Genomic DNA, 60948 nt, shown 5'->3' on the forward strand with positions numbered 1-60948 from the left:
GGGGGAAGGGGAAATTTTTTTAAGGGAAATGAATGGAGAGTGGGTTAAAAGAGGAAAATACTAGGGAAAGAAATTGAAAGAGGGGTTTTCTTTTTAGGGGGGGGGTTGTCGGGGGGAGAACTAATGAGCAAGTTACCAAACCAATGGAGGAAGGGATAGTAAGAGAGTGTGTGTGTGTGTGTGTGTGTATGCACACGCGCGTGTGTGTGTGTGTGTGTGTGAGAGAGAGAGAGAGAGAGAGAGAGCCCATTTATCTTATTTGTTAACACTTGAAAGAGTTTAAATATTTACTCCATTACCATAAAATGTAATCATCAAGGCTACAAGGAGTAGATTCATCATCAACATCCTCATGTTGCTCACCGTGCTCATCATCATTGTGGTTTGGAAGACCAATAAGGTCATTCTCGTCCTCATCACCAGTATCACCTTCTTCCTCGACTCCTCCTCAATTGTTTGGGCTGCAATGATGGTAGTTTCACTAATGGGAGGAACCTCTAAGGGATGGCATTAGGGATGATATCATATGTCCATTTTGGATCTTTCTTCCTATATTTTGCATCTCCTAATGTAGTTAACGTTTTATGATTGCAATAAGTATAGACAAGCTTCTTAAGTCTATTCCTCGGAGTGTTGTGGGGATGTACTTGTAGTGACTCCCTTTCAGTGCCTAAGTTAGAGCATGATTGTGCCAAAATCCTCATGGAAAGTGGATGTATGAGTTCACAACTAGCACCATTCATCATCCTCCATTTCCATATAGGTGTACTTTTGGCTAGCGCTTGTAAATTAGGTGATATAAATAAACTCTCCTGCATCGATACTTAGCAAGCTCATTGCAACACCAGGTAAATGTAGCATCATGTGGATAAAATGCTCAAATCGCCTTATGAAAATCATTCCTATTATTTTCTATGAGTACTGACATTGCCCATGTATTGTATTGTTTGCCATTGTACCACCTCTATTGCAAGAAACTCGGATAGCTTATTAGATGGACTCGATAGACAGTCTTGTAGGATTCATACCCAACCTGCTCTCCCCAAAAGATCTCTTACTCCATGATATATGTTACAAAAGTCATATTTCCTAGGTGACTACCTCATCGTTGTGGCCTTTAAATGAGACCTCCAAGCACTTGCTTGAACTATCAAAATTGTAGTGCCTCCCTCCTCTAACTGCTCAACTTGCTCCTCTATAATTCCATATCTCAAGGAGGTTGATTTCTTCTCCTAGATCTCAATCATGCGGTTCTTCTTATTCGATCATACTTACCTTTGTTCTCAGCCCATATTGTATGTCACTCTTTCATATTTGCTTCATTAAGATTCATGGCAACTGATGGTCTTTTAGAACACATGTCCCTAAACTATATGTGCATATTGTTGATTTACCATTCAAGACAAATAAATGCCTATGGCTTCCAATCCACCATGCTAGCAAGCTCATGGTTTAGGGCATCCTATTCATGCATTATCTTTGTGTCGTATAATATTCATGTTGAAGTTTAATAGCCATCCTTGCTTTTGATTATGCTCTCTATCTCTCTCACTTACAAGCAATTTATCTAGTCTAACAATTGCTCTTAAAGCAGCTAGTCAACAAGCTTGTTTTGCATGGATGTTATTGCATGATTATGCTTAGTGCTAGTGAAACGTTCCATCTTGCTAGAAACACGATGTGGAAGTAAATTTTGGATACAATATTAGCATATATAAAACCATGTGTTAATGCATGTGGTGTACAAAATACAGTGCATGAGATAATGTGCATGAAGAAAAGAAAACAATAAAATTGTCCTCTTTGAGAGAGTCCAAGGACCTAACCCTAGGAGTGGTCTCATCTAGCTCTTGTTCCTTGTGAGCACAGGGGCAAGGACTACTCCATGGCTAGGCCTTGGCATGGGACTAATGATGGGAGAGTAGAATCACCTCCCAAATCAAAAGTAATAAAAATTAAAATGGTAGGGTGCCTATATGGAAGTGGTAGTAATTATACTATCTGCAGTTATTATACAAATATCGTTGGATAAAAAGCACATTACTGATGGTCAATGTATAGCTCCTGATGATGGTACAACTACTAACACCACCAATAATAGTCATATTGTTAGTGGGCAATGCCAACCAGTACTAGTATTATTTCTGCTAATAATATGAACTTTCTTAACAACTTTAGCTCATTACCAAGGGTATTTTGACTATTTACCAATGGAAGTTTTCATGTTACCTATGTATCTATTTGGTTTCTCATTTCATTAGATTGGAAGGTTTTTGTTATCATTGTGTATGTGACTTTGTGAAAATGATGTTCATGAACACAAACCACGCAAAAAGTTGCTTGATTACATAAATATACAATCCCTCCTTTTAACAATTCGAAATGCTCAACTCCAACACAAAGAAAGATAAACAAATTGTGAAAGATATTGAAGTGTATGGAAAGAGATAAAGAGATTCAATTCTATTAAAGTGATAAACAACCATGTTCCAAATACAAAAAAGAAAGTAGTATGATATTCATACATTCTCTTCCCACATATAAAAGAACTTGGTATGATATTCATACATTCTCTTCCCTCCTCATTTTTTCAGCTTTTCCCTTATCCTTAATGATGAACTTCTAAATTTGGATAGACTCCTCATCACTGAACAGGTTGTGCTCAAACTAGGTTGTGTATGCCTGGAAATCCTCTGATTGAAGCCAAACAAATAGCCATGGGTATACATTCTCCACCAAACTTAGGAAGTATTAACCATGTACCAAATGGATTTTCCTGGACCTTATACAACGAATCATACAAAATAATTGTGTTGGTTGTGGTTAAGTGCTTGCACCGATCCCATATTCTTTGCATATCCTTAAAGAAATTGGCTTGTCACCCAATGTGAATCTTGCAAGCTTGATGACATTGTTCTTGAGTCATTATATTTATCTCTTTGTGGCATGCAAAACAAGTGCAAATATTTTATCAAATTTAATTCTTTTGAAGTGCTTCACACAAAAACTTCAAACCAAGCAAGACAAAATTCTAAAAATGTGGGACCATCTTTCCTAATATACATAGTCCATCCCCTAGACTCTTGACAAGTATCCATGAAGGATGCATAGGATGGAGGCAATGAAATGACTTGATGACTTCACAAAAAGACCATTTAGATCTAACATAATTGATCTTGGATCTTCATGGAGAGGTGTCAAGACAATCTTTTGTGGGGGTGCAGACAGGATAATAGTTGAGGGTGATCCATCAATGGGATGGCTACTATCCTAGATGGCTTTGTTTGAAGTCTCTCTAAAATTCCCATTTCCCTTATGAATCTAGTCCCTTCTAGCATAGTCAACCCTTGATTTCCTTGCCCAATTGGTCATGCTCACTTTTCTTGGGCATCCTTTGTCTGAAGTCTCTCTAAAATTTCCATTGCCCTGCTATGAATCCGATCCCTTCTACCATAGTCACCTCAATCTCCTTTCCCAATTGGTCGCCATGATCTCTTTTCTTGGGTATGCTTCTGTATATTTTCATACTTTTCAATGTGTACTAAATCAATCCTGTGAATATCTTATGGATTTTGCAGTGGAATTTCCTCGTGGGTGCCTTTCGAATGCACTCTACTCACAATTCCCCCTATAGTGAAATAAGTATGGACTAATTTGAGAAAAGAAATAGATTTGCTTCACATCTCAAATAGATTTGAAACACATTCAAGCTACATCTGCAATAGATTAATTAAAAAATTTGGAACACAAAAAAGAAATACAGCTGAAATAGATTTAAATACATCTGAAAAGACTTGAAACAGATTTCAATGGATCTGAAATGCATCTTAAATAGATTTAAATACATCTAAAAAGAATTGAAATAGATTCAAACACTCAACATTAGAAACTAAGTTCCTAACTTCACAAGAGACAAAGGTATGAATTGTGAATATACACAGGGTGGATCATATATAATGACATTTTTACACCCTTAGCATCTCAAGGATGCTATGATAAAGCAATGTTCAAATAGTGCACTGCAATTATACTCAATTATACTAGAGGAAAAAATGCAAGCCCTTAGCATCTCAAGGATGCTATGATAAAGCAATGTTCAAATAGTGCACCGCAATTATACTAGAGGAAAAAATGGAAGCACTTAGGTTTTGTTCTAAAACTTGCAACCTTGAAACATGTTTGCATCATGCAAAAAGTAAATATTTTATTTTACCATAGATAATTCCAAAGAGCCAACATTTGGATGGTAGCAAGTGTCTGGGCATAGTATGCTTTTATCCAAAGAGAATATGGATTTTTGTAGGCATGTGGCATAGATTTTGGTAACATACTTGGCAATTTCTCAGGTGTTGTCTCAAGTAACGCCTTCAACAATGTACCCTTTGCAATATAGCTTCCTTTGAAGGAGCTAACTAGCATTTTTTAGAAGGTGTCTAGGAAACTGCGGGGGCCTACCTTCTTTCTCTTTTGTGGAATCATCTGCCTCACCACTGGGTCAAGCTTGTCACACCCCTAGTTTCTTATAAGGACCATGTAGTTCCACAAGCACCTCGACCCATTGTTGAACCATGTACATCCACATAGTTCATAAATCCATATAAGCCTTTAGAAGATGATGTAGGTCCTTATAAAGACAACGTAGTTCCTTATAAAGTCCATGTAGGTTATTATATGACCACTCACTATACAGTCGTTTGTGCTACAATTGCAAATGCTACTTAGCACTCACAATAGAAGTCAAAGAACTAGTTTTCACACACAAAGGAGTTGCAAGTGCCCTTTATCAAAGAATTGGAGGTTTTAGTCCTACTTAATACTAAGAACTATCTCATAAGCGCTAGTTAGCACTCTTAATGTAGGAAGCAACTAGTAGTCAACAACACTCTTGCTAGTGATAACTATCACCACTTTAAAGTAACAATTGCTATTTAACACTCACAATGGTGCTTCAAGTGCCATTGAGCAATAGAAATAGACTTGTAGCTATAGTTAGCACTCTCGTAATGATCCATTGAGCTCTAGAGGGGGAGATAATACCATGACCAGCAACCAAGGGTAGAATAGAAGGAGAGACCGAAATGCAAGTACCTCCCCTTGTGCCCATAGCAGGCGACCAGAAGGTATGTCCTGAAAGAAGTTTGCCAGACTTAGAGCAATCACTGGCATCCAACTTGTGTTCCTAGATAAAAAGGATATCAATAGCACCTCCAGTGACACCTGGATGAAGCTGATTCCGGATCAGCTGCCTATGGCGACAGTGTGGAACTCCGCCTAGGCCCTATATGTTCCAGTTGACTATCCTCATCGAAAGGAGGATGCTGGATGGAAAGGCTTACCCGACCTAGTAGAGAAGACCAGCTTCCCCTGGGCCGAAACACTCCTGCTGAGGGCAGAAAACTCAATAGGTGAAAGGATCCACACACCTACTGAGGGGGAGGTCCTATCAATCAAGGAAGCAACTATCGATAGTCAACAATAGTAGTATTAGTGCTAGTTATCACTCACATTGGAGCTTCTAGTTCTACTTAGCACTCACAATAGGAATGAAAGTGCTAGTTGGCACCCACAATAGAGTTTCAAATGCTAATTTGCACTCATAATGGTGCTTCAAGTGCTATATAGTAGTAAAAATAGACTTGTAACTCGTAGTTAGCACTCTAAGTCGAGGAAGCAGCTAGTAGTCTACAACAACAGTGGTGTTGCTAGTGTGTGATCACCTAATAAACAAAGAAGATGACCATATCAAAAGTTCATGTATGCATACAAGCATAAGGAATCTACAAGGTATAGTTCTTATCAAGATGTAGGTCCTAAGGCACCATGTCCTACCCAACAAAGATCTCAAAAAAGAGGCTCTTTCTTTTCTTGCAATGCTTAAGAAGCTTGGGTTGGAGTCATGAATCCTAATACTAGTCACATTCAAGAACTTCCAATCTCCTAATAATTTCTCCCAAGTCAAGGAAAAACAAAAGGGAATTCATGAGCACAAAGAAAGAATGGATAAGGTCTCTTAGCCTAGGCAAAATTGGAAGATTTAACCTTAGCAAGAAGAAGAGTTTGGTGTGCTTTCTTGTAGCTCACTTGGGCTAGAGGACTACTAAGATGTATTGTATCTTTTGTGAACATCCAATTCATGATATATTAGAGAGTTATTATCCAAAGGAAATGCTAGTTTAGGGTAACACTCCTAGATGCTAGTTTAGGGTCTCATAGCCATCCTAGGTTATCATAATCATCTAAATCATGCCTTGCCATTAGTTTTGATATGTAACATGACCACATTTAGATTTGTAAATCTTTTTTTTTTTTAAGATTTGTAAATTAAAATATATAGGATGTCAAAATGCTTATGTTTTGGGCTAGAAACCAGGGAGCGCGTTAACGTGAGCCTCCCTCTTTTGGCCCAAAACATGAGAATTTTGATGTCTTGTATCTTTTGATTTACAAATCAAAATGGGGTCATATTACATATCAAAACGAATGGCAAGGCATGATTTATGTGATTATCATGACCTTTTGGACTATTTAATAAAATTTCATGTATCAAAATGTGAATTTAATAAAACTTTAGCCGATTTTTTGCATCAAATTTAGAGGAAAGTTTACCTAATTAAACATGCCACTTGGTACAACTATAAGGCTACAAGCTACTCAAATGCAACTACCTAACCACTATATCCGTACCCCAATATAGCCTTAAGGTTAAGCGATTCCTCTCTCTCTTTTTATTATATGCCTTTGTTGTACCTTCATATTATTGCTTGTAGGAACTCATCCCACATATGGATGCTAGTGCTAGCCATAACAAAAAATTTTACCGATAGTTTTCTTAAGAAATTGGCCTATCTAATTGTGATTTGAGAATTTCAAGGCTCCTCAACTATAAGAAGCTATACATGCAAAAGGAATACTAGCAAAATACAACATATTTATGTACGAATTGATGACCAATGAACATTGCACTACCTAGAACCTTCAAAAATGGGTTAGTTGATGCAATTATAGACAATCCTAGCCACCAAACCATCCCAACCGCTCTTCCCCAAAATGGTGGTGATATTAAGGGAATCTTCTCATTCCTACTAAAACATACCTTTTTAAAAACTTGTATGATTGCTTATGAGACATAGCAGTCCTACATTTCTTTCCCAACACTCACTATTCTATGTAAACATTTCGTTGATAGTCCTACATTGATAGATCAATGCAAATCAAGTTTTGTCTTCTAACACTCTCGACTCCTTATAGACTTCTCTTTGCTTATGATACATAGTCCTACATTGATAAATGCATGTCAATTATGCTTTCTTTCCCAATGTACCTCTCATCATGTCTACCTACTCAAAGATCTATTTCCTCCACCTCTTTGTCTTATGATTTTAAGATCCTAGCCATGCTTATGTTCTTGCTCCTAATTCACCCTCCATCATGTGCTTCAATTTGTTGGAGAGTATGTGCATTATCAAGAAATATTATGTTGTTTGAATGGTCCCAACCCATTTTATAGCTATGAGAACCAAAGGAGCACTATACTAAGTATTTTCAAAGGTTATAGCTACTAGAAACAAGGAAGCACTACACTAAATATTTTGAAAAGCTAGAAGCTATTGTGAGAACCCCACCCTATTGTCGCTTAAACTTTAATGCAAATCAAAATTTGTGGGTGTCAGAGACATGGAAGCTCCTTTAGAATCCATAAACACCAAAGACGAGGTTTAACCCGAATCTAAGTCCTTAACTAAAGAAAATATTAGCTAGTGTTGGGGATACCTGTGGTGACTAAAGGCTACAATAGGTCTTGTATTATAGATGTGACCCCCCTATGATAGATTATAGCGAGATGATAAGTCTTGTATGATGGATGTTAACACGTGTTTCTATTTTTTCACTAAAAATCAGTCCATCAATGGTGGCTAACTCTCATAAATAAGCTTGGCAAATTATTTTAGCTACGCAAGGTGTGTGTTGTGTTGCGCACAAAGAGACCATTCTACTCATGTTTGGGGTGGACACAATCTCTACGCTTGCCTGATATCTTGTTCAAGTTACTAGTAACCTTGGATGTCACAAGAAAATGTGCAAACATGTAGCAGCTAATATTAATGGCTATAGAGCCATGGAAGTTTTTGAGAAGTCCTTAACCAATTTGTGAGTTATTGTAATAGTAGTGTTTGTAAGGCAGAAAATCCCACTTTTCTTTTTCAAGTAATATAAACAGGCTCTTTTGTTGCTACTAATAATAATAATATTATTATTATTATTATTACTATTATCAAAAATTAGATATAGATAACTCATCATAGATTGATGCCTTAAATCATTCCAACTCCTAATGCACTAGTCCCCATAAGATATAGCTCATTTGTGCTACACCATCCACTCTATTATTTAGCTTCATTATGCCCTACCTTGTACACACATGATTTTTGGTTGCCCTTGCTAATCTTCAAGAAACTCCACTTAGAGAACTGTATGCATGAAGAAGAGTTACTCCATGATCGAAGGCATGCTTGCAACATCATGATGTTACAATATCCTATCCATGCAGGTACCTATTCTAAGGTTAGTATAATTGTTTACTTAGACATTAAAAAAGGTCCAATCCTAAGAGCACCATATATTCAAGGGGGAGTCAACTAGCTTAGGTTGCGCTTCCTTGGAATAAAGGTTGCGAATGCAAGGGCTCCCAAGTTGATTGTTATATAGAAGGAGCATCCCTAAAGGGAGACAAGGCTCTAGAGGGAACATATTACTAAAAGAATATCAAGAGCATATTACTCTAAAGGGAGACAAGGCTCTAGAGTGAACATATTACTAAAACAAACTCAAGAGCATATTACTCTAGATACAAGGCTCTAGAGTGAACTTGTACTCTAGAGGGAGCATCCCTAAAGGGAAAAACAACTATAGAGTGACCATATTACCCAAAAAAACTCAAATCTTGGTTATGTCATTCCATCATTGATCCATGTCCCATTGTTTTCAATGCATTGTGCACCACCTTGGGTGTATCATGGGAACCCATGTGTTGGTACATGGCATAACTATAATCATGAATTTGACGTTAACAAATGGAACTGGAAATTTGTCTCCATCCATATCTTTTATTCATCCACAAACCATGGCTTAGCATAATCAATGTGGTTCATCCTTTAGGTGAATAGATAACTCTTCGTAGCTCTTGGGCATAGTGACATGGTGCATATTCGCTTGGGCAATTCTCCCAAATTCTTTTGACACTCATCTTAGCCTAAAATTGATCAACAGCATGGTGACATGGTGCAAATTCCCTTGGGTATGTATCAACACCATGTGGGCCTTTCATGGTGTTCAAATGGAAGCCTCGTCGAGATGCCTTGTAAGTCGTATAAGAAAATAGAGGTTTGACAAACCTTTGGCAAGTTGAAGAACGTACGCCAAGTCCGCTCATGCAGCGATCACATAAATAAGGATGTACATGCTTCCTTGAAACAATTGCCCGTTGTATGCTTCATCCTTGTGAGCGTCTTGACGATGGATTCTCCAAGCACATCAATTCTACGTCCCCTCCTCCACAAGCTGTGAAGCTGCCGATACCTCTTTCAATAGGATGATCTCCTTTTGTTGCCCACTAAAAAAAATGTGATTGGATCTTCCATCAATCTAGATCTACATTGTAATGTGTCGGCTTTGATTCACTCCGATTGGCTACAAATCTATACAATTGAATCGTTGTTGGTGACATTTTCATTCTGGATCTTGCTAGTCGGATAATACAAGAAAAACTGATGCAAATATGTAGGTTTCTATTCGCAATTCATGAAATTCATGGGGATAAAGATCGAAAAACCTACAGTCTATAATTAGGAAAGAGAAAACAATTGGATGCAATCACATAAGAATCTCGCGCTGCTCATCGTTGTGTGGATTGTAACTCCAACCCACTGGAAAGCGGTTTGTTAAATGCTGGCAGAAAACGCCGACCATAAGGTATCTACTCTCCTCTTTAAATTGTTTCTCATAAGCATGAACAAAAAATCAAGACACATCTAGCTGGAAGAATGCTCTAGCTTGCACATAACGTCTAAGTGCTTGCAATCATTCATAGAACACTTCTAAGATCACCAGAATCAACGCTTGAAGGATGATTAATGCCACAATTAGCTGTATCCAATCCTTCATGTTGCTTTCTGTTGGTCGCGTTTTTATTCTGGATCATGCTAGTCGGACATTGCTCATAGCATCTATGTGAATAGCAGACACTTGGATTTCAAATGTGAATTGCCTTCGCTTTGAACATTGAAAATTGCGAGGTTATGATCCGTCTTTAGCTATATCCAATCCTTCATGTTGCTGCTTGTTGGTCGCGTTTTCATTCTAGATCATGCTAGTTGGATATTGCTCGTAAACGTACTTCCGACATCTATGCGAATAGCAGACACACTTGGATTTCAAACATGAATTGCCTTTGCTTTGAACGTTGAAAATCGTGAGGCTATGAGCCTTCTCTCCTCTAGAGTATGTTTTGGAGTGCTAATGCTAATATATTTGAAGCTGGATATATCTGATCTTGTACAAGCTCGATTCCGGCTTTGTTCTCGAATGCAATTCATTCTATTCTACTTAAATCCTAATCTTTTGCTGACCGTGCAGATAGTCAATTTCAGCAATCTCAAAGCATAGACTTTTACTTGTATGTCCATGAAGATCTATTAGTATCTTTACAATCCTACAGCCTCGTCTTGATTCTCATCTGAGTATACCATAGTTCTCTTGCTTGGTCTCAAAAGCATTGCACCAAACTCCAATTGATCAAGCATTGTATTGGTTACAATTGAAGTGTATGTCATCATTTTTAACGCTATCCTCTCTCTCACAGATAAGAAGACCGAACTAGAGATCATTGGCCGTGTCTCACAACGCTTGCTCATACACTCGCCACCTAACAAACATTCACAAAAGGTAATGTTGTCCCCTCAACTATTACACTAGCTTAACAATTCAAAACCATTGGACCAAAACCAATGGACTGAAGGATCATTACACCAATATATATCACAAGGAAAGGACCCGTTCCTGGTTTTTATAGCTCTCAAAGAGGAAGCATGCCACCTCTCCAACCACACTGAGTGTGGCTAGACATTATTATATAAATAAACTAATATTCATTTAGATATGTTTAATACTTATGTTGATTAGATTATTCTTGTTGCTTTAATGTGGAGATTGTTGTAACAAATGTTATTTTTCTACTAGAGCGAACCATTGTGCCACTATCGCACGGATTGCATCTCGGTATAGAAGAGGTTCCCCACTATGGCGATCTCTGAAAATTTTCACTCATAATCGTCCGTCCATAGCCCCAAACTTCTATCCTCGACAATATATGCCATTACATACGACCCCAACTACCCCAAAGGCGATCCTTGAATCAAGCATCTTCCATACACAAATACTATCTATCATCGACGTCTCCTTGAATCTCACTACGCAATTTAGAAAACTAGCAATTTAGAACCCGCCTTGCACCATACTAGGTCACATCCTATGTAGCAGGGAAGGCATCATTCCGACACTTGCAACGGAATTTGAAAAACATCATGTGCCATATTCTGAGTCGTTGAAGACTGCATCTTACAACACTGATGGGTAGCCCCACTTTCTATCTTTTCAGCTTCACTTAACCACCCCTCCAAATATTCATATGCTATGTTCATAGGTGCTACCTTTTAGCGATAAGAGAGAGGGCGCCCAGGAGTGAGAGAATCAAACAATCCATCTTAAGAATAGTCAGAGAGAGAAGCACGAGAGCATGATCCTTGTAGGCAATACTTCCTCGTTCCTTGACGAAGAAATTTTGTGAGTGTGCAAATGCAAGCTACTAAAACTTGCTCTATGCTAGCTAAACAGGTCTTGTTTGTGAGTGATTGACGAGTAAAAGGCTAGGTCTCTTGAAGCCACTTCCAAGATATGCCTGCTTTTTAGTTCACAAAACCATCAGCTGGCTCAGAGCCACAATTAAAGTCACTCCTAACAAAACAAATCTCAATGTATTTTACATAAATTGGCTATATCAAAGAAATATACATCAAGGACCCCGCATAGCCTATAATGCAATTCCCCTCGTAACTTTAGGCACTAGGATAAGAAAATCTGGAATATTCAAAGGTATTGTCTGGCCATTCTTTTGAGACAATGTGACATGCTCTTCTCACAAAACGTGACACAAAAAATGTTACTCAAAGTTTGTTTACGACCTATGTCCAAATGCGTCGAAGAACAGGACCAAACTAACTTCAAACAGGTTAAGAAGTGTTTCCAACCTTACCATCACAAGTTACATATTATGGAGAAACTCACAATAGTATGTTCTGGCTCGTATGACATGCCCGCTAATTCACCCTTGCTATAGATCACTGTACAAGACATACTTTCAAGCCTTACATTCATGCATGCATAAATATGACGTGCTTTGATGTCTCCAACACCCACGTGACCGTAGGTGATATTGAAAAGCATGCAAGAAGGCACCCATACATTTATACAAAGGCCTTTGTATAGAGTTCATATCAGGGTCCCATGATGGCAGGCTGCTGACACTTTCTTTAAATAATCAAAATATTGAATTGACAGCAGTATTTCCAGGACCCTGGGTACAACGGACAAGCAGAAGATACATTAGCTATAGCAAACATCATCTGAAGCTGATATTTTAAATTTACACAAAGTTCAACAAAAGCTTCATATCAAAAGGAAGTATCTTTGTTACACAGGAAAATTTCCAGGAAAACCAGCCTTCTATGTGTCAAATTGTCAAGTGGACGCTAAATGTTCATGCATTGTTTTTTTTTGGACCAAATTGCAAGGCACATGATTCTTTTTACCTGAAGTAACCAATCTCAACTAGAATGTCAACAATTTCTTTCATAATCAGAAAAACAATCTTGAAGAGATAGCCTCCTCAAACAAGGGATAGAAGTATTCATCCAAGCAAACTTCATGTTTCCTTTACACCCAAAGCGAATAAAACACCCTGATTCTGAGTGTGTTTCCCATGGTCCACAAAACCTGCCAATAAAATTGACAAAAATCATGTGATAGTATCAACAGCACGAATATTAATTACATTTATGACTCGTGAGTCAGTACTGATCTTTGGAGAGCTTTAAGAGATTCATAGTAGCACCCAACATCTCTGAAAGCTTTGCCTATTAGACCAACAGCTCTCTCTCTCTCTCTCTCTCTCTCTCTCTCTCTGAAACAAGGGGATGGAAAAAGATGCCAAGGGAGAGTAGAATATGCCAACTATGTGATCAAGGTATGGTTGAAACAGAAGAACACATGGTAATGATATGCCCTCACTATGCACACATTAGGGAAGAGTTCAATCACCTCCTTGAGGGACATAACAAACTGGCTGATTTGCTGCATAAAGGGTCACCTTCAGCTTTAGGAACATTTGTGTATAAGCTCTTCAAGCATAGGAATCCACCTGAATCCTAGAAGGTGGTTTCTCTTTCCACCCTCCCATCTTCGGGAGGAGCTTTCATGTACTTGTGATATTGTATTGCCCAGGTCCCATAGGCCGGTTTTGGTCTTCAGAGGACGATAATATATTCTTCTTCTTCTTCTTCTTCTCTCATACTTGCAAGGCCTATGCAAACAAACTCAATATATGAACCATCCAGTTGCTCCCTCACAAAGAGATGTGGGGGCAAAAAAAAAGTTATCTGTGGACACATCAGCATTGATCCTTCTAACCTTCTAATATTTAATCAATTCAAACTTGGAGAAAAACTCTTCCACACCACTTTAAATTTGGACCCAAAAGCAATTGACTTCACCACACAGCAAAAACCACATTTTCTTGCTTGATTCCGGTGATTCCCCAGCCGAAGATCAGTAAAGTGGGGAGCACACAAGGCTTCAAGCAATACCATACAGCTTCCTACACCCCAAAGCAAATTGGAAATGCAAAGAGGAAGTACATGCATCTCATGAAGGCAGCCAGTGTGTAAGCTCATTACGGATATAATCTGCAGTTGCCTGCCCTATCATCAGATGTATGGGCATGACATCCTAGCCGGCTTGTTAGGCAAGAAGCTAGTGTGTTTCATCTGAGAGTTTTTGAGAGCATATGTTAGGCTCATGTACCAGAAAGTATTGAGACATAAGCCAAGCGTTAAGCCCAGAAAATAAATCCTTTTACTTACACCAGGTAGGGCAAAGCCTGTTGGCTGTACCATAGAACATGGTGTTCTCCCCAAAAAGCTCCTACAGATAATGGGTGCTATGCATTTTGGCGTCTTTATGGCAGAAGCAAAACCGTACAACAGCTCAAAGGGTTTTGAGACAATAAATGGGAGGTAGCAAGGGTATGTGCATTATTAGATATACTTCTTGCTTAGTAGTGGAAGTATTTTATGAGTGAAGGAAAAACCAAAAAAATTTGCTCTTTCTTCACTGCTAATATATGCACATAAAGGATTCTAAGGTGAGGATGTTTCAATGTTGAAAATATAACTTTTAAGATAGGATTTGAAACCCATGATTTGGAAGAGAAGTTGACAGATGGAGAAGGGATCGATGTAAAAGAAGCTATCTGTTCAGCAGACTATTTCCCTGCTCTTACTTTAGATTTGTAAGCCTCATTTTTCCAGCTCCCTAGAGGCACACACCTTACAAATTCTTAGCAAAGAAGATCCAACCCTACGGCAGCCAATAAAACAACTGGGAAACATATTGAGGAACTCCTAAGTCACTAGAACAAGCTCCAAGAATGTTCAGCATCCGCCTAGCAAACACCAATTTTTCGTTGTAAGCAAGATAAGCTGATAAAGGTTTTAAAAAGAAATAGAATAAAGTAGCTATCTAGAGCTATTTCTAGAATTTGCACTCTGAGTTTTGATACGTCCCAAATTTTTATTGAAAAAATGCTGAGATAAGCATCTTGACTTCTACTTCATAGAGGTAAGGGAATGCCAATCCATTCCTTCAAAGTCCTTGAATGTAGATGGAAAGGGCTTTCTGCAGCAGATAGGAGAAAGAAACTTAGATTTCAAGGCAGTCTCAATTTCTTAGTTCCCCAAGGATGCTTGACACACACCTACTTGATAATGCTAACTTTGATCAACTTCATTGAGGTAAGGAAATTGCCATCCATTTCTTGAAAATCCTTGAATGTAGCTTGAGAAGGGTCTTCAGCACCAGAATTGTGTGGTTAGATGTCTCAAACGAAGCCTACTTGATGATGCTTTACACGACATTTGCTCCCTAGCATCACTTTGAACAGCATTGTGTGGTTAGGTTTCTTGAATTGTTGTGGCGCACATTTACACACCTACACCTTGTTAGTGTGCACTGTGCACCCTCCCAAGCAAGTGCCCCGTTGACATGTCATTTTGGTGCATAGATAGCCTGCCCACAAGCCTTGGAAGCATGAAAGCGCTCTGAAAACATCCACAGTGAATCACCCTTGGCCACAAGTCCCTTAAAAAACACAATTCACAGCTGAAGGCAATCACAATGAGACCTCCTTGATCACTGTCAAAAACACAATTCACAGCTGAAGGCAATCACAATGAGAACTCCCTGCCAAGCTGAGAAACTGTCACGGGGACGTAAATTTCATGTGTAGCTAACTCCGTGGCTACTGTCGTGGTTACTTTGGCCAAGGGGACTAGACTAGAGGAAGCACCCACTTCCTCTTAGTCCCTAGTCCGATTCTCAGTGCACCCACGAGACCCAAATGCTAGGAAAGTGAGGGGCCTAAAGGTTAGGCCCAAGGGAAGCCAACATTTCATTTGTTAGGAGGGTTAGGGCTTTAATGTGGGAGGCAAACCAAGTGTTCCATTGGTGAGGAGGGTTAGAGCTTTAATGAGGGGGCCACGTGGCAGCCCCTCATGCTCTACCTACCACCTCCCCTTTCCTATCTTCTCTTCCAACGTTAAGGGATGCTCTCTCTTACGTTTTTGAGTGTCTAAGGTTGTTTTGGCATGCCTTCCAAGGTCCGCATTTTTGGCCTGCACAAATCCTGTTGTACAGACTGCCGCAACTACATTTAATGCCCTCGTATGGACTGTACGGAACCTGAAAGGCCTGCTGTACGGACCTTTTCCAGCAGTACAGAGCTCTCCCTTAGCTGCCCGTTGATTGACACGCTATCCCAAGTGGTCTTTGCTGCTGTCTCACTGATTGCACGTGTCCCAAGTCAGCTGCACGCACCCCGATGCAGGTGCTCACATCCCGAGGTGGATTTTGGTCACTGAATTGCTGTTGCACGCATTCTGAAGCACTCATTTTGAAGCAGGGCTGTTATTTGAAGCTGCACGGAAGCTGCAGGTGGATTTTGCCATGGAAGATTAGCCCTTCTTCTCTTGCCCTGGCCTCTGCACCCATGAGCCTTGCTCTTCTTTCTGTTCTTAGCTCCCAGAATCTCTCTCTCTTTTTTCTCTCCCTTTTCCCTTGGCTGGGAGTCATTTCGGCCTGAGCAGAGGATAGGTGCAAGAAAGAGCTTGCCCCTCTTCCATGGACAGCAGGTCCAATGGACATTCTGACTTCCTTCTGATTTGCTTTTGTTATCTTGGAAGCTTGTTGCTTTGCATTTCGTTGTTTGGAGTCCTTTCTGGGCATTACAAGATGTAGGTAGATACCCAATCACAGAGGGTATGCCTGGTTGGTGCCAGAGGAACAGATTGGTTGCAGTTTGATGTCTTGAGGCTATTTGAGCACTTCTGGGGATTTGCATTGATGCCTTGTCACAGTCAGCTGACATAGTTGTTGAGATATGCCTTAGTTTTGACCTTGGCATTGGGGTACTAGTGGTGCACTGGTATTGGATGCAGGCAAAGGCCCAATGTTGGCTCTGGTAGTGGAAAATGCAAGCAGCACAGTATAAGGGTGTGCCCTTGTTGTAAAGAAGAATTCCATTTTTGAAGAATTAATAAATACCGAAAGGGGCGCCAAGGTATTTAGGGCCGGTGTGGTGTTTCGTGTTTAGTTCATTGAGCAGGGGCATTCTAGCATCCATCCAGTTTCTTTTTCAAAGTTGTTTCTAAGTGGTTTTGTGTTTAAGGAAGTGGTTGAAAGAGATGCAATGTGGCTATAAATGACATGGATGCCAAGCTAGTTACGGTTTACTGCCCTTTTGTTTACGGAAGGCCAGTTTCAGAAACTCACTCAGCCACTCTGGCAGCAGCTTGTTCAAGTCATGTCCTGGCCATACAAGAGTAGTCAGCAGACAACTTATGCTCTCATTCAGCCCATAACGCAGTAGCCTGCAATCTATACATGCCGTACTCAGCTTTGGAACCCATGCAGTCCATACTGCAGCAGCCGAATCAGTTTGTACAGCACCAGCTCGTACATGCGCATTAACTATCCACCTACGGAAGTCCGCACCCACATTCAAAAAACAATGCACATATCACTCACTAAATGGCAAGAAAGGAAAATATCCAAGTGTATATACTTATAAGGTTTCAGGGCACTCAATCCCGCCTCAAAGTGCTCAACCACAAGCATTCTCACGAGGACGTGAAATTATGGGACTTTTGATTTGCGACTCCCGTAATTTGCGTGTGACTGCCTTGAGTTTCTGGGGCGTGAGGGTCCACCGGCCATGGGGCGAGACTTAGGGAATTAAAATTCCCTAGTGGGCCCTTGGAAATAGTGAATGTGCACCCAGTTACTAGGCAATTAATTCCTAGGGCCAAAGTGTGCAACAGGGGGCCAAAAGAGTGGTGCAATTAAAAATTGCTATTTTTAGCACAAGATTCTAAAAAGAGGGGGAGAGCCCTTCTTTTGGACTGAGAAGGCCAAAATCAATTCCAGAAGGAGCTAGACCATCAGTTGTGGTAGAGCCTACCAGGTGCTGCTAGAGCAAAATCGTCATCTGCCAAGAGCTTTCGAAGCCTGCCAAGGAAAATCGCCATCAGCCAGGGCCAATTCAAGTGCATCCAGGGCCTGCCAAAGGAAATCGCACCTGATCCAGGAGCCTATTGCAGATTGTGATTTCAGCCACGGTCTCTTCCAGATTGCAATTTCATCTACAGGTCTTCCGGGCTGTGCCAAGTGACCGCGTCCCGTTCCAGGGCTGTTCCAAGTGTTTCCAGGCTCTCCGGGTTGCTAAAAAAGATTGCGATTTTGCTTCCAGGCTGTCCAAGCTCTGCAAGGAAACTTGCGATTTGATTTCTGGAGCTTTTGGGGTGTTGCTACTGATTTTGGTAGCTTTCCAGGCGTGGGTGTTCACTTCTAAGCTGCTTTTGGGGCTGTGCTAGAGCAGAATCAGCTTTTCTCTGCAGAATCTAGTGTTTTTCAGCCCCGATGACCTATCTTCTGTGGATACTGGGTAGAAGAAGGCTTGCTTTTTGCCTGCTTTTGCCGTTCCCTGATTGGTTGCTGGCTAGTTATTGCGTTTAGGTTTCTTTCCTCGCGAAGAAAGGTTGATTTATGATGTTGGGCAGTGGCCAAGGAGGCTATCAATTGAGGCAACCTGCTTGGGAGTGCTTTGTCAATTGATTGCACTAGAGTTTGGCTGTGCAAGCTTTGTCTTGCAGTTGTTCAGCCGTGGTTGTGCAATTGTGGCACAGACAGTGGATGCTTTTGCGGTCTCTGTTGCATGCTTTGGTTAGCTGAGGATACAGGATTGTCTAGTAATTGGATGCCATTCACCGTTTGGAGTTGAGCAGAGAATTATAGGGTGGGGTCTGCGGGTGTTGGTTTGCCTATGGTGCAGCTTCCCGGAGACCTTTGTAATCAGCCGCTTGGCTTCAAATGAATGTCAAATAAATACCGCAAGGGGCGCCAACATTTGGGGCCAATCAGTGTCCTTGTTTCTAAGTAGGAGCGCTCTAGCTCCCCTGTGATTTAATCTGTGGTGCATATTTATTTGTCAAATTACTGTGTATGCTGTAATTAAGTGGATCCTACCACCCTTTACGTTGTTGAGGCTAGTTTCAAGCATCACCTTTTTTTTTGTAACAGAGAAAGGAACTTTCTATCAATGCTTGGAAAAATCAACCATACAAGTCAGTTGTCCTTGAGGCACCGACCATGGGGAACAAAATCAAAAAAACTGGATAAAACAAGATCAGCCTATTTCCAAAGAACCCAGCTCACTGCCTAGGCAATCTCTGGAATAGGGGCTAACAACCAAGGAGGAGGACTATATAGCCAGGGAATCCCCTAAGGCATGAAAATACAGAAGCACTCTTGCCTTTTGGCAGTCGTTCTAGACCCTGAAATCCTAGTGGCGCGCACGGTATAGATGATATCTTGCCAGATGGCAACTAGAGTGGCCGCGGGTGGAACACGGTGCTCGCACATCACTAGGCTACAGCGGGCAACCCAGATATTCCACGCCGTGATGCTGTCCATTGTCTCCCATACGTCATCCTTTGGATAAGAGAGAGGACGATGCCGAGCAATTGGGATCGCCTCATGTAGCTCAATCCTATGGATGCTCTATCCATGTATCATGTAGGCTAGGGAGACCTCATCAATGTGGAAGGCATGGCCCCCCTCTGTGAACCAAGCCACCATGCCCCAATTGAAGTCCTACTGGATCCTCTGCATCCGACCCACAACTTGTAGGATTCACAATCAGATCCTTTGAGCACTAGGGCAACTCTATAAGCAGTGCGGAATCGTCTCCAAAACTCCGTCCATGCCAGGGTGGCATCACCCAACCACCCACATCTACTCTAGCAAAGGGCCGTAGCCGCAGGCTCATAATCGCATCTAGAATCTTAATCTGACCTCCTAGGACATTTGCTGCTCAATCTAGTGCCTCTCTCAAAGCAGTCCACGCCGATGCCTCCATCAGGAGCCGTTGTCCTATTCGTGTCGCTTAAGAGAAGAACGCCCCCTCATCCACTAGCTCTCCCTCTCCCATGATGTGCTCGTCACGCTTCAAGTCTTCAAAGCTACGTTGCGCCTCCTTTGACCACCCAAAAGCATCCTTCTTCAAGAGGTCAATAAGAGGAGCTGCCCTCTTGGCAAATTTGCGAATAAAGCGTCTATAGAAGGAAGCAAGACCTAAAAATCCTCTCAATTTGGTGGGATTTTGTGGCTGTGGCCAATCTTTGATGCATTTCACCTTTGTGGGATCCACCCGAATGCCACATCTACTCACAATATGCCCCACGTACTCAACCTCCTTTGCCATAAAAGTGCATTTGCTAGCTTTTGCATAAAGCTGATGCATCCTCAAAATTTCCTACACATGCTTAATGTGCTCTTGTCTATCTTTGCTGTAAATGAGGATATCATCAAAGAAAACTAGCACGCATCTGAAAAGAAGTGGCTGCAATATCTTGTTCATCAGTGCCTGGAAGGTGGCGAGTGCATTAGTCAATCCAAAAGGCATCACCTTGAATTCATAAAAGCCCCGCTCTGTGCGAAAGGCCATCAAGGCATGAAAAAAGATAGCATAAATTGTTTGTTGCGCATCCCAATAGATCTCCTCCTCGTCCATGGGAGCATTTTCATTAATCATCTCGCGCAAGTAAAGGCATAGCAACCTGATGCTCCACATGAAAGACTTTACGCCGATGGCCTCGCATCTTACATGTTGGCTGAGTGTCATCGGATTGTATACCATGCATATTATGTTCATTAGCACCACCAGGATCAAAGGGGAAATCAACCCCCTCCGTGGCTCCAACATCTGGAGATTCTTCCACAACCTGTGCACCCTCTGAATCATCCTGAGTGGCATCCGAAGTCTCACAAGCATCCATTAAATCCTCATCATCCGATATCTCAATAATCATGCTGAGTTTTACAGTACCACTGTTACGCATTTTGCAAACTTCCTGATGCTCAGGAGTCCACTTCTCATCACAATTCAAGTATAACTTTGCCCACTTTCTGCTGTCCATAATAGCCCTGGTGTGTTGTTTAAATTCTGATTTTTCATTTCCAACACTTGGCTTAGCTCCCGGCTTAGCATCAAATGACCTGTATGGCTTGACATATGGCATCTTGCTGCCTGTAACAGTGGGAAACCTCGGAAATGGTGCTGCTGCTGATTTTCTTTCATGTCAACCAGTCACCTTAGGCTTCTTCTGAGCCTCATTTACATTCCCATATGCGCTGCCCGCTATCATCTTATACTTGCTTACATATTTGGGCTCAAATACCTCTGCCAATTGGGCTGCACGCTCAATTGTTTGAGGGTTATGTGCCTTCACATCTGTGGCGAGAGAAGGACTCGATCCCTAGATGAAACGCAGCAACTTCCCTCTCTCAGATACGTCCTGTACAGACATCCTTGCATGCCTCTGTGGCTGCAATATATTCAGCTTCCGTAGTAGACAAGGCTATGCACTGCTGCATCCTTGACATCCATGACACTGCACCTCCAGTGAATGTATAAACATAACCAGTAGTAGACTTCCGGTTATCGGGATGACCAGCAAAATCTAAATCCACATAACCATGCACCTTTGCATCTCGCTTGCCAAAGCATATGCACAACTCCTGTGTGCCCTTCAGGTATCTCATGATACCTTTCACTGCATTCCAATGCTTCTTGCCTGGATTTGCCATATACCTGCTAACCACTCCCACTGCAAATGCAATATCAGGTCTGGTAGCAACCATGGCATACATGAGACTGCCACAAGCTGAAGCATACAGAATCTTGGCCATTTCAGCCCTATCAGCATCTGAGTGTGGGCTGTCCATTGCACTGAGTTTCACATACGAAGGCAATGGAGAACTAAGGGTTTTCCCCCCCTCCATATGAAACCTGTGCAATACTTTGCCAATATATTCGGTCTGAGACAAATACAACAAACGCTGTCCCCTGTCTCTCCGTATCCGCATTCCCAGTATGTGATTTGCATCACCAAGGTCCTTCATATCAAAGGCCTCATGCAATCTTTTCTTAAGGTCATCAAGCTCCTTACGAGCTCTACCAGCAATAAGCATGTCATCCACATATAAAATGAGAATGATTAAGCTGCCATTGGCAGCCCTTTTGGTATATAAGCAGTGATCGTCATCACTTCTCCTGAAACCTTGGGACTTCATGAAGGTATCAAATTTCTTATACCATTCCCTTGGTGCCTGTTTCAGCCCGTAAAGGCTCTTTTTAAGCTTGCATACAAGTGACTCCTTGCCCTTGACTGCAAATGCTTCTGGCTGCTGCATGTAGATCTCCTCATGAAGATCACCGTGAAGAAAGGCTGTCTTCACATCCATTTGGCATAATTCCAAATTCTCACATGCAACCAAAGCAAGTACAATCCTGAGTGTGGTCATCTTAACCACTGGAGAAAATATCTCATCAAAATCAACACCATACTCCTGCTTAAAGCCCTTGGCAACCAACCTGGCTTTATACCTTGGCTTAGCTCCAAGTGTGACTTTCAATCTATACACCCACTTGCATGGCAGTACTTTCATGCCCTTAGGCAACTGCACCAATTCCCAAGTACCATTTTTATGGAGACTGTCCATTTCAGACTTCATGGCTAGTTCCCATAGCCTTTTATCATGCATTTGCACGGCTTCCTTGTAACAGGAAGGTTCTCCACAATCTGTAAGCATAATAAAATCTGCTCCTGGAACAAATCTGTCTGGCGGTTTCATTTGTCTAGTGGACCTTCGGACCCATTGGTCTTGCTGTCCAACTTGCTGCTCACCTAAAACAGGTTGCTGTTCAAGTAGATCAGGCTGCAGAATTATGCCTGGGAGGTCTTCCAAAGGTGGCATGTCCCATAGTACATCTTCCGCCACTGCGGGCTGTCCATTTGGACCTGCTGCAGCATCATGCATTGGCTGATTATGCTGCTGTTGTGGCTGATTTGCAGCCTGCCTGAATTGTACAGGATGTCCCGAGTCATCAATGTCAACCTCTGAAGCATCAGAAGACTTATCTGCTGCCTTAAACATACATGACTCATCAAATAAGACATCATTGCTGCGTATTAGCTTTCTTATTCACAGGATCCCATAGGTGGTAACCCATCTCACCATTGTCACCATATCCAAGAAAAATGCATTTAAGAGACTTAGGATCAAGCTTGCTGCGATTTTCTCTGCGTATATGCACGTACGCAGTGCAGCCAAAGACCCTCAAGTGCTTATAGGAAGGAGGTTTTCCTGTCCAAAGCTCCTCTGGCACTCTGCCATCTAGTCTTTTATTTGGTGACCTATTGATGAGGTGTACTGCTGTTTTTACAGCTTCAGCCCAAAATCCATGAGGTACTTGGGAATTGATGAGGTGTACTGCTGTTTTTACAGCTTCAGCCCAAAATCCAGCATGTTACATCATAGAGCGAGACTTTTCTTGTATGGTTCTATTCATACGCTCTGCAGTGCCATTTTGCGCTGGACTGTAAGGAGCAGTGAGTTCTCTTTTAATACCTCTAGCATCACAAAATGCATTGAATGCAATAGACATATACTCCCCACCGTTATCTGACCGCAAAGCCTTCAGTGTTCTGCCTGTTTGGTTCTCAACCATAGCAAGCCATTTCTGGAACACTGGAAAAACATCACTCTTCATGCAAAAAGGTATTTAGCTCACTTGAGCATACATCTAAGGATCGTTCATTGGATATATACCCAAGTGAATGATCTGCTACAGCAGCTCCTGCGAGCCCTCTCCCTCCCTCCCGTAGCCTCTACCCCCCTAACCGCCTCGGCCGCCCTCACCCCCTTGCCTCTCTGCCCTCACCCCCTTGCCTCTCCGCCCTCACCCCCTCGCCCTCCGCCTCACCCCCGCCTCGGCCGCCCGCCCCCCCTTGCCTCTCTGCCCTCACCCCCTTGCCCCTCCGCCTCACCCCGTCCCCTCGCTACGCCCTCACCCGCTCGCCCCCTCCGCCCTACCCCGCCCCCTCGCTACGCCTCACCCCCCCTCGCCTCTCCGCCTCACCCCGCCCCCTTGCTTCGCCCGCCCCCGCCCCCTCGCTTCGCTCTCCCCCGCCCCTCGCTTCACCCCACCCCCTCGCTACGCCCGCCCCCCCCGCCCCTCCTGCCCTTCCGCCCCGCCCCTTCGCCCCTCCCACCCTTCCGTCCCGCCTCCTCCCGCCCCGCCCCCTCCCGCCCCGCCTCGCCCCACCCCACCCCACCCGTCCCCCGCCCTCGCCTCTTCACCCCACCCGCCCTCCATCCTCAGCCCCCACCCCCGCCACCCCCGCCTCTCGGCCTCCCGCCCTCGTATCCACCGCCCTCCGCCCTCCAACCTTCCCGCCCTCCGCCTCCGCCCTCGCCTGCGCCTCCGCTTCCCCCACCCGACTCACGTCGCCCCGTTTCGCCTCACCCATCTTCATCACACCCACGCTCCACCCCCCGCATCTATCCCCCCCCTTTTTTGGGTGGCAGCCTCTTCTTCATCGAAGGTCTCGCAGTTTGTCTTGGCAGTATGGCGGCTCCTTGCCCGGAACCGGAGGCCCAGTCGGACCCTCCCTCTCCAGATGCCTACCGCGTTATCTTGACAGAGCAACAATCGTCTCGGGTTCAGGAGGTTGCCAATGACTTTGCCCTTACATCTGTCTATGGCAGAGTCATTGGACATTCCCCCTCCAGATCAGCCATCAGGGACTGGCTCCAGTCCACTCTCATGCTAGAGGACGGCAACATTGAGGAGGTGGCCCTTATGGGAAGGGGCATCTTATGGCTCAAACTCTCCAATGCGAAAGATGCGAGCAACCTGATTGCTGGTTCCCCCACATCTGTGGATGGAAAGATCATTATGATAGTCCCTTGGTACCGTGGATTCAGTGCAGCAGATTTTGAAGCTCGGTTCCGCATACCTCGCCATCCAGTGACGCTAGTTTTTCCAGGCCTTGCTGCTGAGCTGCGGCCGATTGTCAGGGACCTGGGCTCCCACTTTGGCTGGGTTATGCATGACACTTTTGCCGACGCGGTGACTACGGCAGGAGCCCCCCGAGTCCATGTGGCTGTGGCAGACCCTGCGACTCCCTGCAGTGATTGAGATCGTGACAGATGCCGGCAGCTTTACCCAGAGCATGGTAGTCACAGGACAGCCAGGCCAGTGCCTGAGGTGTCACGGCTTTGGGCACCTGGCTGCTATTTGTCCACGATTCGCCAGTTCCTCTCGGCCCCCCCCGCCCCCTCCCCCTCCGCCCCCTCCCCCCCCCTCCGGGCAGCCATGTCAGGAGGAGCAGAGGCAGCCGGAGTCCGGTCCAGAGTTAGCTGGCGGTTGGACTGAGGTCAGAAGGAAAAGAGGAAAGAATAAGAAGATTTCCGAAAAAGGCAAGGAGGCAGAGGTTACCCAACCTGCAGCAGCACCTCAGAGACCTGACAGGCAGCCACCCCAGGGTCCTGGGAGAGCTTCTTCTTCGACGGTAGCCCGCCCTCCACAGCCTCAGGTCCCCTTCTCTTCCGCTCCCCAGCCCCCTTCCACTCAGTCCCAGCCCCTTCCCCAGTCGCACCCCCCTCTTCCCGACCCACAACTTCAGCCCCCGCCTCTTCCTCTTCAGTCTCCTCCTCTTCCTTCTCAGCCCCAGTCCCAGGTGCAGCCCCATCCCCCCCCGCCTCTCTCAGCTCTCCTACAGTGTCAGCTGTACCGATGGTTCCTCAGCCGCGGGCAGCCCCCACTCCCCCTCCTCCACCCCCCCCGCTAGTCGCCTCCGTGGAGTCTGAGTTGCCTACCCCCCAGCCACCTCCCCCTTCCCCTCCACAGGCAGGACACCCTGAATCTACACCACCACTGGAGCAGTCTTCCCTGTCCGCTAGCCCCTCAGTTGCAGACTCTGGTGGGCCTCAGCTTCAGGAGAGAGAGCTTCCTCGCGACTTTTATAGATCTGGCCCCTGGGACTACTTGGATGTGGCCGACCTTGGGACCTTCCCTGCTTGTCTCGACATCAGTATCTTCCTGCTCCGCAAAGGGGCGGATGGAAAGATCGCAGCCTTGGCCCCGAGGGATGGCCCTAGCTTTGCTTTCACATTCCTCAGCGACGGCACCGAGGCTTGGACAGACGACTCGGTCTGGGAGGCTCTCAGAGAGCAGACGCACGCTCAGGTTTGCTCCTGGATAGGCCCGTCCGATGGACAGCTTCTCGAGACTCAATGGTCTGAGGGTGACGTGCGCCTGCGGTGGCGTTGCGCCGCCAAACGCTTCAGATTGATTGTGATCCTCAGGCCCCCTCTGTCGTGGCCCCTCCCCCAGGATGTCAGAGCCTGGACCCCTCAAAAACTCCGGGCCTTCTACGGGATGACTACTTCAGAGATCTCGAGTTGGCTCGAGAAAGCGTTTGTTCATGGCACCAAAGGCCTCACGCCTTTGCTAAAGGTGTTGAGGAATGGGCAGGACGACCCCGCCTCCCCCTCCAAACCTTCTCATAAGCGTCAGCGCCTCCACTCCGAAATGTCAGCTTCTTCATCGACATCTGCCGCGAGCAGACAGTTGTTCGCAGCCTACCAGTCCTCACCATGAGCCTACACCTTGTCTCCTGGAATGTGAACGGGTTTCATTCTTCTGGCACCCGTGGTCCTAGGAAGCTCATCTTGAGACAGGAACTTCAGCCAGCAGTGATTGGTCGCTTGGATATACTTCTGCTTTAGGAGCACAAGCTTTCTGTGGCTCATTCCCGTAGCTGCGGGAAGATTCTCCCTGGACGCTCTCACACTTATTGGGAGCCCTCGATCGGCGCATAGGGGAGGAGTGGCGGTGTCTGTACTTCCGTGTGCGAGCAATTAGCCCAGGGAGTTTTTGGTCATGGTACGTTGATCCCAAGCCGTGCCCTTTGGGTAGGCTTGGAGTTGGAGGGTTCCAGAATAGGAATCCTCAACATCTATGCTCCCACAGACCTCCGATGCAGAGCCACCTTCTGAAGGACACTCACACGGATTCTCCCAGACATGGATTCCTGGATTGTTGGAGGTGACTTTAACAATCTGGAGACCTTGGAGGACCAGCAGGGAAGAGGACCAGAGTTTACAGGTATGTCTCAAGCAGAGCAGTCCGCTTGGGACTCCTTTATCTTCGCGACAGGAGGTAGGGACAGCTGGAGAGACCCGTCCTTCCATCGTTGGCACGGGAGCTTGGACTTCTCGTGGGGCTTCCGCAGGAAAGGAGGCAAACTCCTGGAGAGACTGGATAGATTTTATGTCAGTGATTGGGCCATCAGCAGAGGCGGTCAGGCGGGTATAGTACCAGGGACGACGCTTTTCGACCACGCGCCTGTGCTCTTATCATTAGACTCGACAGTTCAGTCCCTTCCTCCCCGTTCGTGCCGGATTCCCGACTCCATCTTCTTGAGGGAGGACGTGCGCAGCAGTATCGGTAGCCTATGGGACAGAGATTGGGGCGAGTGTGTGGATCTGGTTGATTCGGTGGCGCAGGCTTTGCAGGAGTCCAGCCAGATTTGCCAGCTCGCAGCCCTTCAGGTTCGACAGGAGTGGTGGGGCAGAGAGAGAGCTCTTCGTAGGGACCTCGCTTCCATTCAGCGACTCCAGCAGGCAGCCCCGGGCTCGGAGGAGCTTCGGATCCAGGCCCTTCGAGCCAGAGCCCTTCTTGAGGAGACTCTCCAGCGCCGTTCAGAGTTTTCCTATCACGCCTCTCTCTCTTTCTGGGCTCGGAAGGGCAACCAGATGTGCAGGGAGTTCTTCAGGACGCATGGCCAGAGAGCAGCAGGTGATCAGCTACGGAGTCTTAGGACAGCGGAGGCGCACATCGTTACTGATCCGGGTGAGGTCTTGGGGTTGGCTACCGACTTCTACAAGACTCTTTTCCAGCAAGAGCAGCTTGCCCCTCGCACTCGACGCTCCAGCGAGGAGGTGTGGAGGCACATTCCAGCCCTGGTTCAGCCCAGCATGCAGGCGACGTTGTTGGCACCGTTCACTACGGACGAGATGTTAGAGGCCTTGATGGCCATTGACGGGTAGAAATGCCCTGGCGAGGATGGGCTATCTCGAGCTTTCTTCACCTCCTTCTGGGATCAGATCCATCAGCCCCTCCTAGCAGCCCTCCAGAGGATTTTCAGCAGCGGATATATGCCAGAGAGCCTCTCCTCGGGACTGATTTGCCTCATCCCGAAGGGAGGAGATCGACAGGAGATCCGTCAGTGGCGCCCGATCACCCTCCTCACCACTGCCTACAAAATCCTTGCCAAGATGATCAGCGCCAGAGTTCGGCCTCTACTTCCTGACCTCATTCATGACACTCAGATAGGCTTTGTCCAGGATCGCAGTATCCTGGATAATGTCTTCACCTTCTCAGAGGCGGCGGAGTGGGCTCAGCACAGTGGGTCACATTTAGCCATCCTACTTCTCGACTTTGAGAAGGCCTACGATCGAGTGGACTGGTCCTTCCTGGAGGGTACTCTGAAGCGACTAGGTTTCCCAGCAGGATGGATTCAGGGTATTTCAGCGTTATACAGGACAGCTTCTAGCAGGGTCATCATCAGCGGCAGGATGGGAGAGCGATTTCGTTTGGAGAGATCAGTGCGTCAGGGTTGCCCCCTTGCTCCTTACCTGTTTCTTTTCTTCGCCGAGGCTATGACATACTACCTTTGGGCGAGGTCGACCGAGATCCGGGGTGTTCGCCTTCCCATCAGGGAGGACACGGAGCTCCTGGACTCGGAGTATGCAGATGACACAGCATTGTATGTCCAAGATGATGAGATGATGCTGGAGAGGGTGAGGATGGCCCTAGAGGTCTTCTGTTCGGCAGCCGATGCGAAAATCAACTGGAACAAATCAGTTGGTTTTCTCACAAACCCCGGGGCGTGCTCACAGTGGGGGAGGTTTTTTGGGTTTCAGGTGGATCCCGCGGGGACAGACAGCTAGATATCTCGGCTTTCAAGTCAGCCTGGATATCACGCCAGCTCAGCAGTTTCTCCCGGTGCTAGATTCCATTCGACGGAAGCTGGCTTTCTGGAGCACTGCTAAGCTCTCTCTTGCAGGTCGTGCTCTGGTAGTCAACCAGGTCCTCCTAGCCACGGCTTGGTATGTGGCTTCCTGTTGGTGTTTCTCGAGATCCAGCGTGGCACAGCTTAGGAGGTTGGTCCGGAACTTCCTGTGGTCCAGGGGGGACGGTCTCAAAGATACCAGAGCTAGGGTTGCCTGGCAGACAGTCATTCTTCCGCAAGCTGAGGGTGGCTTGGGGGTCATCGATCCAGAGCTTCAGAGTCAGGCCCTGCTGGGCAAGTTAGTTATCCGCGGTTTGACCCCGCGGGGGCAAACGTGGAAGATGTTACTTCAGCAGGGGGTCGGTTCTTGTGTCCCGCGCCGAGGTGGAGAGTGGCTACCGTCCCTCAGGTGGATCTTCACTTCCGCCCCGCTCCCCACTCGTTCGTAGCCTCCTCATGGTTTGGAGGCGGCTCCGCCTCAGTCTCATACAGTCCCCTCCTAGCTGTCAGAAGGAGATCGATCGCCAGCCGCTCATCTGGAACGGTCAGGTCAGAGATGCCGAGGGCCTTCAGCTGGGGGAGAGATCACACATCAGGTGGGACGGCTGGATGCGGGGGCCAACCCGGTCCCTTCGAGTTTGGAGGGACACGTACAGACACTTGGAGACCGCTGATCTAGCAGTCGCAGCTGGAGGTGCCCGTGGAGCTCAGGCGAGACGCACGGAGATAGACGGAGCGATTCCAGCTGATTGGTTGGTTCCACCCGAGATTCAGATCCTCATGCCTGGTGATGACCGTTGGCTGGGACAGTTCACCCCCCGTGGCATCCCACTGGTGGTTGCAGGTCGGATGGACGACACCTCTGTTTCCTTCTTCGCGGTTATGGGGGACGGCCGTCTCAGGAGAGAGGATGTGCTCATCGACCCCCTACTCCCATGGCAGACGGTTCGGGTCGTAGGCCTCGTGGGGAAGGTTTGGCGGACCGATCCCAGTATAGAGCAGGATCAGCTACAGTTATGGCGACTCTGGCTCTGGGAGGGGCGGGCCTTGTCAGAGCTTGATTGGGACCCAGGAGAGTGGAGATGGCCAAAGATTGTGACAGGTCAGGGGCCGACCTCTTTCTTTGCCTACAGCACGACATTGGGCAGGAGAGTTCTCGGGAGGATGCAGAGCCGCCCTCCCACCCAACGGCCCAGTTGGTATGCTCAAGGTATCTCCAGGTTATTTTTGCAGGCCTTCTGGAAGGCCTTGTGGAAGAGCTGGCGGCCGCGGAAGATCTACTTCCTTTGGCTTCTCGCCCACAAAGGTCTTCCAGTGGGGAGCTGGTTGCGGCAGGTAGGTCAGGATGGACGTTGTCAGATCTGTCATGAGGACGAGGAGTCACCAAAACACTGCCTATGGAGCTGCACTCGCGCCCAGGAAGTGTGGAGGTGGACCTTCGAGATCCTCACTCGCGCAGCACCGGAGTTAGGTTTGATCACTTGGGGCGCGTTCTGCTGGTGCAGCACCGCACCTGGTTTTCATCACTTGTTCGAGGCATGTCCGCAGGACCCCACGTTCCTTATCACACAGGGGACGTGGGGGCCGCTCGAGAGCATTCCGCCGCACCTGGCAGAGGCTGGCATAGGATCTCAGGAGAGGCAGCCAGTCTGGGAGATTATTAGCAGCATCGCAGGATGGCACATTTGGACCTCGCGCTGCGCACAGATCCTCGGTGGCACCTCCCTTTCGACTGCCCAGATCATGACTGACATCTGGAGTGAGATTATACACACCCTCAGAGGCCAGTGGGACCAGATACAAGGAGACTCCCGGGCTGGCCGGGAGAAGCGGAGACGTTTCCTCCGTGATTGGGACACACAGGGCCTCTTCTTCGAGCATACTTCGCAGGGCCTTCAGTGGCGCTACTCACCACCTCTCTGGCTGTTCATTCACACTCGCCTGATCCCTCCGTGAGAGAGAGATTTACTTTTTTGTTACCTTTTTGGGCTGCGTCCGATTTGTGAACGCAGCCCGTCGTTGCAAAGCTGACCTCATGTATCTGGTTTTCGAAGTAATATAATTAGCACTGTTTTTTCGGCAAAAAAAAAAAGAGCATACATCTAAGGGGGGCAATGTCACATGTGCCAATAATGCATCATACACAGTGAAAGATGTTGGGCAAGTTGCTCTTACTTCTATTTCTGGTGGTTTTATCACTCTAGAGAATGTGCTTTCTATCCCAAGCATTCGCAAGAACCTCATTTCTATTTCAACCATAGCTACATGTGGCTATCAGGTTCTTTTTTATGGTGTTAGGTGTGCAATATATGATGCTACACATGCCTTTACGATGGTCTTGACTGGCCCATTGACTAGAAGTCTTTATAGACTTGATGCTTATGACAGATGTTTGGATGATGCTTGTCAGTATAATCTTGATGTTCATGATGCCCGCATGACAGTTTCTAATGTATCTGGTTCTTTGATAGTAGTGCTGGCAAGCACATCTCTTCCTACAATAAGTTATTTAGCTCACTTCAGCATACATCTAAGGGAGGCAGTGTCATATGTGCCCATAATGCATCATACACAGTGAAAGTTGTTGAGCAAGCTACTCTTACTTCTCTTTCTGGTGGTCTTGTCACTCTAGAGAATGTGCTTTATGTCCCACGCATTCGCAAGAACCTCATTTCTATTTCAGCCATAGCTACATGTGGCTATCACATTCTTTTTTATGGTGTTCAGTGTGCAGTATATGATGCTACGCATGCCTTTACCATGGTCTTGACTCGCACATTGACTACAGGTCTATATAGACTTGATTCTTATGACAGATGTTTGGATGATGTTGCACTTGCAAATGCACATGCATTTGGTGAAATTATTCATGGTTGTTGATCTTCCCCACATGCATATGCCTTCAAAGCATGTTTGTGAACCTTGCTTGCTTGATAAGATGCACCGTTCTATATTTCCCAAGGATGGGAGGGTTGGTGCCTCACGCAAGTTTTATTTGGTTCATAGTGATGTTTGTGGACCCATGCAAGTTGCAGCTCTTGGGGGATTCTATTACTTTGTTACATTCATTGATGACTTCACCAGATACACTTGGATTTTCGCCTTGAAATCCAAATCTGAAGTTTCTACATGCTTCCGGCCTTTGACATATATTCACCCCCCCTGTCTATATTAAGGTGAGCAATGTGCAGCCCACTCTCATTCTCAGCCACTCTTTTTTTTTTGCCTCATGTGGTATACATCATCGATGCACGGTTCGTTATACTCCTCGACAGAATCCCGTGGCTGAGCGAAAGAATAGATCAGTGATGGAAATGGCGAAGTGTATGTTGAAAGGCAAGCACTTGCCTAACAAGTTATAGTTTGATGCTTCTCTGTAAAAAAACTTTTATTTTTTTTTAAGTTGTAGTTGGATGCCGTTATGTGAGCCAATTACATTTTGAAGAGATGTCCCACAAAGGCATTGCAAACCATCACACCTTATGAGTTTGGACAGGTCATAAGCCCCGGATTTCTCGCATGAGGATTTTTGGATGCTTGACATATGCCCAAGTGCCTTCTCAAACACGCACCAAGTTGAATAATAAGGCTGTCAAGTGCATTTTTATTGGGTATAGTTCAAAGAGCAAGGGCTATAAGCTTTACCAGCCCCGCACGGGTAACTGTTTTGTCAGAAGGGAATCAAGGATGTTGTCTTTGATGAATCCTCCACTATGCCTTGTCAAAAACAGCCCGTTGTTGATGCCCCATATCTCTTTGACAGCTTGTTGCCTTTGTTTCCGTCTGATTCTCATGATGATGTCACATTTGAGGTTACTCCTCCTTCCTCTATTCGTTTGCAGCCACATGTGCAATCTGAAAATCAGCATGATTTACAGCTTGATATGCCTAGGATACTCCCCTGCCCGCCCATACTAGAGCCCTACAAAGGCTACCCTTTACATCCGCAAGCATGGGACAGATTTTCTGATTTTAGTCCTTTTTGTGGATGACATGCTTGTTACTCCTAAGATGTAGAGCCTATGCACACATCAGAGAAGGTTTTGGGGAAAGCAGAGACAATCTGAAAAGTCTGTTGGAGCAGCCAGCCATAAAGCTAGGAAGCTACTTAAAAGAAGTATTGGAGCACCACAACAAGGTACTAGGACTAGCACACAAGCTAACCCTACAAATACTCACTACATAGCCAGTTTGAAATATTTTATTTCACTCGGCGTAACAATGACTATTTGTTAATAGTGATCGCCAGTCCCATAGATCTTGAAGGGTCTCGCATGGACTTTAATACAATCATATCATCTCTCTCTCTCTCTCTCTCTCTCTCTCTCAGGGTCTCGCACGGACTTTAATACAATCATATCATCTCTCTCTCTCTCTCTCTCTCTCTCTCTCTCTCTCTCGGACCTACTGAAAAATAATAGAAACTTCACATAAGAGATTTCTCATAGGGGAATGGGGGTTAAGGGTCAAACACCCTACCCCATCCTATTGGCTGAGGCAGGTATGATACCTCTCGCAGGAGAGGCACTATGCCAATTCATGGCTTACCTCAACAAATGGATGCCTCACCAAGCATTGGAAATTTATCCAATGGACAGCGACAAGATGCAAAATACCTTAGGGAAGACATATCAACGTTTTAAAAGGCATCTAATAGCAAAATGTTTAAAAGGCATCTAATATGCAAAATGAGAACAAGCTCACATGACCTAGAAGTGGAGAAGGGAAGGTACCAAGAGAAGAAAGAGTATACAAAATCTGCTGCCCAAGGGAGGTGGAAAATGAGCAGCACATACTCCTAAGATGTCGGGCCTACGCACACATCAGAGAAAGATATGATGAAAACAGGGGCAGCCTGAAAATTCTATTAGAGCAGCTAGCTACAATGCCAGGAAGCTCATAGTATTTTTGTTTCACTTTGATGTAAAAGACCACTCTTTGTTGATAGTGATCAGCAGTCCCATAGATCCTCAAGGGTCTCAAGAGGATTTTAATACAATCATATCATATCATTCAATCATGGTGTAAAACCTGCTCATGTACACCCCCACAACCCCTCATGTTGTTCCACCTTGACTCCTACTATAATAGTTCTCTTCAATAATATTTTCAACCTTCCTCAGCTGTGCCAAATAATTGAAGTTTGTTTTGCTTGAATCACATCTGCAGAATAGGATCTGAAAGTCATGATATGAGCATACCTGAGAAACTGTCATCAAATGCTGGACACGCTGCTCACATCCTGATATGGGCATACCTGACATGAACATACCTGAGAAACTGTCATCAAATTCTGGACACACTGCTCACAGAAATTTCCCGTAGGCACAAATTGTGCCACATTAGTTTTTAACTTTATTCATGGAAAAACTCTAAATTCTCCATGTCAACAAAGTGCACTTTTCCTTGAGAATCACAGCTAGGGAATCCTATAGACTCAGAACCCTCTGCAGCAGCTTTTATAGCTGGCCAAAGGGAGAAAGAGCTTCTGTTCTGAAGTTGGGAGGTATGAATCTGTCTAGCTGTTGTACCAACTATAGCCATAGCTTCAACACTTGGTGTCATATTGTTGCCGTATGCAGATATAAAGCTCCTGCTTGCTGGAAGACTCCGAGGAAGAGAGTTGCCAGGCATTGATGCTGAACTAGGGACGGCAGTTGCTACTGAAGCTTTTATAGTTTTGCTGTCGTCTCTGACACTCTCTATAAACCCATGGCCAGAACATGCCACATTGAATTTCCCTTTCTGAATAGGTGCTGTGCAGCACACGGCATTTGAGCTGGTACTTGCTACTAATTTCATAGGAAAATGGAAGCTTAATTTTTCAGTAGTCCCAGTAGAACATTTTGAGGGCGTGCTTGATCCAACACCACCCTTCAAAGAGGAATGCCAGCGCTGAATCCATGCATGATGCCCGCTCAAGGCCTCACCTGTTTTATAACCTGTGGGCCACTCTGGAACCTGAGATTTGAAATGGACCCCTGTGTTCAGGATACCATTGTGGTGTAGCCATCCAGGGTCCAAAGCTGCAGAGCCAACCTGAAAATGAAACAAACCCTGTTAAATAGAGCACAAAGCATTCATGCTACTTTCTTATGACAAAAAGTACACAAAGTTCTGAATATTAGTATTAAATGCATGAGAGAGAGAGAGATGTCAGAAATGTTCACAAAGACATTTACAGGTAAAGATGGAGTATGATTCTCTAATCCATTGTAAACAAAGAAATACACTTAAAGCCTAAACCAGGTCCACAGTCCCCAATACTTAACATCCCAGAACAAAAGCTCCTCCCAACCACAAAAGAGGGAGTCTGATGCCCAAATGATGTGCATGCGCTGAGATTGCATAATACTAAAATCAAATCCACACCCGGCACCAAACCTGCATCATATATTTTCCCAAATGAGGCCAAATAAGACCCAGAACAGAAATTCTCACAACCATCAAAGCTATTGCAGTTTTGCTTGGGCTGGTAGTCTTCCTCAAATAGGGCAAGCATGATACCCACTTCTTTGAAGCCCTACATCCATAAAACGTTCATTATGCATGCATAGATCACACCACAAAGCTTTAAAGCTCATTAGGCATGCATAGATCTACCAGCACATACTTGAGCACTTCCTATATCTTGGAAAGTCAAGCATGGTCCACATCAAAATTCCCTCCATCAAAATATGATTGGCCACACATTGGCCAACATCTAAGGGTCCGTATTAGAGAGGGGGATTAGGACATTTGTAGAGAATGAAGATTAAATGGCAGAGGGCATTGGGGCAGGCAAGGTTTCTGTAAACTACTCGGTGCTTTCTATCAATTCAGACAACAGATTTTGCAGAGGCGTTTGAATGAGATGATTGCGAGTTGCCAAACACATATACTTGAACTTAAGAGTTTGCAATTAAGCTGGAATTAAGACTTATATAGCTTAAACACAAAGTGACATCATTGGAAAATGCAATATGATTGAGGGGCCAAGACGTTGCCCCCCCTTTATCCAGGCTCACTTTATTCTTGAAAATGGAGATACAAGACCAAGGTGCAATGCACCTTCCAAACTGATGAACTCAGTGAAAACCTAGGACCTAGATACAAGACTCAAGAGCATATGTGCAAGGTAGACAACAAAGGGAGGACTTCAAGCTCAGGTTTCAACTCTTGGCTTGCCCAATCCACAAGGAAGAAGCCTGCAATAATCACCACTTACATCCAACATTAGAGACAAGCACTAGTTTCTAGAAAGATAGTAGAAACAACATGAAATAGTGCTGTAAATGAGATAAACTTGACAATACACGCTCCCTTCGTGACTTGACCCTTTTGTAGATGAAATCCTTGATGTCTCTGAAGCTACCTTGGGTGAGGAGAGTGTGGAAATGGGGCTGGAATGAGAACAGCTTAGAAAAACAGCCTGTAGGCTAGAGAGAGAAAGCTTTTATGGAGTGATAGCTGTAGAGAGAGAGTGCCAATGCTGATCCCAAGGGAGGGGATGTAAGAGAGGAGCTGCTTCTGTTCCAGAGGTGCACAGAAAGGCAGATTTCCGCAAGGGAAATGGGCTGGAACAGTAGAGAGAGAAATTTTGCAGTAGAGAGAGAAAGACTGCAGCAGGAGAGAGAAAGGGGCTGTGGCTGCTCACGGCTAGAAGAAGGAGAGAGGATGCTGCTGCCGTTCCAGAAGAGCTGAGAGGGGGCAGATTTCTGGAGAGGAGGGGCTGGAACTGTAGAGAGAGAATGTGCTGTTGTAGAGAGAGAAAGTGCTGCTGAGGTGAGAGAATGGCCTGGGGAGAAGCTGGCTGCACCCAAGGAGCTGGAGAGGTTCTGCTGCATCATCCAAAAGGAGGGAGAAGAAAAGTGACGAATTTTTCATGTGAGGAATGAAGGGGAGAGGCCTTCTTTTATAGGCTCAGCCCCCCCCCCAAGCCTAGAGTGGAAGGTGGACACTTGTCCCAGATTTTTGGTGGGCTGCAGTCCCAAAGAGGACAGCCCACAACCTGCACCAAATCTACCAGATTTGGGGCCAAACACTTAGCCTCCATGCCCTGCCACTTGCCATGCATGCTGCTACATGTGTGGGACAGGTGGACTGACCTGCCAGCTCAGATTCCATGTGGCAGTCTGCCACGAAACTCTGATCGCACCCACGGGTTCCTAACAGCTTAGACTATCTATTGACGTACTCTAAGGTCATAATTGAGCCATACTGAGCTCATTTGTTTGTCGTCTTATCTTGTATCTCCATTACTCTTGGCATGCTGCCAGGCCCACACCCAAAGCTCAGGGAACATTCTCTTGAATGGTTCCTAGGTCGGTATGCAATCTGTGCATTTGATTGGTCCCATGTTTGGGTACTCAGGTGGGGTGTGGTTTCCAGATGTCCCTCTCAAAGAGAGGCCATTCTTATGGGTCACTAATGCCCATAACCCCAAGCAAGGGGGTCCATCCTCAAATGCTAGACCTAGTCCCCATTGTCCGTAACTGAACAGTAGGAAAACATTTCATTTCTTAATAAGCATACTATTGAAAAACAAAAAGAAATAGTTACCAAGCAAGTGGATACATGTTGAAGCAGGATGACAGTTTCAGAGCCAACATTCACTCTAGACCACATTTTCACTCTAGGGTCTATCATCAAGGAGGTGCAGATCGAGGTCTCTTTGTAGACTTTTGAAATACCTTTGACAAAGCCCCACAAGCACGCATGATTAGGAGGCTCTAGGAGTTGAGGTTCCCAAGAATCATGATCTCTCGGGATAGTGAGACTATATGAGTCAATCAAAGAAATGATACGAGTCCTAGGCTGTGTGTCACGCTGGATTGAGAGCACAATCGGTGTGAAGCAAGGATGCCCTATATCATCAGCACTTTTTGGGCTTTATGACTGCAAGATCACTACTTTTATTGATCGGCTTGGAGGCAAGGGGTCACGTTGGAAGACATGATGATACCATATACTCTTATACGCAGATGATATTGTCCTCTTATCCCACAAAAGCACGTTTATAGAGACACTTGAAGGCCATGGAAGTGTTTTGCTCAGAGAGGGACTGAACTATTGACCTTGGGAAGACCAAGGCCATGATTTTTAATACCTCACAGCCAGCCCCTACACATACATATTTTCTCATATGTATTGGCATACACTTATGTAGAGGATGTCTTTACCATGTTAGTGTTCATAATCTTTCATGCAACTAGGGCACAATTCACATAAGGTCAGGAAGTTCTGGCACGGCAGGAGAGACAATGCTTTCAAGCACATTTTCCGGGTCCCTGGACGAAGAGGCAGTTGCTTGACACCTTGGTGACTGGACATGTATGCAACACCTCTCTCAAGGAGCAATCACCGCAATTGAGTGAAGGAGATTTGAGAGGCTACATGTGATTATGGGATCCACGATGATTCGGAGTAAGCTATGTCCTCAGTCCTCGTCAAATAGTACAAGAGGAGTTTGCTATGATGCCACTGTAGACACAGACCATCTTCCAAGCAATGACATATTTGCACCAAATATGGGCTATGCCTAGCTAGACTAATGAGATTGGCTTTGGAGCCATCTATGAGACTAGCTAACAGAGGAGTCAGAACAGCTTGGTATGCATGTGTATCGCAATGGTCCTCTAGCCAAGGCCTCAAGATAGACTCACTCTCTCCTTTTCAATACAGTCTAGAGCCTCCCCCGCCTTGGAACTACAGGATAAGATCAATCGTAGCATACAGATGGATCTATTCCAAGACACACATTTTAGGAGAGTATCATGTCCGATTTTATCACGATCGGTTTTTGTGAAGCTACTATGTAGATCGGTTTTTGTGAAGCTACTATGTAGGCAATAATTTGGTTGCCACATGCACAGCATGCCAATGTCCTTCTTGGATTAGATTTAGGGCAGCCATGTAGGCCACCAAGGCCAATATGTTTGGCTGGTTGTGTCATGCATTTGTATTTCTTCCAAGAAATAAAGAGAAATCTTTTATATTGACCTTGGTCAAAGAAAGTTGACTTCAGTTAACTAGACTTAGTTTCATTTTCCTTTGCGTTGCATTGGTTAGTGAGCACTGTGGGGACACCCCCAAGGGACTAGGAATAGTCCAAGAATTAAAATGCATGCATTTGGCTAACCTCTAATGGGTTAAGTGTTGGATATTGTTTGTGCAAGGTGTAGGACTTTGGAGAGTAATGGAGGAAATGCACCAACCACCATATATGGGACATAGGGGAGTGACTGCCACTTTACAAGTGATAGTAAGAGAATTCCATTGGCCTACTATAAGAAAAGATGTGGCTAAGTTTGTAGCCGAATGCATCACTTGTCAGAAGATCAAGAGTTACAAAGGCAAGACCCTAGGATTGCTTATGCCTTTGCCTATTCCTACACAACCTTGGGAACAAATATGACCCGATTATCTTTTGGTCTGGCATGGCCCAATCTTAGAATGGTAACAAATCAACTTTCAATAGAGTTTACTATTTCATCTTACTAGCAATCAGTCTTTGTGCAATAGCCATTCTAATTTAAATTTGTTTTCTCAAAACATTTCAAAGTCGAACCAATATTCTAATTCAGCCCACTTGGCGTTTTGTTGGTCTTATGACCTTTTTGCTCTTCTTGATTTTGAACTTTCTTAAAGGGTGCGACTCCACGCACCAATACCAAATCCAAACAATGACAATAAAATTTACAAAAGTCATGTATAGCCTCCATAAACAAGGCTATAGTCACCACGCATCCACAAAGTAATCATGTATCCATTCCATTAAAAAATTTATTAGTCAAGAAGAATTATCATCCTTAAAATAAAATACTTCTCAAATTTCAGCAAGTCAATTTCGATTCCACTATCTTTTCATTTGAATAAGTATATTGATATTCAAGCAGGTATCTACAAGTCTTATAAAACTCAATCTTCGAATAACTTCATCAGTTCACTAGCCAAATTTGTGCTAACCCATGGAAAAATCAGCCCATAGGATGTATACCAAAAGAAAAGTGCCAATCCTAGCTAAAATGAAAGCATACGACCTAGAAATGCAGCAACTGAATTTCAAAAACACAATGAACCCCAAATATAGTAAACTCTAACTAAGGAGATCTGAGGGAAAAGCTTCATGAGAAGCTTCTCGACGGCTTCTCATAGAAACCAGCCTGTCGACACAATGTGCCCAATCAAAATGCATCAAATACATGCACTCGATGCAATACTTGCATTTGATTGGCTGCCTTAGAGTGAGTGAGTGATGATGAGTGAATGAATGTGTGACATGCGGCAAGGCCAATAGAGATACACCAATGGAATGGTGCGATGGGGTAACCATCCCATTTCATCCATGATGGATGTATGCGTGAGCTTGCCCATGATGGATGTATGCATGAGCTTGCCACATCATGTGGCCCCTTAGAAATTTCAAACCCCTATCCATGACATAACGTCATCGATGTCCTAACCTAGGACCTAAGGTCTACCACTTTTTTTTCACATTTAATTAATCCTAACCCAAAAATGCCCCAAGGGTAATTTAGTGAGCAAAATTCATAGTTCATTGCTTTTAACAACACTCCCCCTTGAATTAAGCTTCACACCCATCAATTTAGAAAATTATCTTGGTTAATTCTAGCCACCTCATTTTTATCGGACAGTAAAAAGGTAAATCGAGGTTCTTTTTCCTTTAAGGTTTTATGAACGATACTTGCAAAAGTTTTGATGTCAACTTTCTAGGGTTTTTTTTGGCTTTATTTTTATAAACAGATCCAGTAGACGGCAATCTCTTCATCGGCAGGTATAAAGCCTATTAGGCAAGAATAAAGCCCGTTTGGCTGGCATAAAGCCCTTTCAACAAGAAAATGGATTTTTTTAACAAGCGAACTTGCTTTTCTGGCAAACGGCTTTCTGGATATTTTTCACGCAACGGCTTCAGCAGTTAACATGTGAATCGGCTTTAGCACCTTGCTCACAAACGAGCACGCGAGACCGAGATGAGCAACCAGAAAGCTTGAAGTGACTTGAAGACTTGTAGCTGGAGGAAGCCAAGCTAATCGTTCTAGGGAGAGCTTCAGCATGCAGGGAGAGTGGAGCCCCTAATTGATTTATGGACATGTTGGAGGGGGGTAAAAAGCACACACAATCTAAAAGCTGAAAAGTCAACAGCCACACACGAGCTAAAAGCTAAAAGCCAACAGCCATCTAAAAGTAGAGGTTAAGAATTTTAGTAGTTCCTAATAAAAATTCCTTAAAAACTAAGAATAATCACAAAACTCCCACTCAACTCAATCCTAAAGCACTGTCCTTAAAAACTAAGAATAATCACAAAACTCCCACTCAACTCAATCCTAAAGCACTGTCTCTAGGAGAGCCAGTGCTAATAAATTCGTCGAAACTATCTATACAGCACATCAGATCCATTCTGCTCACACATGTGAATGGCAGGTGTATTGAATGCTCAGTATAGCTGAAGGCGACTGTCCATACAACATCAGCAGCCCACACGTGGAAAGTATGGCCAAAAACAGCTCAGGTGAGACAAAAAATGCACAGAAAATGCTCAGTCTTGCAGGCGCCTATGCAGCCACAGATCCAAAAACACCTTTTCCCTACGAAATTGCATTTAATGCCCACACGTGTGGTCGCACTTAGAAATGTGTGCAGGACAGCAAGCAGAGAAGCCGCCAAACAGCTTCCAATTACTCCCAAGGACCCCAGGTGGCTGGAAATGGCTAAGGGGACATGCTCTGATACCACTGTTGGCTATGGCAAGCAATGGAAGCTCAGGAATGAGTGGGAGAAAGCCAAAAACGAGCTGCTGTATTGAAAATGCTGCTACAATGAATGGAGGCTCAAGAGGGAGCCATTATGAGTGTCCTAACTAAACTAGGTGGTACATGAACTAACTATGCCAACAGTCCTAATTGACTATAACTAGTCCTACAAGGAACATACCAAGGAACAAGTGGCACCTAAGGATAGCCCATCGAATGGCCTACATGCTCATCTTGGAGCTGTGTTTGGAGAGGCCCGGCTAGCAAGGTGATTCACAATGAATGCTTGCAGAGGTTGTTTATGCTTCTGATCACCGTGGGCAGTTCAGTGATGCTTCAACCCATTGTTTGGGTTTTCTAGTGAGTCAGTGGACACTTGTGATTGTCTGGGGAGCGTGTGGCCTTGTTTGGGCTACTAGTAAACACTCTTTGGTTCTTATGCAGGTGTTAGCATTGATGTGGATGCCTGTTGTCATTGGGTGTGAGAACAGGGCCTAGCAGGGCTAATGTTTGGAATTCTAATGCCTACCGAGAGTGGAAGATGCATTGAATGCAAGTGGGATTGAATTCACTGTGTATCTTATTTACTGACTTTGGCTGGTAACATGTTCTGTGTGGGAATATGTTTTTGGTTTCTCCAGGAGATGGGTCACATGCAAGCAATGGTTGCTAGGCAGACGGCACATCTTGAGAACAGCCTTGTCACTGAGTAGGCTGGGGTCGGGAATCCATGCTTGGAATGAGAAGTATCCCTGGAACCCCGAGAGGGATGGTACAAGTGTGACTCCCATAGTGTTTGTTGTATTGTGATGCTAGATCTCTTTTGGGAAACAAGTTATTGTATTAGGATATGTGCGACCCATAGGGTGGGAGACTATTGGTCATGGCAGTCTTGGACATTGGAGAAAGCTTTGGTATTCTTTCTTTCTCTACTTTGAGCAAATGGATGACTAGTTGGGCACTAGTGACAGTTCCGGCCTGTGTGCAAGCTTCCTAGACTAGGAATGAAGACCTATTGCCAGGTTCTTTTGCATTATAGTTTTTTCTTTTTTAAGGCAGTGGCTTTGCAGTCAGTGTGAGAGCATGCAAATACCTATAGAACCTTGGCAAAGCCTAATGCATCTTGCAAGTCCTCAAAGCGTTTCCATCTTGCGAGTCCTCAAAGCGTTTCTTTTTTATTATTTATTACTAAACAATCGACATTGTCTAAAGATCCGTAAAACCCACAAGTTGGAGCCAAGTGCGTTCGTGCATACATGCACCCTTGTTACAGTTGTACGGTGCTGTACGGATCTGTCTCGATTGCTCCTATCTCGTGGAAGACTCCAATTAGGCTCTTGGAATTGGTCCTCTTTTCTTGTGCCATTGTCTCTTCATATTGAAAGGGAAATTGTTCATCCACCCTCCTCTAAGGTGGTTCCAGCTATTACAGCCATTTTACAGCCATCTACAACTGATAAAAGTCTGCTGTACATTTGCCATACCTTTTTCATCGAAGTCTTTACCCTTCCTTGAGCTGGAAAATTGCTGTACACTCAACATCTTTTCGGACAGCAAGATATTTGTGCAGTTGAAAGCCTTGAGGCTTGAGAAGTCACTAGTACTTGCAGTTGAGAGTGGTACCTCTCCTCTTTTGCCTTTATTGGTTGTGGTACTTGTTTTCTATTTGCATCAATGGCTGGCAGCAAAGATGATCTTTTTGGGATGCTTGGAGCTGATGACAAGCTTGATGTCACAATTACCCCATGTGGTCATCCATGATGGAGCATGTTTTGGTTGCCAAGAATCTATGGCACATTGTTTCAGGTTCTGAGGCCAGACCTACACGTAATGTGGCTGCTAGTGCTTCATCTTCAGCCTCTGGTACTACTTCAGGTGATGGTTCTAATGCTTCTTCTAGAGCAGCTGCATCTACTACTACAAGCACTTTACCTCCATCAAAGTATGGAACTTGGAACATGGGAGGATGGACTTTGGATAAGGTCACTGCACTCATAATTGACTTGGGAACATGAAGGGAACACAGCTCCAGAAATGCAGGAATTTAAAAAGACATCAATACGGAACACTAGAAGTTACACACGAGGAAGAGGATATGGGGGGATTGCATGCTACATCAGCAAGACATGGGAGGGATCAACCAAGGTCATAAAGAAAGACCCGCACAAGTAATACATGTAAGTAGAGATAATGACAAAAGGAAGGAAATAGTTGATTGGCAGTGAGTTATCTTGCATCATCGCAACCACCCATATACAAGCATAACTGCCACATATCATATGAGGAACCATCTCATACAACTAGGAGATATAGCAACGTTTTCCAAGGACTACATCATTATTTTGGTAAGGGATTTTAATGCAAGAATGGGCTCAATGCAAGGCATTAGGGAAATACCCTATATGGATGGAAGTGATTGAATAACATAATGAGGAAAGGAGGGAATGGAAAAGGATATCAAGATCATCTTCCACTCTTTTGCCTTTGCCAGATCCACAGCTTCCTGAAAATTGGCTACAGGTTTCAGTTCCAGCTTCATGAGTTGCAAATATGCAATGGTACATCAAAGACACGAAGGGATAAAGCACTACAGTGGACTACTTGGTTGCCATAAGAGCAGCAACAGAGGGAGCAGAGAATAAGAAGATGTCTGTCTATTGTTGTTTTGTAGATTTCAAGAAGGCATTTGACATGGTACCATGTAAAAAATTATGGGAGAGACTAGAAAAGCTCCAAGTTCCTTTGGAACTCAGAGAGCTACGTACAACCTTTACGAGAAAGCATCAGCCAAACTACCACAACCACTGGTAGACGGATCTTTTTGTAGGGGAAGATTATCATAAATAGAGACATAGGGGTCAAGTAAGGCTGCCCCCTCTCAACAACTCTTTTCCGCCTCTTCATAGATAAGCTAGAGAATTGAATGAAAAAAAACAGCAGAGAAGGAACCCAAGTTTCCAGCTATGCCTTATTATTGGTTTTCTTTGTAAAGCATAAAAGGGACATGCAAGCACACTTTGAAGCATTGAGAAATTTCCGCAAATATTCACGTATGCACATAAACATTGCGAAGACAAAGGTGATGGTTATTGAGACCCGAAACAAACAAATATATTTTACAGATAACTACAAGTGGAATGCTTATGTGGAAAGAAGAATCCTGGGGGTCTTAAAAGCTCTAGACAGCTTCCATAATAAGTGCAGGAAGGCACACCTATGGAATGGGGAGATGAGAAAAGTTTGTAAAAAATGTGGAAAGAAGAATCCTGGGGGTCTTAAAAGCTCTAGACAGCTTCCATAATAAGTGCAGGAAGGCACATCTATGGAATTGGGAGATGAGAAAAGTTCTATGCGCTATGCTTGTGCAAACAGTGATACATACAAACGTACAGCCTAGGCTCCCAAGCTTTCCAAAACATAATGGGAAAGAATAGAGATAGTGCATAACAGATTTCTCATAGGGGAGCTACAGGTCAAGGTACAAACACCCTATCCCATATTACTAACTGAGACCAGTATGCTACCACTAGATGGGGAAGGACTATGTCAATTATACCTCAACAAAATTAGAAATTGGATAGAAGTCGGCTACCACACAAAGCCATGGAGGCTAGAAGGACCATGGGCTAGTACAGAGATGGGGAGGAATGGATAGAGATTTTGTAGGCCATTCTATGGGCTATCCATAGGTACCACTCATTGCTTCATATGTGCCTTGTAGGCCTGGTTACAGTCAGTTAGGTCAGTTGGTACAGTTAGTACACGTACCACATGGGACAATTAGGACAGTTTCCTCACAGGAAGATAGTGTTTTGGAGCATCTGCTGCAATTTTTGCTGCACTTTCCTCCTACAGCCATTTCCGACCCGTTTTCCAGCAGCCACCTCACACGTGTGACTGTACGGAAATCCATACATTCTGCACGGACTGCAGGCAGCAGCATTAATTGCTTGTACGGCACAGTACGGATCATTTATTGCAGGAAATTTTGCACATGTGGTCCATACAGCAGTACGGACAGCTGTACGGTGTATTTATTGTCTCTACGAATCCGTACGGGGGCCTTTGCAGCCTGTTCGGAGTGTATTCAACAATTCGGAGCAGTCTGGTGCTGCCTCATGAAGCGTGCCAGCCTTTGGAGCACATACATCAGCCGACTTTGGCATTTGGAGCCTGCTACAGCATTTTGAGGTGACTATCTCCACCAACCTTGGAGTTTGGGCCTTGCTGCTTCAGTTTGGAGCATTGAAGGTCACCAATTTTTGGAACTGGTTCTTGCACTCTTGAAGCCTTGGAGTGTGCTGCTGCCAATCCAGTGATCTTTCTTGCTCTCATTTTCTGTTTTTTTTTTAACCTCGAGCTAAGAGTTTTCTACCTCTGGGCTGCTGTACATCTGTTGTACCTCTCACCTTCCTTTCAGCTGAAAGGAAGGTTTTCACCTTCCTTTCAGCTGCATACTTGCTGTCCACTCAGCATCTTATTTGGGACAGCAAGATATTTGTGCAGTTGAAAGCCTTGAGGCTTGTGCAGTCACTAGTACTTAGGTCGTTGTGGTACTTGTTTTCTATTTGCATCAATAGCTGGCAGCAAAGATGACCTTTTTGGGATGCTTGGGGGCCGGGGCTGATGACAAGCTTGATGGCACTAATTACACCATGTGGTCATACATGATGGGGCATGTATTGGTTGCCAAGAATTTGTGGCAACCGGAGTAACTAACTGGCTGAGTCCCGGACAAGCCATATCTGCATCACACAAAAGGACCCATCTCTTATGCCCGTATTCCTAACTTTCCAGCCCACTCTGGAGAGATGAAATTGGCCTTGGCTCCCAAATCGATAAACATCAAAGCTGTCTGGTCTCTTATCTTGACCCATCCCCGGCATAACCCTGTAGCATCTGTATTCTGAACAGCCCCAATCAAGTCTAGCAAAAGACCAGCAATGGGCTTGGGCTTTTTATTCTTCTGATCTGTCCTCTTTTCCTCCTTGTGCTCATCCTACTTAGTAGGAGGGAACTTCCGCTTCTTATGTGGGCATTTAAAAGCCCTGTGGCCTTCCTCCTTGCAAATATAACACTTGTTGGCATCATAAAGAATTTGCTTTTCCTCATCAGACATGTGGGTCGATGCTTGCCTCTGTCCTCCAACAAACTTTGCCTTCATGGGCTGCGAAAACCATCTGAACTTCTTAAGTAGTTAGACTCTTCGGGTCACAATTGCACAAGCACGACATTATCGATGGTGCACAGTGATGGCATCACTTCAAGATTGCGCTACTATTCAAGCTCCAAGCTTGTAGATCATTGCCGCCCAAAAACTGTGCATATCCTCTCAAACAAAGCCATGGAGAAGAGCTCGATTGACATTTGCTAGATTATCTTCAGTGCATCACTTCAAGCTTGAGCTAACTATCAAGCTCCAAGCTTGTAGATCATTGTTGCCCAACAACTATGCATATCAGCTCAACAAAGCCATGGAGTAGGAGCTAGATTGACAGTTTCAAGAGATGCTTAAGCACGACATTATCGATGGTGCACAGTGATGGCATCACTTCAAGATTGAGCTGACTATTCAAGCTCCAAGCTTGTAGATCATTGCCGCCCAACAACTGTGTGTATCATCTCAAACAAAGCCATGGAGAAGGAGCTCGATTGACATTTGCTAGATTATCTTCAGTGCACCGTGATGGCATCACTTCAAGCTTGAGCTGACTACCAAGCTCCAAGCTTGTAGATCATTGTTGCCCAACAACTATGCATATCAGCTCAACAAAGCCATGGACCAGGAGCTAGATTGACATTTTCAAAAGATGCTCAAAGCCCATTTTCATAAGACCAAGGAATTCTTCGTACACATGACCCTCTTTTCCTCAAGGATCTAGGCTGCCATGTACTCAACGAACTAAAATCAAGTGTTAGTGTCCTATGCCACGGATCGACTAGATCTTAGGATGGCTCAAAGGAATATATATACATTTACATAATTAGAATATATCCAATCTAACAAATTTATTTTTTACAAAACAAGCAAAAGTACAAAGGAGAGGCAAGAAGAGACAGGGGAAGAAAGGAGTTTTTTGTAAGTGACATAAAATTAAATTAAGAGTAAATGAGAAAATTTAAATTACAAAAACTTGTTTAGCAAAGCTACACTTATGTTCTCATCAATACCCAAACATAAGCTGCCATTTGGGTTTCGAAAAATATAATGCTCCCATCTGGTTTTTGAAAAATCTGATCGATAAACCTATTGCTTGATTATCTTCAGTGCACGATGATGGCATCATTTCTATCAAGCTCCAACCTTGCAGATCGTTGTTGCCCAACAACTGTGCGTATCAGTTCAACAAAGCCATGGAGAAGGAGCTAGATTGACATTTTCAAGAGATGCTCAAAGCCTAGTTTCATAAGACCAAGCAATTCTTCATACACATGACCCTCTTTTCCTCAAGGATCTAGGCTGCCATGTACTCAACTAACTAAAATCAAGAGTTAGTGCCCTATGCCACAGATCAAGCAGATCTTGGGATGGCTCAAAGGAATATGTATACCTTTATAAGACTAGCATATATCCAATCTCGCAAATTATTTTTTTACAAAACAAACAAAGAAGAAAGGAGAGGCAAAAGGAGATAAGAGAAGAAAGGAGTTTTGTGCAAGCGACGTAAAATCAAATTAAGAGTAAATGAGAAAAAATAAATTACAAAAACTTAGTTAGCAAAGCTACGCTTATGTTCTCATCAATACCCAAACATAAGCTGCCATCTGGGTTTCGAAAATCGAATGCTCCCATCTGGTTTTTGAAAAATCTGATGAGTAAACCCTATTGCTCACTAAGCTTTAAAATCCCAACCCAAAAAAAGGAATATCACAAAGCAGAAAATAAGAAAAAGAAAGGGGGGAGAGAGAGAGAGAGAGAGAGAATTACATTAGGTTAATTACCAAAAACCAAAGAAAAAAAACTATTACTTACACAAAGGAACTTATATGTTTTTTAAAACTGACTTGAAGAGTGGATATCATCATATCACAATGCATAAAGCAAGCATCCATAAGTCATCTTTTTGCTAAAAGAAAGCTTAATATGAGTTTGCCGTGATGCCTTATGGATTCACAAGAACACAACCACATTCAATAGGATGCTATTGCGGGTCTTCACAAACCTCTTTGAAAAGTGTCTTCATCTTTCTTGGTGAAATCTTATCCCACGCATAGAAGGGTCCTTACCTCAAATACATTATCAGCCCCTTTGGTGTCAGATTGAGCCCCACAAAGGTTAAATCGGTACCATCACAAACCTATTGCAAGGAGTGAAGTCCAAGAAGCAGTCAATCAACTTTATTTCTGAAGCACTCAAAGGCTTTGAAACTAAAACAAGCGATCACAATAGCATATGCTTAGATCTAGCCTAATCATGCCCTTAAATTGAAAACTGACGTCAGTGATTATGCCATAGGAGCAATACTAGAGCAGCATGGTCATCACGGAGCTTTCAAGGACAGTAAAAACCAGGTATACAGTTCATGACAAAGAGCTCATTGCAGTCTTGATGTCCTCAAGCTCATGTCCTCAAGGATGAAAGCATTTCTTGTTTGGTCAAGAGTTCACAGCCACAACCAATCAACAGGCCTTGCAGTTATATACCTAGATGAATCCAGGAACATTCATCCTCTAAAAACACAACATAGTACAATTTCAATCTCGTGATCGTCACTCATAAGGTTGAAAACCATAAACTCCATCACGCATAGCAGGGACTAGCTACTATGACATCCCACTGACGTCATCAGCGCCCAACAGTGGGTGTAGACCATAGTATAAAACTATGCTCTCACATACAAATCCACACTACTTGAGCATCTATTTATACAAAGTCTTCGTACTGAGTTTCTGTCGGCACCCCGGGGCCCATTGGTGAAGGGCAAACTCAGCCATGATGAAGGCTAGGACTGAAGGAGAAGGCTAATCAAAAACTAGTCCAAAATCTCTTCATTCAAGCTACAACTGCTTGTGAAGTCTAAACGATTTCATTTTAGTCTCTCCCAAACGAGCATCTAAATCTACCTAATAGGGCAACGCACCATTTATAGTATATACAAAGTCTTCGTACTGAGTTTTTGTCGGCACCCCGGGGCCCGGAGGTGAAGGGCACACTCAGCCATGATGAAGGCTAGCACTGAAGGAGAAGGCTAATCAAAAATTAGTCCAAAATCTCTTCATTCAAGCTACAACTGCTTGTGAAGTCTAAAAGATTTCATTTTAGTCTCTCCCAAACGAGCATCTAAATCAAACTGATAGGGCAACGCACCATTTATACAAAGTCTTCGTACTAAGTTTCTGTCGGCACCCCGGGGCCCGGAGGTGAAGGGCAAACTCAGCCATGATGAAGGCTAGCACTGAAGGAGAAGGCTAATCAAAAATTAGTCCAAAATCTCTTCATTCAAGCTACAACTGCTTGTGAAGTCTAAACAATTTCATTTTAGTCTCTCCCAAACGAGCATCTAAATCTACCTGATAGGGCAACGCACCATTTAAGATAGAAAGAATTAGCTGATGGGCCTTGCAGTGGCTATACACATTGCCAGCTGCCCAGTGGTCGGACAACCATATCCGATGTAATCAGACACTACAGCAGTTGTGGGGGATTATTGAGTATCCCTCAGGAGAAAAGAACATGGTAACCGATGCTCTCAGCAAGAAGGGCATGGTATCTAAAGTTTAGAAGACCAGACTCTTGACATGAAGTATCAATACCTAGATCCAACAGCATTCGCACAGTAGTGTTGGATGACCAGCCCGGTGATTACGCCATTCACAATGGGTGGTTGTTCTACGAAGGTAGACTTTGTGTATTTCTTAGTTCTGGTCACCATTGTTACATGCAGTCCATGACTCTACAATTGGTGAGGGTTGAGGTATTCACAGCAATATGGAGAAGTTTGAAAGTAAGTTTTGTTGCCAATAGCTTCAGGGTTCATCCCAAAAAAAGAAAAACACTCATGGGAAGCAGCCGTGTTTGCTCTAGCCCCAGATCGGTATAGATTTGGTCACTGATTTGGCGCCAACCACAGGTACAAGGTATACCATCTGTTTGACCAAAGTGGACAAGATTCAACGAGTTCATCATGTTGATTCCGAGCAAAGCCACAATCAAATCAGGAAATATCTTGCTTCTTCTAAACATGGTGTGGCCCTTCCAGAGTCATCGTGTTGGATATAGTCTCCAAGATCACCAACATGTTCAGGAGAGCTCTTTTCAACAGCTTTAATCCACAGTTGAGTTTTTCAAAGAGCTTCTGTCAGAAAAACAATGGTCAACAGAGATCCTATTTAATGTACTGCCAGTGAGATACAGATCCAGTGAAGCACTACCTTCCATTGGTGCAAGGAGTTCTAGATGACATGTATTAATCCAACATTGACAAGACCCATACGAGCCAGAACAGCTGTTCATATCTCTTCTCACCACAACTTCGGAATAAGTTTGTGAAGCTGTCCAGATGGTCAAAAATAAAATGGAGGCTTCACAAACCCAGTGAACTAAAAGGATGTTCGGTAATGGAATGCCAAAGGGTTTATCTGAGGATTATGAAGAACTGACTCAAGCGCATAGGGGAAGAAGTGCCCAAAAATATTGCAACAGCGCTTTGGTCCCTTTCCAATCATTCAATTCATCAACATTGTCGACTAATCGGGCAATGCATGTACGCCATGTTCTTGAATCAAGCCATATGTGAAACCAGCTTTGGCAGCCATACCACATGTGGAGCAGCCGAAGATTGTTGATAAAGTTGGAGTGTAGCAGATATTGTTACACAGGGTCAGGAAAGGTACCACCAACTTCCAGCAATTGTACATTGCAGAGTCCAAGCATCAGGGCTCACATAAGACACCATGGGTGGATGTAAGATTATTTTCATAGACTACCCACAACATATAATAAAAAGGCCTTCGAGCCTTCCCCAGTTGTTAAAACTTCAGCAAAAGGTTGTTAAACTTTCAGCAAAAGGGGATATCAAGGTATCTACAGCAGTGAGCATCTACCTAAGCCAATCAAGGGGAGCCATGAGGGCCACCAAAGAGCAACAGGTGGCAGATCTAATGCAGCAACAGCAGCAGGGCCTATTTATAGGCAGCGCAGGTCAGCCACCTACAGCAGTAGTCAACCATCTACAAATTTGGTCAGCCAGATCTGGATACAGATCCCCGACGGCTCCAGGAAGGGAAAACTAACAAGACCATTTGGCTGCCTTCCTCGCATTCGGTTCCTTCCACAAGAGAAGGGCAGCCTATTAAGGGCCTTCCACCCCTCATCCTATTTATCAGCTGGCCCCCACTACATGCACTTTAAAGAATTGATTCTCCATGTGAGAGAAGACTTAGCTTACATGTCCCTTACACTACAGCATAAGCTTCATGCTTTGTAGCATCATGCTATTGCCAGAGGATCTCTTTCCTCTTGGCTTTGGTCCAAGCCATCTAGTTTGCTGGCATGTGCACAAACATGGACAAATTGGTAAGAGGGATGCCTGCTCAAGCATGGGCATCCTGAAAGATTGCTTCATCGCTTGTGAAGACTATACAATTTCATTATAGTCTCTCCCAAACAAGCACTTTTAAAATGCTTAGACAATAGAGCTGATAAGGCAACACTCCGCTTGAGATGGAATGAATTTAATACACTATCAGCAAGCTGCAATATGGACAAAAACTTCACAAAGTGAAATATATGTGTCTGCTAAACAGTGGGAACATATATCTAGATAAAGCCAGGAACATGCCCAAACTCTCTGCAAACACAAAACATAGTGCATTTTCAATCTGATGGCAGTCACTCACAAGGTTGAAACCATAAACTCCATCAACGCATAGGAGGGACTGGCTACTATGACATCCCCACCAACATCATCAACGCCCATCGGTGGGTGTAGACCATAGTGTAAAGATACACTCACACATACATATCCACACACACACACACACATAGTTGAGCATCCATTCATACAGAGGTCTCCATCCTTACATGCCCAAACTCATCCTCTGAAGACACATAGTGCAGTTTCAATCTCATGACAGTCACAACACCTCTATAACCTGATTGAGATTCCAATGCCTCACGACAAGGATGTATAACTGACCATCTGACTCTTGAGGTGGTGATGCTTCCTGTTGTGAGTCATTCCAATACATGCCTTTACATCGTCAAAGATGCCTCTGCCCCGTCCTGCCAGGTGGAAAGGTCAATTCCCTCTCCAAAAGGACAGGAAGGGCAAATCTCAAGGAGGACGGCAGATTACTTTTGTCGTCAGTGCTTATTTATTCTGCTACGGCAATTGCATCGTGGGCATTTTGAATAAAAAATAGAGGTCAAGTTGTAAATAGCAGAAGTAATAGATCAGCCAATGTATACCAGGCATTCATGGCATTCACTTGAATCCACTGTAGTACAAGATTCTTACCACAGGTTTAATGTCAGCTCGCTCAGACACTCTTCCTGTCATCGGCAATAAAATCTTATCAGCACTATGCAAAACATGGACAAGGGAATCTAACCTAAGGTCAGCACAACCAACCTCAATTCGCACAGGAGAGACAAAGACAAGCACAATAAAACAGACATGAGACCAAGGGGAAGGACTATGATAAGGCAAGACTAATTCAGAGACATGGGACGAACTGAAGGTACATTCAACAGCTTTCCTCTCCAGAAAACAATCATGTCAGTGGCACACTCTACTACCCTAGGAAAGCATCTCGAATAGTTTCGACACAGCAGTGACTATAACCTTGGAAGTTTAAGAGCTATCGTTCCACAACCTCATCAAGGATTTCATACCTTCATTATTGTTTTTATTGGTAGGGGCACAGTGTCTTTTGCTGGGAAGTATTTGCTTTGAAAGGATATAACCTTTGCCCTGTCCCAAATATGTCACATCACTGGCTAACTGCGGGGGGAAATTCTGATGAGGTGAATCCCATGAAGACTGGATTCCAACATCAGCCTTCACACCGTCGTATGGGCCAAACACTTGTCCCTCGAGCTTGTCGGCTGTGTTACATCTTAATTGATTTGCAGCACATTTGAGACGAAATCGATCATACTCTTCAAGGAAGTATTCCCGAGGTAAACTGGCAGTTGATGAAACCGTTCCTTTAGGATTCAGAGGTCCAGAATCTTCAAACAATTGGATCCAGCTGCTCCAATACTCTGTCATGCTAGTTTCTGGGAGACAGGACCTGGCAATATCATAAATCCACATTTTAGTTCTGTAAAGTGGAACATTTCACCACACAAGCAAAACCACTACCTGAAACATTTGAAGTTTAAAACAGATGTACCTTGACATGTTAGTTTCCTAGTAATTGACAAAAAACACGCATTATTTGAGAGTGCACTGGAAAAGGAAGCAGATCAAAACCTGGCTGAAGCATCTTCCCTAGACGATGCACCTGATTTACATTTGGGCACATTGCTTCTAGTCTCTCCTCCCAGACAGGGCAGGTTTTCAGCTGGAAACCTTTTCGTTCCTGTTCTTGGAATTTCGTTGTACTTCGCTGCATGAAACTTCTCGTCAGTGAAACGGCTTGCAAAGGCTGCCAAGGTTGATGCAGTCTCCACACTCCTTTTCCCATCCTTTCTGTCTACGGCATGATGGTTATCAGAATCCCACGAGTTGCTTTTGCAGGGGCGGTGCAAATCTGCATTGTAAGGAGTATCACTAGGAATAGAACAACTTCCTGCTGACCATTTCTGGGTATTCAAATCTCCTAGCAATTGCGTCAAGCTGTTGTCTTCTCCAGCCTTGGAAGCCATCATCATGAGATCTCTCGCCAGAGCTTCCCTTTTGGATACACCTGTAGAGCAATGAATTCTTGCGAAGCTGATGTCTCCACCCTCGGAGACCTTCGCAAGATCTCTCCCTAGAACTCCCTTGTTGGATGCCCCCACAAAGCCACGAGTCTCTTTCCGTGCTATTTTTTGTGATACATCTGAACTCACATCATAGCGTTCTGCCGGGGGAGGTCGAATGAATTCGATAGCACCTGGAGATTCAGACACACCCGTTACAAGTGGTGGCTTTGTACGCTCCATCAAGTTATCAATCTTGATGTCGAGAGGTGAAACAAACAGCCATTTGTCTGCATCTGCACTAGCACCGCCGATATCAACCGTTTTATAGGCTGAGGCTACTGAGGAGAACAATCTCCCCTTCAAATGTAAGGATGGCGACAGAGATCTGTTGGGACCATGCCGAGAGGAACAAGCACCGGCTCCAGAATTGGAAGCAGAAACCCTGTCGTTCTCATTTACGTGCCTGAGATGCTGTGCCGCCAGGTTGTCGCCCTTAAATTCACATTCTTCGGATTCGATCGACTGCGGTGTGTTTGGCGAGCCCCGTTTTAGTGAGCATGGGTCCTGCAGAAAGACGAACTTCATGTCACTTCGTCTCCATCCTGTGGAAGTCATGTTCTTCGTAGAGTTGGCGCCGCTGCTCTGTGTCCCCTCGTCACTAGGAACACGGCGACTATCCCCTCTATGGATTGCAGAATTCTCCGAAACCATATGGTGCCGAGGTTTATCCATGGGTATTTTTGAGTCAGTCTGGCAGAGAACCCCCTCATTAGCCATTGGTGCATCTGGAGCCCAAGACGAAGATCGCACATGGGAAATCGCATTAGGGCGTCTGCAGCTACTAAAATCCTTCGTGAAATGAGTCCATACGTGGCCTTGCTTCCCTAGAGGCTTTCTTCCGGATTCACCATCCTCAGAATCAGTGGCCTGCTCGAATAGTTTCAGCCTCTGAATCCAGCACGATTGCAAAGCTGTGCTGCTTCTAAAAATGGATCTCCTGGGGAGAACTTGATCCGATTTGCCAAAACTTTGCATCATCGCCAAAGAGTAGTCGGCACAGCTTGTAGTGCTGCCCGGACCTCTTCCACTCGCAGACCACGATAGCGCAGAGTCATCTGCCACATTCCTTTCGCCTTCGTCCATCTCCTTTTGTGGAGATGGACTACCAGCCAAAAAAAGCTGTATCCAAGTATCTGTATCTTATACCCCAAATTTCCATAGTTTGGCCCTCTCTATAACAGAAGAGTCCTACAAGCTCCTAAAGCAAATCCGCTATCCGTTTTCAACATTCCATTGCGGTGCTTTGCCTCCTGAAGGAACTCTTCGAACGTCCATAAGGCGCAAGCACACTGCGGAATAAACAAGCTCGATTTTGGGAAGCGCAATTCGCCAAGGGACAGGGAAGATAGGTAAAGAGCCCGGATCCAACAGGAACGTACAGCTAATTATTTCCCTTTCTTCCCTACATTTCTCTACAGGTCTTGCAACATCAGCGGCTGCGCTAGAAAAGCGGAGAATGACTCACCAACTTGGTCGCGGTGGGTCGCCGGGGTGGAGGATAGAGGGAAAACATTACCAGGTGGAGTTATTCCTGGGATAATTACATTACCCACAGTTTTGGCCCAGGTCCCACATTTTTTAACCGTTGGATAAAAAGTCCATGCAGCGCTTTAACCTAGTGAATGATCTTTGATCATCATTCATAAGGCCTGCCCAACATGAATGATGAGAATCATTCATAAGGCCTTGGAGATCTAAAAAGAAAACGAATTGGATGCATAGCATGGAAAAGAGGGCTGAAAAGAGAGAGAGAGAGAGAGAGAAAGAGAAGGGGGGGGGGGAGAGGATGAATTGAAGAGAGGGCGCGGGGAGAGAGAGGAGAAGGGGGGGGGAATAGATAAAGAGAGAAAATAGAAAGTGAAAGTTGTTGAATGTCATTAGTAGGCTTCTCCAAAATAGAAAGAAGAGAAAAACATGGAGGAAATGGTGGAGATCACATGGTCCCAACCAATCACAAAAAAAGCAATGAAAATTTACGAAACAAGATGAATTACATTCATTAGGCCTTTTGAGATTGTTTGTATAAATGAGTGAATGGTCTGTCCAGTAAATAAAGTTTGTGCCATGTATGTATTGATCTTGTGGTTTATTTGTCCAGATACAGTCTATAGTAGAACCGTGTATTGTAGTTGGTTGCTGGATCAATTGTGTCATGTTCCACTTGGACATGAATGTGGTGAGTTCTTTTGTTCTGTTGTTGGAATTGTGGTAGTTGATGTTGAAGTCTCCAATAATTGTTATTTTTGTGGATGTTTGTATATCAGTTAGAAGTGTATGAAGGCAAGAGTTAAGTGTTTTGGTTGATGTTGAAGGGGAATTGTATACATTGATGATAGTGATTTCTTCATTTCTTTTAGTTGAGAAAATTGCAAGTAGGCATTCACAATGTTGCTTTTGGATATATTATTCTCTTATTAAATGGATGTCGTTAACATGTTGCAATTCCAATGCCATTTGTTCTTTGCAAACATGTGAAGTCTGGCAAGTGGAGGATGTTGGATGAGTGGTTATGCAATTCTTGAAAACCAAGTATTGATGCATTTAGTAGACTTTTGTCATTAATTATATCCTAAAAGTCTGATTTTAGAGCTCTAGTATTGAGTGATTGCAATGTTATGTGTTTATTATTATGGTTGGAGAAGTCTATTTGTTTAGTATTCCATAATCTCTGTTTTTTCAAGCGCTCAATTTCTTTGAGAACATTGGGATCTACTTGATGTGCTTGTTCTCTATTGGATTGATGATGAACAAATTTTGAGGGTTGTGTATGCGGGAGAGGGCTGTGTATGCAAGGCCATGTGATTTTATTGAAGAGGGATCAAATGCTAGTGAGTCCATGGATAGACCGTGAGAACGGTGGATTGTCCTTGCAGAGCTGTTGGTTGTATCAGAAATTGTGTTCAAGAGACTGTATTCAAGTGGCTTTTCCCGATCTGAAATTCATGAGTGATTGGATGTATTGGTGTCCAAGTGGATGGGATTTCGTTGTTGTAGATATGTTTGTTGTTGAGACGTGCCATTTTGCCGATGTTGCTGTTGTTGAAGAGGACCCAAAGAACATGAGGCTCTTTATTCACTTGAGTCTTTGAATATTCCATTTGCACCATTGACCAAGCCATCTAAAATGTCTAAATTTCCCGAGCGTATTTCAACTATCATTCCAGGCTTCAAGTGTAACAATTTGTGTAATCCACCTGTGTTCTTTGGGTCAGCTGGAACTGCTACTTTTCTGCTACATGTTTTGTGTATTTTGTCAATTACCCAAATGATGTATGGACTTGTTGTTAGCAATTCAAATACTTCTATCTTGTGAATGTCTTTTGCTGCATTCGAGTAGAAAAGGTGAGGTATGTCTTGTTTTTGCAAAGGCTTGTGTTCTCCCACTCTAATTTTGTTTAGCACTTGTATATATTGTTGATTTGTTTGACGCATAGGTGTGGTTAGTTCATAGAGAAGTACATTTTCTTCCCAGTAGGTAGAAACTTTTGAATTGTTTGTAAATTTTTCCATAAAAATCCATGAATCTTTTGTGGGGCTAGCTTGGCATAGATCTCCATGCATCAGTATGTCTACTCCCCCAAATGGTTGCATGTGGTTGTGTTTGATCTCTCTAAGGCGCATATCTCCAGCGGACAAGCATGCTATGGCCGATTAGAGAGACTTCGTCAAAGACAACTAGTTGGAGGTCTTTGTAAAGTTGCGATGGTTCTTGGAGCATCTCTACTGAGAGGCTCATGTAGTGGGATGCCATTAGAGGCAAATGGAGGGCTGAGTGAATAGTTGTTCCTCCAATATTAAAGGTTGCCTTCCCAATGTAAGCAAGCAACAAAACTTTTGGTAAATCAATGTTTGTTGTTTGTTTGTGTGAGTAATACCTTAGAAGTGCTCGAACAATGACTAGTAATGTGAAAGTTTTCCCTGTGCCTGCGTTGCCGGTCAAGAAAAGATGTATCTTGTTTTCTGGTTCCACTCTCTTTTTTAGCAAGAGGTCATTTACAATTAGTCGTTGTTCTTCATTTAGTTGTCTTAATGTGGTGTAATGCTCATTTTGCAAAAGTAGTTTATATGTTAAGAGGTTTAATTGTGGTGTTTTTTGTTTTCGGCATATCAATGGCAATGTCATACATATTCAATTTTGCAATGGGATTGGTTTGTGGTTGTTGTAGTACTAGACACATTTGTATAATTCGGTGACAATGATTTAGTAATTTTGTTAAAATGTGCCTTATTTTTGTCTATTATCTCTTTGTTATCGATGTATTTATTGTGCCATGTAGTATGCAAGTCATCAAGTGCAGGTTCGACGACGTGGTATAGTAGGAACAAAGTGCATAGCTCCCTGTAGTGGTTCTCAGGATCACCATTTGCGTTGTAGTTGTTGTACCGTATAACTCTTTCTTTTTTGCATTTTTTTGGGATTGTTGTTGAGAGGGTGTATTGACTGGCAAAGCTTACTAGGCAAATTTGGTGTAGAGTCATGGGGCACTTCAAGTATTTAATAATGATATTATCGAAGAAAATATTTGTACTATTTGGGTCCAATTGCTCTAGTTGTTGTTGCTTCAATAGCAACGTACGTTTTTCTGGTGGACTTGTGTTGATGTATTGAAAGCGCCTACAGGATGTTGACAAAGGCAATGACAAGGACAAGTGAACTACTTATTGGAAACTTATATGTTGAGAATTAAAAATTGCATTGCCTATTCATCTGATACGTTCATTGGGTTGAGCATTTGTTGCCATACTTTGTGACATAGCTACTTTAACTGCTTCTGTAGTCTCTTTATCTATTTTTGTCATGTACGATGTACAATACGTAGCAGCCCCATGTGGATTTGGTATGAATTGCACATCAATGTTTGCTCCCCATAGATTAGACAACGTTGGATTGAAGTTATTTGAAATTATTTGTATATATATCTTTAGGATCTCTTCTCAAGAATATTGTGGGTTGTGAATTAGAAGAACGTAGGCTTTGAATGTACTCGTGTTGTGATAGTTTTATAGTTGCCAAGAAGGAAGTATAGTCTAGTGAGAATGTTGCTTCTTCTAGTAGGATTGACTTGATTGTCTTCATGTTCTTTTGTAGACTCTTATTATTTGAATCAAGCTGTAATGGAGTTAAAATCTTTGTTGTGCTCATTGGAGGTCTCGAAAAACCAAATCTGCATTGCTTTTGTCTTTTGTAGCAAGTTTTGCGATGTTTGTGTACTTGAATATCCTTATCAGCAAATAGAAACAAAGAGATGTTTGTACTAATGTTTTTATCCACAAAAGCTTCTATTTCTTCATCTGGTGAAATTCCATAGATTGGTGCATTGTCGATCCACAAGAGGCCATGGTCGTGTTGGCTTCCCCTATTTTGGAACTCTGTGACAAAAAAGAAGTCATTCATTTTTTTGAGAATGGATGAATCATTGCGAAGCAATGTTTTAAGAGCTTGAAATTTGTTGACATAATATCTTGTTGTAGAAACTGGGTCTGACCGAATAAGGTTCCTAATCTCGTTGTTTTAATTTGTTTGGTTTGAGGTATTAGAATTAGGATTTAGTTTCTTAAGGCAATCTATAAGTGGGTTCCTAAGTTTCTCTACAAATGACAATGTGATGAAAAAAGTTGGGGTTCCCAATTGCCTTACCAATGCAAAAAGATTTTTTTTGAGGTAGTATTTGTAGCTTGCTGATGTTCGAAGGTGTGCGAAGTCACAATAACCTATATTCAATTGCAAAATTTTCTCTATGTTAGTATCTATTATTGCATCTTTTGCTTGGAGTGACCTCCCTCGTGGTTGGCCTTTGCACGTGCGGACCCAAGATGAAGAAAGTATTTGTTTGACGAGGATTTTCATTGTTTTGAAAAAAATATTGTCTATTGATAGAGCAAAGCGTCTGTCTACGTTCATTAATTCCCACTTTGCTATGGTTTGGTATGACGTACGGTCAGGAACATTGTATGCTCGAGTACTGCCAAAGAAGAGTTTTGGATATGCGAGCTCTTCACAAAATTTGTCTTTGAAAATGCCTAGTGGAGAGAAACCTTCAAATGGAGTAACATCAATTGTTTGGTTTTCATAGTCAACAACTTGTTGGCTATTGTATATGCCATGAACTAAAGTGTTAGTTAGAAGGTCATCCTCTACAATATTGTCGGGATATAGTTCTATTTGATCATTGATTGCTTGTAATATATCTTACATGTTGTTCCCAAAGATTGTTTATGCATACATTGTATTGTTTGTATAGTGGTGTATCCAACAATTCTCTTAGGGCAAGCATTGTAAATGTTGGACAAACAATGCCACTCATGTAGTTATGTTGGTATGATAATTTTCGTTTGATTGCTACAGCAACTATGTCATTTTCATCCAAGAAACGTGGTAGAACTTGTTGTGCTTTGCCAACGTTAACAAAAACATTGACAACACTTCCATGAAGGCCAAATTGCCCTTCGTATGTTAATTCTCTAATTTGAGCAA

The 60948-nt window shown here is 43.9% G+C and overlaps 1 protein-coding gene across 4 annotated transcripts; it reads right to left on the bottom strand.

Moving 5' to 3' along the window:
* Positions 1–12063: 12063 nt before the first annotated feature.
* Positions 12064–55908, bottom strand: LOC147882929 (uncharacterized). 4 transcript variants are annotated; one of them, XM_087400687.1, is made up of 6 exons: positions 53980–55908; positions 53397–53797; positions 53020–53054; positions 34010–34847; positions 12864–13047; positions 12065–12628 (listed from the first exon to the last, which is right to left on the bottom strand). In XM_087400687.1, exons 1-4 carry the CDS (start codon positions 55554–55556, stop codon positions 34164–34166), a joined length of 2697 nt encoding a protein of 898 aa, XP_087256813.1. In that variant the 5' UTR covers positions 55557–55908; the 3' UTR covers positions 12065–12628; positions 12864–13047; positions 34010–34163. The 4 variants fall into 4 exon arrangements, with proteins under 4 accessions (XP_087256817.1, XP_087256813.1, XP_087256814.1 ...); XM_087400688.1 differs by lacking the exon at positions 12864–13047; XM_087400689.1 differs by lacking the exons at positions 12065–12628; positions 12864–13047 and adding an exon at positions 48788–48858 and having other exon boundaries at positions 34647–34847.
* Between the last annotated feature and the right edge of the window lie 5040 nt (positions 55909–60948).

The sequence above is a fragment of the Dipteris shenzhenensis genome, chromosome 29 (assembly GCF_047967505.1).
Source record: "Dipteris shenzhenensis isolate YYH24624 ecotype China chromosome 29, Dip_SZ_1.0, whole genome shotgun sequence".
Lineage (NCBI taxonomy): Eukaryota > Viridiplantae > Streptophyta > Polypodiopsida > Gleicheniales > Dipteridaceae > Dipteris > Dipteris shenzhenensis.

Bases quoted from the DNA above. Each gene is read 5' to 3' on its own strand.
- LOC147882929 (XM_087400688.1), bottom strand. From the start codon at position 55,556: ATGGACGAAGGCGAAAGGAATGTGGCAGATGACTCTGCGCTATCGTGG. The intron at 53,055-53,396 runs GTATGAAATCCT...TGCCGATGACAG, and splicing joins CAATAAAAACAATAATGAAG to GAAGAGTGTCTGAGCGAGCT. The intron at 34,848-53,019 runs GTAAGAATCTTG...TTTCATTTTCAG, and splicing joins GAGCTGACATTAAACCTGTG to GTTGGCTCTGCAGCTTTGGA.